Raw genomic sequence first — 72,089 nt, forward strand, 5'->3', positions numbered from 1 at the left:
ATTCCAATCTATCATCCATTCTTCTCCTCCATCCTTTAATTTTCATCGTTCGCAAATTTGCAGCGACGTCGTCTATCCATCGATGACGTGGTCAGCCCTTTCTTCTTGCGTGGTGAAGCTTTTCTTTTAACATTCTTCTTGGCATCCGGTCTTCCATCATTCTCTCCACATGCCCCAACCACTTTATTCTCTGGGCTTTGACAAATCTCACTATATCTTGGCCTTTTATTAAATCATCTAGCTCTGCATTATATCTTATTCTCCAGTCGTCATCTTCCTTCACAGGTCCATATATCTTTCTTAATATTCTTCTCTCAAATATTCTGAGGGCATTTTCATCTGACAGTTTCAAAGTCCAATTCTCTGGTCCATAAGTGACAAGTGGTCGTACTAGTGTCTTATAAACTTTAAGCTTTGTATTGCTTGTGATAAGTCTATTTCTAAACAACTGCTTATTTGCAAAATATGCACGATTGTATGCCTGTATTCTTTCCTTTATTACTTTACTCCTATCATTATCACTATATACTATTTTCCCAGATATTTAAAACAAGGAACTCCCTTAAACTTATTCTCTCCAATTGTCAGATCTTGAGGTGTTCTTCTGATCTCAGAGTTAGACATTCTCATGTACTTTGTCTTTTTTCATTCACAGTGAGCCCATAGTTATTGTTTCACTTTCCATTTGCTCATAAATTTGTATAAATGTACTTATTGTTCTAGAAATGATTGTAATACCATCTGCATATCCGCATATTTGACTGTACTTTCCAAATATGGCTCCATTTTGGTCAACTACATTTATTACTTTGTGCAATGCTAGATTAAATAATACTGCCAAAAGGCCATCCCCTTGTTTCTCTCCTGTGTTGGATTCAAACTCTTCCCTCAGTTTACTACAAGCTTTCACTCGTGCCTTAGTACCACCCATAGTCATTCTTATTAATCTTATTATTTTGAGGTGAATATTATACTCCTCAATTACCTTAAACAATTCATATCGATTAACACTGTCAAAAGGCTGCCTGAAGTCAAGCTGGGTTATCTTCCCAGAGGCAGAGCTGCATCCCACAAGGCCCGTCCCCAGGTTGCGGATAGGGAAACGGCCAGCAGATATGTTGGCTAGCTGGAAACAGTAGCGGACAAGCAGCAACAGGATTGGAGGAGGCAGTGAAATGTTGAGTGGCAACTGCATCTCGGCAAATACTTCCAGGCTCCGAAGAAAATACTGCGATGTGGCGAGGAGAGCCGCCACTAAATAAGCTCAGCTACTGCTGCCTTGCAGTAAGAGGAGGGATCCTCAAAGGCTAAGGGAAGGAAACCCTGACATAAAACCGAGAGCAGAAAGGGCTCCAAAGGCACGGTAATACCAACCTACCTAGGGGAGAAAACCCTATGCAAATCCTGGTACTCCAGGTTGGAGGTTGTGCGTGGAGCCGATAACCCCACCCTGCAAAAACAAAAATAATAAAACTGTTGTGAAACCAATGCAAGAGCCACGGATGATGGATGTATATAATGGAATTTGAACCTGGCGATCTTTACGGACTAATGATTTATAACTTGCAACATTGGAATGTCAGGACTTTGTTGAGACCTGAGAAAATGAATGAAGTGTCAAATGAGATATTAAAATTTAGGTATGATCTGGTTGCACTTCTGGAAATTATATGGCAGGGGCAAGGAAGAATTGATAAGCCAGGGTACACATCACTTTATAGTGGACCAGAGAGGAGGACCGGACAATTCGGTGTAGACTTTATAATAACCAAAAAGATGAGAAAAAGTTTTCTGGAATTTGAATCATTTAATGAAAGGATGTGTAGAATATGGTTGAGAGGAAGATTTAGAAACATAACAATTATAAATGCACATGCACCTACAGAAGAGAAAGATGAGAAGGAGAACGAAGAGTTCTATGTCAATCTGGAACAAGCATGTGGAACGATCCAAAAGTATGACATGCTAACCGTATTGGGCAACTTTAATGCTCAGATAGGAAAGGACGAGAATCAATAAGGGGTTGCAGGCGGCATACTCTCCACGCAGAGAACAATGAGAATGGGAACCTTCTTTGCCAGTTTGCTGTCAGGAACAACATGATCATAACATGTACCTGTTTCGAACATAAATGAATTCACTTAGGAACATGGAAGGCACCTAACGGAACAATAAGCCAGATTGGTCATATACTGGTTAATGCACGTCATACCTCATCAGTTATTGATGTGAGAAGCTACAGAGGACCCACTTGTGATAGCAACCACTACCTGGTAAAAGTAGTAATGAGGGAAAAATTGATAGTGGTACAAAGAAATGAGATGGCCAAGAGAAATGAATGACGAAGAAGTTATTAATGAATATGCAAGTAAGGTTCAGAAAAAACTGAAGGAGAAAGAGCATAATAGACTTGGAGTGGTTGAGGAAGAATGGGAAATAACAGATGGAGTAATAAAGAAGGTAGCACAAGAAACTTTTGGAGAAGAGAAAACTAAAATGAATGAGTGGTTTGATGAAGAGTACAGACAGGTTATAGATGAGAAGAATAAAGCTAGAGAGAGAATGTTACAGAGGGAAACTCGAAGTAATGCTGAGAGGTATAAGGAATTAAGAAGGAAAGCACATCGAGTATGCAAACAAGAGAAGAAAATGGTGTATAAAAAGAAGATGGAAGAAATAGAAGAACTAAGTCAGCAAAGTGAAATAAGAAAATTCTACAGAGCAATAAATAGAATGAGAATAGGATTTGAGCCAAGAATAGAAGGATGTAAGGATACGAATGGGGAAGGAATTGTAGAAGAGAATCAGATTCTCAGCAGATGGGCAGGGATTTTGAATAAATTAGAAGACCAAGAAGAAGAGCAGTATAATAGGAATGTAAGACATGGGGATGATCATGAGATACAAGTACCTAGTATTGAAGATAGTTGAATTTGTAATGAAGAAAATGAGTAATAATAGAGTGCCAGGCGAGGATGAAGTAATAATATAACTTATTAAACTTGGTGGTAACACATTCTTGGCAGCAATACAAAGATTGATTGTAATGATATGGGAAAATGAAACAATGCACCACAAATGGAAATGTGAAATAATATGACCAAATAAAAAGAAAGGTGGTAAGTTAATATGTGGAAGTTACAGAAGCTTCACACTTTTTAGTGTGGTCTATAAGATCCTGTCAGGATTGATCTGCGAGAGAATGAAATGTTACACAGAAGATATACTGGGAGAGTACCAATGTGGATTTCGACCTGGCAGAAGCACTACTGATCAGATTTTTATAATTAGACAGATGATGGAAAAGTTTTATAAACATGATGTGGATTTGCATTTATTTATTCGCTAAATTTTCTTCTCGCTAATAATATTCCCACTAAATTAGGTACTAAACTAATAACACTGTCCTTAAATTCGGAACTTAACTCCTGAAACGGTAAAGGAACATCACGTATTCTTAATGCTTTACTTTCACATCGACTTGACATAACTCACATAATATAATTTCTCTAAATACTAGGCCTGTGACAAAGAAGGTGAGAGGATATCGTTCGATATACCTAAGTCAGAATGGACTTTAACTTCCACAATACCCTGGCATTTGTTTTAGGTAATCATTGTTCGGCAAATATCTTTTCATCAGTGAATATCTATGCAAATGTAAGCTCAAGTTAAGACAAATTGAACAAGCACGAGAAACCACATTAATGAATACATACAATAGGTTTAAACATTGACCAAATGTTTCTTAACTAATGTGAAGTAATAACATTTTATGTTTTCTTTTGTGAAATATTAAAGCTTTTATGAAAGTGAATTTAAGATCATAAAGTACGAAAAGGCCACAGAAAGCACTTGAAATATAGAAGAAATAATTATTGGACATTTTAAAATTATAAATATGATTTTCTACACAATTTAATCAAATTTATTTATTCCAATATTTAAATTTACAATGTCTCTAGATAGTTTTGAAGTTATACTTTTGTTATTTTTCACTTGACAGAGACTCAATTGGATTAATAATCACCACCCTTCATTTTGGGGAAAAAAGTTGATGATTTCAAATCAATAGGTGATTCTGGAATTATTTTGAACGCTGATCATGGAAATTACATCTATTTTTCACAGAATTTTTCACAATTTCACAATCAAAATTCTCATTTTCACCATTTCATTACACCTATTACAGAACGCAACAAAATAAATTTAAACAAGGGAAATTTAGGTTGCTTTCAAATCAATTAGTGATTGTGGAAGTATTTTAAATGCTGATGACGGATGTGACAAATTTCTTCCCATCACGTCAGGATTATTCTCAACGTCATTAAGTTCAATAAACCCACTATATTACAGGGTGGGCCAAAAGTCAGGTGACAGCATTGTCATAGGAAATGCTAGTATGTTGGAGGTCTACTTTGGCCACATATGATGTTTGGGGGGAGGGGCAAACCCAAGGACACATGTGAGAACCCCGACCGCTATCTTGGAATCCGCCATCTTGAACGCAACTTAGGTATCTTAAATGGAATCATAGGCATGTGGCATATCATTTCCAATTGTTTTTTCGTCAGGAGTTCAATGCCGCAAACAGTTTTGTTCTATCGTGAACCTTTTCCTAATTATGGCCTGTTTTATCTTTGCACGTATCACGGGACTGAATAATGGTGCTGACGACGGAAGAACGTGTGGAGATCATCCTCATGTGTGGAAATCGGAGCTCGCGTGTGGTGGCTGCAGAGTTTAATGCATTACACCCCGATAGGGAGCCCATTTCCCACAATGGTGTGGCCAAACTCATCAGCAGATTCCGAAAGACGGTATCTGTGGCAGATAAAGCACGCAGTGGTCTCCCGAAAACGTCAACAGATGAGGCAACCACTGTCGCTGTCCTCGCATCCTTCTCCAAAAGACCCCAACGTAGCAGCAGACGTATCGCCCTTGAATCTGTAGTTAGCCGAACGTCCATACGGAGGATACTTGCCGTTAACAAGTGGCACCCGTACAAAATTCAGATGCACCAGCATCTGACAGAGGACGATCCTGACCGTCGCTTAGAGTTTGCCGAATGGGCGACGGAGGAACTGGAGACCAACCCGGATCTCCCCTTGCAGGTGTTCTTCTCCGATGAGGCACTTTTTTTTACTTAAACGGAGAAGTGAAGAAACAAAATCACCGTTACTGGAGTGACAACAACCCACACTGGATTGATGCATCGTGGATCGTTCGTTCCGAGAAGGTTATGGTATGTGTGGTATTTTTGGCATGAGGATCATTGGCCCATTTTTCATCTTCGGCACGCTGAATGCCGACCACTACCAACGACTGCTGGATGAGGAGATTTTTCCGTCGGTTTTGTCGGAGGACGGTTCGTACCCAACGTTCTTCCAACAGGATGGAGCTCCTCCCCACTACGGACATTCTGTACGGGACTACCTGGACCAGCAGTTCCCTGGGAAGAGGATCGCTCGTCGGGGACCGGTAGAATGGCCACCACGGTCACCGGACCTCACGCCTCTTGACTTCTACCTGTGGGGCCACCTCAAGGCCATGGTTTACGCCGTGAAAATCCAGAATTTACAGCATCTGGTGCAGCGGATTGTGAATGCCTGTGCTGCTGTGCGTCCGGAGACATTGCTGTCTGTTCATGAGGACTGGAAGAGGCGTGTGGCACAAACGATTGTGTACGAGGGTGGTCATTTCGAGCATGTGTTGTGAGGAGACACAAAGGGGGAAAGACAGGCCATAATTAGGAAAAGGTTCGCGATAGGACAAAACGGTTTGCGGCATTGAACTCCTGACGAAAAAAACAATTGGAAATCATATGTCACATGCCTATGGTTCCATTTAAGAAACCCAAGTTGCGTTCAAGATGGCGGATTCCAAGATGGCGCCCGGGGTGGTCACATGTGTCCTTGGGTTTGCCCCACCCCTCAAACAACACACGTGGCCAAAGTAGACCTCCAACACACCAGCCTTTCCTATGACAATGCTGTCACCTGACTTTTGGCCCACCCTGTATAACTAGAACTCGGATTTTGTAAAAATAGGCTCTAAAAATTCTAAAATAGGTTCCAAAAACCCTAAAATTGGTTCTAAAAATCTTAAAATAGGTCCTAAAAATCTTAAGTTAGGCTCGAAAAATCCTGAAGTAGGTTCAAAAAATTTCAAAATAGTTTAAAATTTCTGACAAATTCTAATTAGCTATAGTCACAGACAATGAAAATCGGACATCTATATCCTGAAATATGCACTATCTTGCATAACTTTATGTGTGTTGCCTAACCCTAGGGCGATGGCAGTACTATTAAAATCCACTCCTCGCCATATAGTTAGGCAACAATATTTTTCCAAGTTATCCACAGTCAATCTCCGCAATTTTGTCTATGACGATCATCTTATATGCTGAAAATAATCTTTCAACAAAAACATAGTGAATGATGCAAACTTCAATGTAAGTCACATTTTCAAAAAAAGAATGACTTACACACAGAAACCAGATCGAGATAAGTCAAACTGTTAACAAAACACGTGAAGGAAGTCAGAGCTTCATTCAACTGGCAACAGATGGCAGTGGAAGTTCTAGTGATAAAGGAAACAGCTGTTGCGTTGATCAGCACATTGGTGTAAGTCAGACTTACAACACTGTGTTTGTAAACGCTTCCCGAGTGCCGAATGACTCCACACTTTTGCGTGGGACTGCTATACAAAACAATTAATTCTGAAGAAAGTATTCAAGATCCATTAGACGATCTTGAGACCAGTGATGAATGCAAGTCTGAGTCTGTAGACAGTTCGCCAGAAAAAAGAAAATAACTTTTCTCCATACCAATGTTTGGCAGAAAAACGTGTTATAAAAAAATAGTGTTGAAAAGGTAGTTAAAAGTGTGTATACATAGTAAGTGTGGTAAGGTAGTATGTGTATAAATAACATAGTTGTTTATTGTTTCAGAAGAAGATGATAATGCAATCAATGTAAAAAAATATTTTTTTCTGTACCTGGGTAATAATTGTTATTTCCGAATTCCTTGTGTTCCAAATGTATAGAAAATGGTTATTATTCCTCATAAACTTTGTTTTTGTAGGCAGGATAATGATGATTTGAGATTTACCCTTTTCCAGTACATTTTTTTTTCTCATTACGAATAAAGAAGATAAATAACGTGTCATATTGCGAGCTGCAGCAATATTCTGGTCTCCACTATAACTGAAATGGACAGGTCTTGGCATTCTGCCAGCAACAATAGTGCAAATCATGCAGTTTGAAGCGGTTCATTGTCGTCCTAGGTGCCTAATTAGATACAAGTTTACAATGGCATCAAGAGGCTGCAAGTAAATGGCAGACGATTTTTTTTATGTCTGTGGCCATTTTATCAAGAAAAGAGGAAATAAGTACTCTGTGAAAGCATCTGCTAAAATGTGTGAAGCATACAGAGCATATTTCGGCATGTCTGTAGGGGAACAAGACAAAACCTGGCCTCCTCATTTCACCTGCGAGAACTGCAAAAATAGTCTGGAAGGTAAGACGAAAATTAAAATGTAAAATTTTAATAATTTCAATTATATATTTAATATTTAGGGTTTTCTTGAAGAGGCCTAGAATTTTTTGTTTATTTCAAATGTATTTTGAAAAATTACTTTTACTAACACCTTACATGTTTAACATTTAATAAACTTCTATATACTTTATTTTTACCCATATTAATGTTGAATTGTACATCCTGTTTTGTAAGTTGCTTGTGTACCTAACCAATAGTAGTGCACCTAAGTCACAAGGTTTGGGTGCAGTTGTGCACCTGATTGACAAAGTTAATAAAAGTATATAATTTTGTGCATATTATTGATTGATTGATTTGCTGATTTGGTGTTTTAAGTCCACTTTATGCACAGTAAGGCTAATCAGGACTGGACCTACAGTTTAAAGTGGGATACGAACCACTTGTGCCTCCACCGGGTATCGAACCCGGAACTACTTAATTACAAGGCTTGTGCATATTAAATATATATCTACATATCTCATATGTGAAATATGTTGTGAAAATACACATTAGTTTATTTTTGTGTTTTGTGTTTTGCAGGATGGTACAGAGGAGAAAAGAGAGCCATGAAGTTCGCTATCCCAAGAATTTGGCGGGAACCCACTGACCACTGAAGTAATTGCTACTTTTGCATGGTGGATCCTTCCAAACGTCGGGCTGGAAAGAATGCGCTAGCTATATTATATCTCCGGATATGCCTTCGTCCATCGCCCCTGTGCCACACTGCCCTGAGTTTCCCGTGCCCACTCCTCCGGAGAAAAAGCTGCCCTCTTTAGACGAGAGTAGTAAGTCAGAGAGCGAGGAAGACATTGACCTTGATACTTAAAATTTTCGAGCCGAGGAGAGAAACCCGTACTACCCCAACCAAAAAGATCTTAACGACTTAATAAGAGATCTTGGTCTCACCAAGTCCAATGCAGAACTCTTGACGTCCAGGCTTAAGCAGTGGATTTATTAGATGAAAGTGTGCAAATAACAGATCAGAGGAAGCGTCATCAAAGTTTCTTCAGCATTTTCATAAGTCAAGATGGACTCTGGTTCTGCCACAATGTCACCGGTCTGTTTGAAGCAATTGGAATTGACTTCAGTCCAAATGAGGGGCGCCTCTTTATTGACAGTTCGTCCAGAAGTCTTAGAGCAGTGCTTCTTCATAATGGAAATACATACCCGTCTCTTACACTAGCTCACTCAGTCCACCTCAAAGAGGATTACAATAGCATAAAGCGATTGCTAGATACCTTGAAATATGATGAGTATGGATGGGAAGTCATCGGAGACTTCAAAATCATAGGATTTCTAATGGTTCTCCAAATCGGTTTTACCAAGTTTCCTTGTTATCTTTGCCTATGGGACAGGAGAGACACCAAAGCGCACTACTGCACGAGGTACTGGCCACAGAGGACAGAGTTCTCTGTGGAAAAAAAAACAACGTCAAGTGGGAGCCACTGGTAGACCCCCACAAGGTGCTAATGCCTCCACTCCATATTAAATTGGGCCTGATCAAACAATTTGTCAAAGCTTTAGATAAGTAGTCAGCAGCCTTCAAGTACCTTCAAGACTTCTTTCCTAATCTGTCTGATGCAAAGATCAAAGCCGGTGTCTTCGACGGCCCACAGTTAAAGAAGCTTTTGGCGTGCGAAGAATTTCCCAAGAAGCTCAGTGAGAATGAAAAAGCGGCTAGGAACAGCTTTGTCTTAGTGGTTAAGGAAAATTCATGTCCTCGATGCTCACTCGGAGAAGCAAGGCGAGCGTTTCCATCAAAATATATTGGATTTCGAACGTCGCTACCAAGGCAGTATAACGAGAACATGATGGGAGACTATATTTGGGGGCTGATTCGTGAAAGTAATGTACAGTATAATTGTAAATCCCGGAAAACTACTCATTTTTAAATCCTTTGCAATAATTTTGTTCACAACTAGAGTGCAAAAATATGTCACTTTCGATGTATATGTGTTTGTCTTTTTATTTATGTAAATGAAAAACACAAATTCGTATTTTTTTCTCATTTAAAACAGGTAAAATTAAAAAATAACACTGTCCTAGTCACATAAACAAAGTTTGAGGGGAATAATAGGCATTTTCTATGGTTTCCAATCAGAAGCGTTTAGAAAATAAAACTCACTACACAGGAACAAAAATCGTGTTACAGGGTGAATCGTTGATCCTAAGTTTATGGTAAGTGGCAACTCTTACCTTCCAAAAGACACAGAATTTGGATCGATTGAGTTATACCCAAAGAACAGACTGACATTTATACTCCTGATGGCTGGTACAGTATTATTCTGAAATGCAGAAGAAAAAGTAGATACATGTTGACCAAAATGGGACGTGACGACTTCAAATCTGTTGCTGATTTGGAACACTGTATCACACGTAGAAAGCAAAACGAGAAAAATTGCCCCATTAACTGCTTGAAGATCCAATGGATTAGGATTTTGAAAGATCGTCCTTACACTCTTGTGTATAAAGAAACACTGAATGCAGACATGCTTTTTCTGTGCTTAATCTACTACCTGCAAGAGCTGGTAGACCAACATGTCTAGCGAACGTTCATCAAGATGTGCTGTATTCACGAGGAAGACCGGTTACAGAAGCGAAGAAGAAGGACATGGTAGACCTTCTGGAACACATTCCACCAGTGAAACATGATTTGTTCATTTCCCTTCGAACGACTCTTGAATATGAGGAGACACCCACCACCTGACGATCTTGGTCCACTGGAAATTGTGAAACTGTGGATCCAGAGCCAGAAGATAATTATGAATGAATATTTTTTCCAGTCTTTGATTCTTTTCTATTTGTAATAACAATTACTTATTTTTAATGAAAATAAATTTTTGTTTTGAGGTTCTCAAGTTCACTTGATATCCATTTTGTTGACAAATACACTGGTGTAAGTCATTTTCGTCAGCAGTAACATTGCAACCATTGCACGAATTCCATTCAATTCAAGCCTCTATGTTAAATTTGGATCCAGGTGACACCCCTAAAATGATAAAATTACAACATTTTTGTTCCCGAATTTTGCGTTTTGTTATTTTCTGGAAAACAAAGATAATGTGACTTACACCACTGTAATTTTAACCCGTCCAAATGTTAGTTTGACACAAAGCACCGAAGTGAAGCGAAGGTGAGCAAGACCACACAGATCAGACCACTTTGTATTGTACAGGTAACAGTGGCACCAGACATTTTGCTTTGTTTACAGCTTTCAAAAATCACTACGAACTTGGACGAAGAGAAATCTACAGAGAGTACGTTTCAAACACGTTCGTCATTGAATTTGTTTCATGATGAAACAATATGCCTCTGTGTGACATAAAAATCTTGTAAAACTTTTAATAAAATATAAAAACTTTAAAAAAAGGTTTCATTTAGGCGCATAAATCTAAAATAGGTTCTAACAAGCAAAATAGCTTTTTAGGCACTATAAAACTTCACCAGTTGTTGCATTTTATAGCGAAACGCTGACATAACTTATTATTTCTTACATACCTGTAAGGGAAAAAAAAGGATAAAAATCTAAAACATCCGAGGTCTGATATTAACATTGAGATTTTGGTCATTTTGTGAAGGAAACTTTTATGAGGAATTTCAAAAATGGAACTTACGTATTCAAAGTTTACAATTTTCATGTCAATGTACTTGTGGATTATTCTATGAGCATTTATAATTCAAAACTGGAGGATTTGTATTGTAGAAAACCAATATTTTAGCACCATATAAACAGAGAAATGATGGAACTACACATCTTATTGTGAATTTTGGGCAGTTGATATATTGCTATTTTCTGAAAGAACTATACGTGACGAGTAAATGTAGGGCCACCCCGATAGGGCAGTGGCAGCGTCGTCGCCTTGTAATCAAGGGGTCCCGAGTTTGATACTCGGTGGAGGCACGTAGTGGTTCGGATCCCACTTTAAACTATAGGTCCGGTCCCGATTAGCCTTATCGTGCATAAAGTGGACTTTAAACACAAATTCAATCAATTAATCAATCTAACTACGCACTTCAACCGTGACTGAGACTAAGTTGTAATTCTGCAGTAATGCAGAACGTTATTGCTTTGCTCAATTTAGCATATTCAATATGTATCTTCTGGGTATACATCAATCGTTTTTTTTAATTCGGAAGTGAAACGGGTATTTGCAAATGAAACCTTGTTTAATAACGTTCTAAAACTCGTTATTTCTTGGACTATTAACATACATTGCCACCTCTAACTATCATTAGCAATTAGAAGTGATTATTATTATTTCTAATTCATACTCACATACACAGACATCATGTTTCTAGTGAATTTTATTTCTACTAACATGATACAATCCTTTCTATTAAGTCTTCTGGATTAGATTTGATGAACTGAATATTACATATGCATGTATTAAAGCCTAGTAACAGTGTCGCAACCACAGGGGACAGGGGTCAATTCTAGGGGGCAAGGTGCTAAACATAGACGGCCAAGGGCATCTGCACGGGGGCCACAGGGGAGCAATTTCCCTCTTCGGTTTCAAATTTTATGCAAATAAAAATACATTTCGTTATTTTTTTGTTGCTCGCTTTGCTCGCAATACCTCCTTTCTCAGTCTCGTCAAGTTCAGAGCCATAGCTAGAGGTCGGTGGTGGGAGTCGGCCCTGGACTCCGAACGATCTAAATAAAAAAAGTTGTAAAATAGAGAATGCCATGGTGTCCTGTGAAATTATTTGCGCCCTAATAAATCAATAATGTTTTCAATTGCAAAAATTGGGTCTAAAACTTTTTTTGCTCGTTTCGCTGGCAGTATGCTTCTTTTCTGTAATGTAATGTATTTAAATAATATTTCTTGTATATATGTATTGAATAAACTTTGAATTCGTACACAATTTAGTGTTAGCATGTTGCATATGTATTTTCTTATTTCATATCGCTTTATGTCGCATGTGTCTAAAAGATATGTTGTACATGAAAGTTGTACTTGTTATATGTACAAAATGAATTATTTTCGGAATGCATTTATCATTCATTTTCTGCCAATCAAAAATACAGTTTGTTTGCAAGTTTTCCATTGTTAGCTATTCTGAAAATGAGTATTGAAAAATATATTTCAAATCGTTTGTTTCAAACAAATGCTACCCCCTTCATGCGTAATTTATGAGGAGAAGAACATCTTTGATACTACCACAAGTAATAATAATGCCTTTATTATTTTTATTATTATTATTATTATTATTGGTACTTTTATCCTGGTACTCGCATCCTCCAGATAAAAATTCCTGGTTGCGCCTCTGTCTATTAAAGTACATTTATTATAAATATATAAGGTGGTGTTTCTTTTTAGGTGTCAAGGGAGTGGTAAGGAGCCTTTGCTTGTCACATTTTCACGCTTTTTACTTTTTATCTAATTATAGTCAACAATTCTTCATTTACCTAGTACAGTACAGTGTTATCGCAAATACCCCTTTTATGAACTAAGCATGTGCTCAAAAGGCATTTCCCGTTCTCATTGAGACTTGTACAGTACAACAAAATACATAATAGATTTTTCTACAACTCTCAATAGTAAACATCACCTTAAGTAATGTGAAATGACGTCATTTTTCTGTTCTATGCGTACTTTCGTCTTACGTACAGCCTCCTTTTCATTTCAAACAATATTTATTACAGTCATTTTATTTTCCAGTCATATTGGTATCCAATCCCTTGCAACTTTGCAGTAGGTTTATGCTTATCACTATGCTACGAAGGCCAGTCAATTAAGTAACGTTAATTTTTTTTAAATCATTAGATTGACTGTGACGAAGAGATAGAAAACACGTGATTGGATAATGTCAACGAAGAGGGCGAAATCGTCCATAGAATTCTTTAAGGAATCCATACCACCGCGGAAGATTCGGGAGAGGTACAGAGAAATTTTCGGACATCAAAATGACAGATGGAGAGAGTTCAATTTTCCATTTTTAGGCCTATCTTTATTATTCGCCTTTGGTCTGTCGCATTGGGTTAGTTGTTACGATAGAGAGGATAAACAATAAGATGAAAACAGATGAAAAAAGAAACTCATTGCATGTGGTATTTGGGAATCAAACACACAGCCATCGGAGACAATATTGTATTTTTAACGTTTAACGAATTGTAGCAGGATTTGAACCCAAGATCTGAATTTAAGATCGATTAATCACAGCTTTCCATTCCTACTACGATCTCTACACACCTCTATCTTTGCGTTTATCAGTTTAATTAATAAATCAATATGCTGAAATTGATATGGCCAAGATGAGATGGATATACTGATTCATTTATGCCGTCAGCAAACACACGGAGAGAAAAGTGTCGCATTTTTCAAGAAATGATAGGAATCGCGATGGTGGTAGCACGCGATTTGGTTTGAAAAATCACAGACGTTCTCTTTAATTAGCGTTCTGTACACCAATCGGACCTTAGCGTCGGTATTCAATCTCTGGTTGTGAGGAGGAATGTGGTAGAGTCGAATGTCACTGTACGCCCAGTAGAGGAACGTCTTTGCAAATTCAAATATCAAGTTCTTGTAAACTTAAGCTTTCTGTGTCCACACCTGGACTAAACTGTCACAAACTTAGCGAACAGCTCATTTTGTACCAGGTGCAGCAACTTCGAAATGTTCGCCAGCATGAAGGTTGAGGACCTTAGGAAGTACGGTACAGGGGCGATGTTCTGGACAGTGTTGAAGGGCTTTAAGCTCTCTGGCTGTTTCTTCTCCTTCCAGCTGGAAGAGAAGAGGCGCAGTTTCTGCAAGAAAGCCCTTCTGGTAATCTTCTCCACGATCCAGCTCATACTCGTAACTATACAAACAGCAGCCTGCTTTGCCGAGATTTTAATCAAAAGTGCCAAAAGTATGGGTCAAAGTATCTTCAGTAGTATACCGACATTACCGATTCTAGCTTTGTTCTACAAGATGTACTACATTATTTATAATAGAAAGTCGTTCTATAAAACGCTACGGTCTTGGAGTAATGGGCTGCACTATCACCCTCTATTGGACGAAATTGACGACAAGGTGATCGAGAAATCTTACAAGACATGCTTGAAGATTACTTACCTCGGATGGTTTGCTGGCCATTTCACTCTGTTCATGTGGACCATTAAGCCATTTTTCTTTACTGAAACCGAGTTTATTGAGCAAGGCAATACAACAATCGAAGTAACAAAGAGGCAGTTAATATTGCATAGTAGGTACCCATGGGAAATCAAGGACACGGAAAATTATATTTGGACAATTGTGCTTCAGGTAAGTTCGTCTTAGTCAGACGGAGTACAAAACTGATTTTAAATTGTTTTAACCATTTTTAAATTAAACTTAAATTTAGTACCATGGACAAACTTCTTGCTTAGAAGACACGAACAGATTTTTTTTTTCTGGCGCGACGAGACTGGTGATGAGGTGTGTCTAGTGAAGCTGATATCCCCTAAGGCTGTTGCTTCTCGTGCTGATGTAGCGGCACCTGATTCTATGGCCCAAGTTTCACCATGTTAGGTATGCATTTTTCTAATGGTTCGATTTCCATTTACGTGCCTTAATACATACTGCAGAGTTCTGGCAATTGCTTAAATCATGTTTCCCTGACACTGGATTTTTCGCTTCCACACACTTCTATCTATTTTTTGCCCTACAAAATGTTCGATGTTCAATACATACTTTCGTGGTTAGGTTAGGCTAGAAAGGTTTAGTTCTCTTAGCATTAAAGTAGTATCCCTAAATGTTTTCGTAGTTAGGTTAGCCGGTAGTCTGTGTAATGCTTGAAGAGTGCGAAATGGGGAGTTTTGTGCAAGGTACCTCCAACATCTCATTTTACCCGTACATTGGACATATTTTAAAATGAAAACTGTGCTGATTAGTTTTAGGAAGTTTCCAAATTACTTCTACATACATTCCCACTATTCTACGATACTTGCTGTCGCCCATGGCGAGCGCGTAATTCTTTAAGATTCTTTTACCAACATAAATATATTTTTTTTCTAAATCAAAAGAGTGCTCATTACTTTAAGGAAGGTTCAAATTACGTGTGACAATGATTGCCAAAATTATGCGATAATTAGTCTTTCCGCTAGGAGAATTTGAAAAATCATAAAACAATCCGAACCGTTACCGATGCTTGGATAGACAGATTGTGGCTGTCTTTACCTGCTGTCGCGAGGAGTGTGAATAAAGTTTTAGATCAGAGAATTCAACATTTTGTATTCTTGTAACTGAATCAGGATATCACTGTGATAACTCAAGCAAGTGACTGGGCACTCGTAGGAGGGTGCACACGACGAGGTAGCCGATGCAAAGTTAAACTGTTAGTCAGGGCGGGCAACGGTCCTAGTGTCGTGTTTCTTCCTGGCTGGCGTTGTGGTTAAGTGTCCATATTCTGTCGGCGGATATATTTATAAGATATACCTTTTCAGCTGAAGATCTGAATTGATGTTTTAATTCCACTTTATACACAGTAAGGCTAATCGGGACTGTACCTACAGTTTAAAGTGGGATCCGAACCACTATGTGCCTCTACCGGGTATCGAACCCTTGATAACAAGCCAACGACTGCGACATCGGGGAGGCACTTCTGCTAAAGATCACATGAGGTACAAAAATTATTTGTTCAGCACAAAATCTTCTTCTAGACACATAATCAAGTGAACTACCACTTCCATTTGAAATGTAAGAAAATCTTAACCAATTGAACCGTTATAGTTCTAGCAGATTCACAAACTTTTCGGAGAGTATTTAATCTGTCGTACAACTGCACAGTCGCCTCACTAAGTACCAGTGGCGCATCAATCTTTTTTCATTTGGTACGGGACATAGAACATGTATGTGTGCATGCATGTATGTATGTGTATGAATATAATGTTTGTAGTATGTACGAGGGCGTACTATAATGATTTACACTTTATTTTGTTTCAGGTCCCATGGTCCACCATTCGAGAAGTGAGAGCTGGCATATGAAGCTACGAGTCTAGTCTATAGATTGCAGGCAGCAGTACCCGAAAAGGATACCCGGCGTTCACATAGCAGCACGATCCGTACATCATTGTGAGCGGACTGTTGGACAACATGGAAAGCTATTATAATGGTCAATTTGGAAACGTTGGTTTCTATGAAGAGAGGGTGTGACCACAGCAGAGATTTACAGACGATTGGCAGCAGCGTGTGGTGAACATGCGCCTTCGCGGAAAACCATTTACAATTGGGTGGAAGGCTGGAAAGCAGGACGCACGTCAACAGAAAAAGAGACAAGTTATGTAAGGAAAGTGACTGTGCCAATACCAATAAACATTACACGTGTTGACGAAGTCATTCTTGAGAACAGGTGCATCACGTTTTCTGAAATGGAGGTAACCAGGGGCCTGTCCAGAAATACCCTGCAGTGAATCGTGCACGACCACCTTAATATGGGGAATCTGTTCGGCAGATGGGTTCAGAAAAAAAATACCAGGAAAATGGACAAAAGTGCTCCTGCAACACGACAACGCACGCTCTCACACCAGTCGGGAATCAACCACGGCCATTGCTGAAATGGGGTTCGAGGTCCTGCCACGCCCCGCGTACTCTCATCTGTAAATCTGTGCTGTGGTCACACCCTCTCTCCATAGAAACCAACTTGTCCCACGCTGACCATTATAGTCGCTTTCCATGTTGTCCAATAGTCTGGACGATAATGTATACACGTGCTGCTATGTGAACACCGGGAATCCTTTTTGGGCACTGCTGCCTGCTCAAGCTTCAAATGCCAGTCCTCACTTCTCGAAAAGTGGACCATGGAACCTGAGAAAAATAAAGTGTAAATCATTAAAGTACGCCCCTCGTATATGTGTGGGTCAAGGGCCATTTCATTCCAGAACAGCAGACGTCACCCCCTGTATATTAATAACAAATTTTGCATAATTAGACTATTTTTACGATTGTGTCGTTATTTTTAGGATGTAGTTTTTTAACACGTTGTAAAACACATATAATTTTGGAACAGATGAAGCTCTAGGTCTCGTTTGAAATTTAGCAACATGGAAAACCATGTTACATTAAAGTTTGGAAGGAAACATACATATATTAATTTGGTGTCTTAAAAAAATCCCTACTCCATCTCAGCCAGGAATGATACTGAGATGTGACGAGTCAAGACCTTGCGGAGTCTTATCTTGTTTTGTGTGGGATGAGGAAGAGTGCAAATTAGTTGTTTCAAAGTAATCCCAAGTAGGTAACCACTATTTCTATGGACTTAGCCTCAGTTGTATCATATTATGACGATTTTGTTTGTGGATATTATGGCATTCGACGACGCTCCAGTACATTTTTCACCTCAACTTGGTTTTTCCTACCTCATCCTTTGTAGATATGCTACGATCTTACGTGATATAGCTTAACCTATTTACTTTTTTTACGATCTTTCACGAGTTAAGTAACGTACAGGTCGTTCTCTTTCACTTCAGTTGTAACCTGTCACGAGGACATTTTTACGATCTTTTACGGACTAATCGAACCTACAATGGGAACAGCTGACCCACATGTATCCATGTCCTTGCTAATTCAAAGCATTTTTTTACCAATTGTGTAAACCGTTTTCGACATACATCCATTTCCGGTTGCCATTTTTAATTTCTTCCAGTCAGGGAGGACAGGGGACACCGAGACGATGATAACGCAAATAAACCATGTCTCTACAATCATCCTTTCCAAAGTTACAAGTGATCGGAAAAAAAATCATCAGTTGGCCCACCCCTTGACCTCACAGGACCACCAAATTTTGTACGCGTACTCTATGTTACCGAAATCGACAGGGTGGTTCAACGGTCTTTTTTTTAGTTATTTTTGCGCTATCTCTTACCGTTTCCGATATACGTCCACTTCCGGCCGCCATTTTTTATGATTTTGTAAACATTTTGGGAAGGGTCGCGGAATTTTGATAGGCGACGACAGAGCCATCTATGAGCAAAACGTTGGAATTTTGATAGGCGACGACAAAGCCATCTATGTGCAAAACGTTGGAACTCTCGGATGTTAGAATTCTGTCAACTTTTTTCAGTACGTCAACATTTTTTTTTCTCTTCTTAGTGAATGGATTAGGTGATTGGCAAAACGGAGAAGGGTAGACGATACTGTGGATTAAGGAGTCTTGTCCAATCCTGCAAAATGGATTGGTGAAATTCCAAAGGCGTATTTTGCTATTTTGTTCGGATGTGTTGTCATCACCAGAAAATCTCTTATAAATAACGTACCTGCAAATCTCACCTTCCTTGTAACCGTTGTGCAATAACTTGTTTTCAATTGCCTTTCGAAGGTAGGTAGGTGTTTTATAGTGAATTAGTGTGTCATCTTGACCTTATTGAATTAAAGCTTTCTCTCCTGTTTTGTGTCGTCCCCAAGAAAATATCTTATACGAGTAAATAACATTCCTCCAAATTCCACCGTCCTTGTTACCATAGTCCAATCCTAACATTAATAGCAATACTCATCCAATTATTTCAAGTGTAATGCGTCGTTTGATGGTGTTTAGACGTTTTTTATATGGAATTCGTTTTCTCCCGATCAGATCGAATATCGGATTCCTCTGATTAATTACCATGGATGAATGGAATGTGTAATAACTAATGTTGCAAGTTTATTTTCCTAGTGTGATAGGAGGGGAATAAAAAGTTGATTTCGGCACCTAAAAAATAAAGAAAGAAAATTATGTATATTCACTATCAGTATTGGTGCGAATGACATTTTGTTTTGATGGTGATAGAAAATAATGTGAATAATTGCTACTTGTTTTTTTTTTTAATCTTTGTCAATTTTTTGCAAAAACTTGCGATTTTTCTAAATGGTGCAATAAATGATATGGAAAGAATGCACCTATTTGTCGTCACCACTTCTCTCTACTATGCATTTTGATACTTTTAGGTGTCATCTATCACTCACCGTTATGACACTTCTAAACCTTGACATTTCTCCCACTCCCTTATATCTATTTTCTAACTCGTGATAATGAAGATTTTACATTTTGAGTTCCCTTTCGCGATAGAAACTGACTTCCCTTTCGGGGGGGGGGGGGTTGGAAGATAAAGAGATAAACTTATTACCCATCTGAATTATCCCCCCTTACAATCCTAGCTTGGAGTACAAATAATGTTGGATTCAAAAGTTTTAGATTTATGAGAAATAGACATCCATGTAAATTTGCAGTTGTCGATCGACTAACAGACTTATACGTAGAATACAATGGATTGCGTGATCACCCACGGATATACAAACGGTGATTTTTCTTCTTCGCTATTCAACAACATCTGTGACAGCCAGGCGTGAGAGGCTAATAATAACCCAAATCAAAATAGTACGTGTGTATTCTAGTGTATTCTTGTAATGTAGAATCTTCCATACCTGGTGAAGCTGCACGTCACTATAAAAAGTGCATGTCCAGAATAAACGTATCAATTCATTAACTTCAAGGATGCAAAACATTTGTGCAGGGGTAGTATAGTTTTCACTCTCAGCCTCATGGCTGTTACAACCCAACGCAATTTCCTGAAGCTATAACAGTCTACTTCCGTGCCACAACACGGCAAGAGTATGATTCGATAACTGTCACACAGACACTAAGAGAAGTCACTGGGTGGACCATACAAGTAGGTACAGTTAAAATAGAATTTCAGAATTGCATGAAATGATTCCTGGTAATAATATGTTTAAATTTTGTGTTTTTTTACAATGTCATCTCTTGTGTTATGTTTAACGATTGATTATATCAAGTACCGAACATTATCGAATGGCAATTCTCCAAACGTTAGACTGAAATGTTAACATTATCACAAAAAATCAATTTTTCATTTGATATCTTTCTTCTTCTAAAATGTCCTTGCATGGCCTTTCCAGTCTTCACGCTGCTTCCAACGCGGTCAAAAGCTAGAGGAAAGAATAAACAGTGAGGTCGATACACGCAAGATTCCGGCCGTGTGATTTGCAGAGAATTAGATGCATTGAGATGGAAATGATTGAATTGGTTTCGTTCAGGGATAGGGTGACAGATAGAAGGCTTCCATTACTAAACCTCGGAGTTTTTAAGAAACGAAGAGAATTAATTCGTTAGAAAGGAATGGTCAATTAATATATCAATTTTCCCAGTAATTAGGATTTGGCATCCTCGAATCTTCATGCAACAAGCCCCCACCCTCTACGAATTTATTTCCGACACGGTTCCCACTCTCGTCATAGCTCATGCTTTTTACAGATAACATCATAAACCGTAACAAGCGATTTTTCTAGTTTTTGAACATGCCCCTTCCATTCGCAACAGGGAAACTTATCTTAGCATATCGTGAAAATACTTCTTCTCTTTACATTGCAACGATGAGGATGAATAATGATGGTCAGTACCATGTGGTTTGGTGAATCTTGAAGCTCCAGGAAAATAAACCTGCGGAAGGTTTCCCATATAACAATGAAACACGCTAACACTGTAAATTGAACTGCGTGTAATTTAGATTTTCTTGAAGAGCAAACAGAAACCATGTTGCAAGCAGTGTGAAAACTAGAGCTTCTATGCAAATGTTAACATTTCAATCTAACGTTTTTGTGAATTGTTTATCGGTAATATTTGGTACTTGATTTAATCAATTCTTAAACAAAAAACACAAAATTTAAACATATTATTACCAGAAATCATTTTATTCATTCTAAAAATAATTAGGGACAGTTGCACAATATATTTTAACTGTATTTTAGATGGTGGAATTCGGAATTTATCTTAAGAAAGCTTATTTATTGATGAAATATCAATGTGTATGTGCTTGCCTATCTGAAATGAAAATAATACATCAGATATAATATGACTCTTGGCGAGCAAGAATTTCTATTTTACTTTTCTTATCTTTGCAAACTGATAATTCATATTATTAATATCCACAAACACGATGTTTACTTTTTACAATCTTGCTTTACTTGTTCGATATCATCTTTACTTCAAGAAAATGTCTCCTATTCCTTCCCGATCTGGTTTCAATTAAAAAATATGCGTATATATATATATATATAATATATATATAATTGTAATAGTTCTTTGTTGCGAATGAATCTCCATGTCTGTTTAAACAAGAATTCACAAACTGAAAATAATGTAATGAAATTTTATTACATGGCCATGAAAACTTTACATTTTAATGGAAGATGAACATTTGATAAAATACCTGGTATTTCCTTTGAATAAAATCGGTCAATGAATTTTATATTGAAATCTTATAGCCTTACAAAATCTTTGGAAATATATGCTTGACGCTATTGAATATTTATCGTTTAAATACTGAACGAGAAACTCTAAAGGAATTATAAACCCTATACCTCTTTACCTTAAAAGAAAACCAAATAACACAAAACATATTAACTAAAATGGAAAAGGCAAGAAAAACAAAAACAATTTCACTTCTAAATTGAAGAAATGCTTTATTTTCAATTATTTAAAAATGAGTAACATTAATTTCACTTTTCCAACACAAAAAGCAAAATAAACAAAACTATTTTTTTCCTCTACATTTTCCAACAAACATTGGCAAGCGCCATAATACTACATAACAACATTTCTTTCCTTTCACAATATCACACACCCACAATATTTACTCTTTACAATCTTGCTTTGATCATTCGATATCATCTTTACTTCAAACACATGTCCCCTATTCCTTCCCATTCTAATTTCAATAAAAAACATGCATATATATAATTTTAGTAATTCTATATTACTAATATAAGAAATAGCGGGAAAATAACTCGAAAAATCCCCCCCGTCGATTTCGGTAACATAGAGTACGCGTACAAAATTTGGTGGTCCTTTGAGGTCAAGGGGTGGGCCAACTGCCGATTTTTTTTTCGATCACTCGTAACTTTCGAAAGGATGATCGTAGACAAATGTTATTTTTTACGTTAGCATGGTCTCGGTGTCCTCTGTCCTCCCTGACTGGAAGAAATTCAAAATGGCGACCGGAAATGGATGTATGTCGAAAACTGTTTACACAATTGTTAAAAAAAAAATCGAATTAGCAAGGACATACATACATATAGGTAAACTGTTCCCATTGTAGGTTCGATTAGTCCGTAAAATATCGTAAAAAAAGTCCTCGTGACAGGTTACAACTGAAGTGAAAGAGAACGACCTGTATGTTACTTAACTCGTGAAAGATCGTAAAAAAAGTAAATAGGTTAAGCTATATCACGTAAGATCGTAGAATACCTACAAAGGATGAGGTAGGAAAACACAAGTTGAGGTAAAAATTGTACTGGAACGTCGTCGAATGCCATTAAATCCACAAAAAATCGTCATAATATGATACAACTGAGGCTAAATCCATAGAAATAGTGGTTACCTACTTGGGATTACTTTGAAACAACTAATTTACACTACTATGAGATCTCTCCTATTCACGTCTAGAGTTGTAAATGGGTCTTCTTCTACGTCGTTTTGTAAATGTACTTCGCGCGGGGTTTCGAAAGTAAGTCAAATGTATTTTTCAGTTCACTATATGCTCAGATAAGTTAATCGCGAAAGAATCGTAATGGTTAAATTGGAATCTGAAACAGTGTGCAATTTTGTTCTCATGGCCCTCGAGATAACAAAGCGACAAAGACTATACCCTGTTTTGTAATTGCGAGTAATGATATATGTACTATAAACATTTCATTTTTAATGGGAAGGGGGTGATATGATATATCCATTCAAACTAGAGGTTTTACAAGCCAGTAAAAAGTTATTTATGAATGCTTGTACTCACTTCCTCCTTTTCGAGGTTTCCAAGAAAATCATTAAAATGCCTTTAAAGCGGCAGTATTGCATCAAGATCATACTGTCGTCTAAAGTGAGTAGTTCACGTGCCATTGCACATGATTTTAGTCTGATACATGCACGAAGATTTGAGCATTATGAATGGTTATCTCGAACAATTACAGTGTGACGCTCCAATGGAATTAAAAGTTTTTTACAGTGACAAAGATAATACGGTATGCGCCAAAATATACAGTACTGAAGCTCGCGCACCTCGAACACGCATGTGCGTTTGTCGATGGGGCATAGCTCCAGGCGCTCGTGTTATCAGTAGTGAAAAGGAAGTTATAACTCGCTAATAGTGTGTATGTAGTGTTTCTTTAAGGATAAATAAACTCACAGATGACAGCAATGTAATGTTCGTCTTTTAATTTCAGTACTGTATATTTTGGCGCATTCTGTATTTATGTTCATGGTCAAGTTAATAAACATTTATCATGTGATAACTCACTTTAGACGTGATCTGTCTCACAACGTTTCAATAATGTTGTGACGCCCCTTCCTGCTGAAACAACTCTGGGGAAAGTACCTTATTGCGTAAGATACTGTCGATAAAAAAAAAATGGGTCAACCAATCGCGTTCCACACACCACACCATTAAGTTACCAGCACCAACCATTTGACTTGGTTCTCACCAATGTGCGTTATCAGATGACAAGAATAGCATATTCTGTTTACTAACTTCCCCATGAACTTAAACATTAGCTTGATAGAATCCAAACAAGGTTTCAACGACAGAGATCTGCGTACGTATATAAGTACATTTCAACTTCCATGATTTAGCCTGAAACACATTAAGCATTTAATCGCATCAAGGAAAATCTAGTTATAATTCTAAAATAATCTCTCAATAAAATAGTATAATTTTCTTCTACTGTACCTAGGTATATTAAGTGCTAAAATACATCCTTCTGCGTAATGAATCTTATTAGTGTTTTCAACTTCTCCCTATAGGCGGTGTGGGTATGGGTAGCCTGCAGCCTGACGCTCTCTTTCGACATGCTGGTCTGCGAGATGATGTACCACGTCTGTTGCCAGCTGAGATTGTTAAAGGATCTTGTCACTCCGTTGGTCATTCTGGATTCGGACGAACTAGCAGAAGCTGAAGCCCTGATCCCCCCTTCGGAACCGAAAGGCTTCAAGGATCCTGAGATCCGAAGGGCATTTGATGATCTGACCCTTCGCTTGAACATTTATAGGAAGAAGTTGAGGTTTGAAGATAAGCGAGAGCTTGTACACAGCCTAATTGAGTTCTGGGTCGAGCGTCATCGCAGCATTATAAGGTGCGTAAAGATTCAGATTCTTGTTTTTGGAGATATGAACAAGTGTTCTCGGGTTGCGAGCCAGGTTTCCTTGCTCAGAGCAATGTATGCACTGGAAACAATGTACGCTAACACCGATGTAATCTGGCTGGTAAGCCGAGAACACTTGTTCAAATCACATCCCTAAAAATGCTGCAATTCCTACTTGTGAAAAGAGTCATAAACCTAGAAGTGTTGCCAAATATTAACTGTTTCCACATTTACAACCACCTCTTTCTGCATTAACTATAGCTCCAGAGCGTAGTGGAAACATGAACTACAAGTGTGCTGTTCTGCTCTTTGCTGACAATGTCATTAATTTTCATTCATATTTAAAAGAAACATGTTTTAACTTGAAAATACATATGTAAGAAAATTCAAAATACATTAGATCCTTTCTCTTGTAAGCAATTACGTAACGCGATACGTTATGAAACATGTATCATACGCATCATATATCATATTGCATTTTTACTTCTATTTCTGTAATAAACCATAATTCTGTTCATTATTTTTGAAATACACAACAACGTAACAATAAAGAACTAATAATTGTCGTATACCGACTGAAGATCTACGCCTGACCTGTACTGTGTCAGGTGTCAGACCTTATTTATTATATGTTGTCTAACGATATTCATGTGTCTTGTTTCCATCTTGTATGCTGTTAATCCGCATCGTCCTTCGTGATGAAGAAAGGACGTGAATCGTTTGTATTATGATGGACTTTGTTTATACATATCGTGTTAATCAGTTTGAAAATTATTCACTTTTGCTTGTGACTTTAATCTGGTCGTATTCTTTCCTCCACACTCCGGAATACCGAAGAACCTGCACTAGACAATAATTTCGCTACTCCCATTCTGGAAAAAAGGTTACAAAGTTACAGTCCCTCTTTTCAAAACAGTAATTGGTAACAAGAAGCTGGTCACTTCCAAACAATGATCCAATTATCTAAGATCGATTATTCATTCAAACAGGCAAGCGTACTAGGTGATTTTCAAAGCAGAAGAAACCTGCAGGTCCTTGCTCTTTAAAATAATCTAATATAAACTCAGAAAGCTTCTTATATCAATCATTGCAACTAAACATTTGTTTATTAAACGTGTGGATATTGTGAGTGATTGAAATGGTCATTTGAAATATTCATGGGTTTTTTCATTGCAGATATGTTGACTCAATACAGGAGACGTACGGAGCAGGGGTGATGATGAATATGCAACACTCAACTCTTGCACTCACACTTATCGCCTTTGAGGCCAGTAAGGTAAGTGAAGAGAAATGACTTTCTCCTCAGATTCTTCAGGCACATTGCAAGAATATAGTTTCAAAGTGTTTTCATTGCCATACCTTTCTGATATTATTCTTTCTTCGTTTTCTCGTTGCGGAAGACGCAAGAATTTCCGTCTAATTTATTGTCATAGTTATGCAAGTCCTTTTAAAAGTATATATAACTGGTATTTACAATGATTCTTTAATGGAGATAGACGGCCGGAGGAATGGAATAGTGCGGCTCGGCGGTACGACTGTCACCATTAAGACACATGGCATGTTACACGCTAAGGCCTTGGTGGCTTCTGATGGTTTATTCTGAGTGTTGCAAATTCTATAGCGTACAAGTAAAGGGAAGAGATGGGTGGGGTACTGAGCAATCTTACATGAGCTTAAATGCATGTAAAATAAAAACAAAATGATTTTCAATAAAATCACTAATAACACCAATTTATAATTCAGTACTTATCCTATTTATATGTAATGGTGATAAGGATAGTAAAGGAGGTTAAGATTCCCCACAAAAGCAAATACACATCTTTACCCAACGTTGACATTTTGTCTGTTGCTCTACGGCGCAGGACAGTAACGCTGCTGCTCTCTAACGGCGAATAAAATAATTAGCATCCCAGCGTTTTTTGCAGGCGATCTGCAACGACCAGCGGATTGAAGCACGGGGATAGAAAGAAAACACCGTTGACCCTCACTGCAATAGCACGCACTGTAGATATCAGGGCGTTGCTTCATCGCTGCTACAACCACATGTGCGTCTACTCACATACTGTGAAAACTTGCAGGTTGTATTGAACTTTTTGACAGACAATGATGAATTAGCTTTTTTGAAACAATTAAGGGGAAAATTATTTGTATATGTTCGATCATTAAATAGGAAAATAATTTAAAAGTTACTAGCAAAAATTATGAAATTTCAGGGTAAAATATCCAATCGTTATTCAACGCTGCAACAATATCAGTAACCGCTCCTGCGCCAAAGTATCTTATGGTTAGTTATGGCCAGTTTGAGAGGACCGACGTGGTAGGAGGCCGTGACGTCGCTATGGAGGGGACAGAGCTTGGCTGAAGTAGATGAACGCTAGCTATTCTGTGGGAGATTCAGAGAGGGAAAGGATTTTTATTACTTTGATTGTTGATTGATTGATTTCGTATATTTTACTGGGCACTTTTGCCACTTTAAGATAATTGATAAGATGAGGATGAGTGATGACATGATGGAATTGATGAAGTGACACACAAAAATACTCATTTTCAGGTCTGGATACGAACCCGGGACCCCTGGCGTTGGTGTTCGCTATGCCAACCCCCCGCCACGGAGGACGGCTTTTATTATATTGAGAAGGTGGAAAATATCAATACCTGTAAGCAGTGCTTTCTTTTCTGGGAATAAATATTCCGGAACTCTGTAAGTTTGCAGGGCCTCCCCGATGGCGCAGTGGTAGCATAGTCGCCTTGTCAAGGGGTATCGGGTTCGATATTCGGTGGAGGCACATAGTGGTTCGGATCCCACTTTAAACTGTAGGTCCAGTGCCGATTAGCCTTACTGTGCATAAAGTGGACCTAAAAGAACTAGTAAGTTCCAGTCAAAAGACATACGTCTATCTAATGTGTATGAAACATTTACGGGGAAATTATTGAAGAAACTAATAACCATCACAAACCTTTAATTAAAAAATAGTAAAATATTTCTGAAATGTCGAAATTTACTCTTATAGTGTCTCAGTGAAGGGGTACGCATCACCTTAACTGAAAATCGTTAATATAGAATGAAAGTTAAAACTTATCCCTATTCTACTGTAATATATGTGTATATATACACAAACACACACACACACACACACTCACATACACACACACGCAGTGTGTCATTTTAATGGCGCCGCCCACGAACCACAGAAATGTACAAAGGACATCAAGACAAACAACTTTTCTCAGTAACATTTTTCTTGTTTGTGCGTTGTTTCTGCGCTATAGTCGTTCAAAAAAGCCCGTCTTGCGGCCTGTATGCTGGCAACCCAACACAACATTTGATCGAATCTGTGACGTCATTTCCTGGGGTGAAACAGCGCACGGCAGTGTTGCAAGGAACACACAAGTTTTGTGAAAAATGACAGACCACCAGCCATATTATGAGCTGTAAAATGAATCTAGGAACGCGTCCAGTAGGCGAAACATTAAGGATATCACAACCTACCACAGCCAGAAACCCAGCTGTCATCCTAGGGGAAGGGGGAAGTGAACCAACGATGGGAAAAATGTTATAAAAAATAACATATTCAAAATGAAGTGTTAATATCGGATTTTGTCTCAGCCTACAAGCCAAATATCATCATCATTTACAACAAATTTTGTTGGACATACGGCTTACATATGGCTGTTTACGCTCAGCATTCAGGCTGCTAGACGGGCTTTTGTGAACGACTGTAGCGCCGAAACGAGGCACCAATGAGAAAAATGGTACTGAGAAATGTTGTTTGTTTCAAGGCCCTCTATACGTTTCTGTGGTCCGTGGGCGCCATTAAATTGACACCCTGTATATATATATATATTCGTCCACAGTATACTATGCTATACTAGATTTTCTTCTCGATGTATTGGCGTTCTGAAATAGACTTCGATTTCAGTTAGGTTCGTAGACAGATTTCAGTGGGAACGTAACCTGGGAAAAAAAATCAGGGCGGGGAAGGGGAGAGTTGAGTGTGTTTCTACTATCCACAATATATTTATACATATTTATATGTTAAATGCTTCATGTTTCCATTTTTATACCTCATGGGCACTTCTAAAAAAAGGGAATGCACCAAAACCTTTTTGATGCTCCACTGTGTTTCAGCATGTCATACTTTATACCTACCACAGTCTAACTTTCTAAAATACACTTGGCTAGGCTTATGACGTCCTTTCACGGTACTATTTGTTACCTGCTTAAATCTAAGATGTTACACGACTTGCTTGGAGCGCCATGGCGTGGGCTACAAGATTTGTCATCAACTTTTCTTATCTGAGGAAGTTTACACCTGATTTCAGACATATTTTGTTCACAATTGCAATCATGTGTAAAGAATCAGTTGCTTTGAGTATGTAATTCTTGTGTGAAGAAAACATTTTGAATAGAAAAACAAATTTCAAATTACTAGAAAGCATTTGTTTACCATCTGGCGATGTGAGATGGATCATTATGTAGCTACGTCAAAGTAGGGGCTCCGTACGTACAAAGCAGTAATAATTGCACTTATAATTGAAAGGATTGCTTACTATAAAATACTTTCGATTTTCTTTTAAAAAATAGTGTTTTCTTAGCTATAGGTCTTTTCAGTTCTTACGGCGGGCGGTCTACAAGCTATACTGGAACCACAAGGAAAGAAACCTGCGGAGAACCGCATCGCGCTGGCGGGTGTGGGAAAGGGCAGAGAGCCTTCAGCGAGGCTCACGTCAGTGTTGCTAGGCCTATTATTTCTCGGGAGAATTCCTTCATAAACTATTGCTATGGAACCTCCAACGGCCTGCTCAAAAACACGATTCCTGCTCATCTTATTTGAACATGGAGGTGAGAGGTGGAATGGAACTCCACTCAGCAGTAAAATGTGTCATTTAAGCTGTGAAATTATGGCAAACGTCTACTCAATTGTACTAGGACATAATAATTATTATTATTTTATTACTATTACTACATTACTATTTTTAGATGGTTGTATTTTATCCCAGACCAAAATCTATTTCTATTGTCGTTATTTTCCGTCTCTTTTGTGCCGCTACGGGTACGTATGACAATAAGGATGATAGAAAAACTGATGAAATGGATGAAGTGACACAAACACAGTGAAACGTACATGCCTTGCAAGTTACAACCTCTGACTTCGTAGCTTAGGTAAATTATTTTATACATGTGTGTGTGTGTGTGTGTGTGTGGATGTGTGTTGTTGTTTTGTGAGTGTGTGTATTTCTAGCAGATGGGGAGGATAGGTGGCACCCTAGCATAAGCGTTGTTATCTTCAATTATTGACGAAGACCTGCTGTAAAATTCACAAAAATCATATTTCACATACGTAATGCATTTTCTCATTATGATGCAGGACGGATGCCCACCACTAACGATATCTGTTCACCGAACACCAACAGAAGGCAAATTGATTTGTTATTGTCAGTATTCGACTTGAAAGATTGTGGTTGTGAACACAACTTTCTGTGAATATTCTTCGTGAAAATAAAGGCATCGCAAACCCCTTGAATCGTTGTTGAGAAAGGCAAAACTTGAGGATGTTTTCCACGCACCCTCTTAGATTTTACCACCGGAAGATGCGGAAGAGATGAAAGGCACTGGTCGGATCCCTCGGACGGTTTACTTTCTTTTGTTTGAAACACGTCCACTTTTGAAATTGAGATGTTCGGTTTATTTTCGCTGGATTTAGGACCATTGTTACAAAAGTATCTGTGACGTTTACACCGTAAACAACGCTCGCCATTGCTGCAGGGGGCTTTTTCTGTGACCCCTTGCTTGGCGACTCTAGGTTATTTACAACCTATCTCGTCTCTGTGTCGTAGGTGTTATGCAATTGCTATAGTTTTAGTTATTAAATGGCTTCCTGCTCTCTAGCGCCTCTGGAAAGCCTTTAAGGGGCCAAGCGCGGCAACACTATTACGGGGTAATATGCATCGTTTACCCGCCTGATAAAAATATATTGTTTCCCTCTCAATGGAAAAAAAACTGCGGACGTCCTTGCCCTCTAGTGCGCACGCGTATGCCGCCCTCTCCCCCCGTCGAGAACGTCGTTCATCCGCTACTATTAGATCATCGGATTTTGTAGCAGATCTTCTGGTTTCCCAAGGAACAATCTCTCGATTTTTTCAATTCTGACATGGCAACACTGCCCCGAGCACCGATAACGGCAGGGAAGATGCGCGAACGCTTTCCACCGAAGGTTTTTTTCATGTGGTCGGACTATAGCAAGATAAGTGCAGAGCGGGGAATACGCCTCAGACCAACCAGAGAACAGCGGTGGCGCCGAGATTTCCGACGTAGATGGAATAAGTACTAAGTGCCCTCGTTCTACAGGCTGCTGCGTTTCTTATCGCGCTGGATTGGTCGCATCCCCGTTCCTCAATTCCCTTGTCAGCTTGTAGAACGCCCGCCGTAAGAACTGAAAAGACCTATAGTATTTAACATTAAAATTTGTGTTTTAAAATTAAATAACATTAATGAATTATGTGTCGCAAATTAAAAATGCTACTGAAACTACACAAAACTATTCCTGCACTTGTAAATAATACCAATCCATACGATAATAATTTTAATTTATCTTGACAGGAAACAGGAGTTTCGATGTACGCCATTAGCCTAATTGGCCTATTTCTCTACTTTCTTGGCTTCGTATACATCTTTTGCGCATTTGGGGAACTATTAATACAAGAGGTAAGTAATTGTTGGCGTTTACGTTCTTGATGTTTTTATTTATTTGTTGATACTATCATGGGAAAGTAGAATAACAAAGGAAGAGTAGAATCGATAAAAGTTTCTCACATAACGGATCATAAACCTTTTCGAGCAAGGCCTCCTCATCTCCAGGAAAGTATCAACTCGGGGCAAGCCCCGGCACCTACCGACCTGTTGGGTGAGATGAGTTAAGGCAAATGGATCATAAACCTTTTCCTGCTCCCACAAAAATAGGCAATAGTTATGCTGGAGAGTTCAATGAACAAACCGATCTGCTCTCTCACATAACGATGAACTGACGAGAAAGTAAATAGATTAACATAGGTAAACGACTGGGGAAATATCTACAAAGATGATGAATTATTCTCATTTTCAATTGTTTGGATAATATTATGACTTAATACTTAATTCAGCCTATTTATACTAAGAGTAACTTCTATGTACATAACTTTCTTTGTGTTAATTGAAGTTAATTTACTGCTAGTCTTCGTTTTCATCACTAGTGCCATCTTTTGTTATTACCTTAAATTTTCAGAGTAAATGGAAAGATAAAATATTTTGTTACGAAACTAAGATTGTGATTTCTGAACACTAAATATAAACTGACTGAGCAAAACAAACTCACGGGATACCCACCTAATATCTGGCCGGGCCTCCTCTGGCCCTGCGGAGCGCAGCTATACGTCGTGGAAGTGAGTCTGCAAGGCCCTGGTACACGTCCGGAGGCAGTTGACACCACACAGTCTGCAGAGCGGAAGCCAATTGCGTCCTGTTCGTGAGTGGAGGATCCAGTGCACGGAGCCTGAGTTCAACTGCATCCCAGATATGCTCGATGGGGTTCATATCAGGGCTCAGGGGTGGCCACGTCAGTCGTTGGACCTTCTCTGCATGCTCTTCAAACCATTCACGGACGACATTGGAGCGATGTGGCGGCGCATTGTCATGTTGAAAGACCGCGATTTCGTCAGGGCGTTGAAAGGCCAAAAACGGGTGGAGATGGTCTCCCAGCAGCTGACGATACCGCGAACCAGTCACCGTGTCTTCTAGAACAACCAGGAGACCCAATTCATTCCAGGAAAATGCACCCTAGACCATGACTGATACTCCACCACCCTGGACCACGCCCTCTTGGCGTGCGGGATCCATCGCTTCATGCGGTCTGCGCCACACACGGTGCCTCCCATCGGCATGGTGCAGTTGATACCGTGACTCGTCGAACCATATGACGCTACGCCACTGTTGCAGTGTCCTTCCGCGGTGATTGGTGGCAAATTCACGCCGGAGTGTCCGCTGACAGGGGGGTTAGCAGTGGCACCCGTGTAGGGCGACGGCTCCTATACCCGAGGGCACGCATGTTCCGACGGATTGTCCACTGGGAGACGTTTTTAGCGCGGCCAGTGTTGAATTGGGCCGTGATTTGTTGCACTGTTGCCCTCCTGTGTCTGTTGACCATTAGCCCTAGATGTCGCCGGTCTCTGTCATTGAGGGCGGCTTAACGCCCTGTGTGGTGGCTGTTGTGGACTGTGACGCCTTCATCCACCCATTCTCGGTACACTCTGGACACGGTTAAACGTGGGAAGCCGAATTCCGGCATCACCTCCGAAATCGAATGTCCCATGCGTGAGGCACCCACCACCATGCCCCGTTCGAATGCCGTCAACTCACGACGACGTTGCAATGCACACGAATCACTCACAGAGCCACTTCCCACAACGTCTCACACACAACTGCAGCCGTCGCGCAGTCCTGCAGGGGACGTGGAACACACGTGGTGTCCAGCCGCGAATCCATGACCTGCTATCCCACGAGTTTTGCTAGGTGAGTGTATTTACTCTGGAATATAATATGTAATTATCTTCTTTGTTTAATTCAGAGCAGCTCCCTTCTGAGGACGGTGTATGACACTTCGTGGTACAACACATCGTACGACATGAAACTCTTCCTGAAGGTGGTTACGATGCAGTGTCAGAAGCCATTGAGGATCACTGGATACATGTTCTTCACATTGTCCGTGGAGTTCTTTTCCTCGGTGAGTTTCAACAAAAGACTCGGATCAATTTGGATTTGCAATTAGAAGCTACACTGAAAATACGTTTGTGCTGAATCGAAATCTCTAATTAAAAAATGTTATTTAGTCGAGGAACGTCATGCAATACTTTGGCCATCTGAGGAACTAATTGATACAAAAAATGAAACGAACTGCCCTATGGTAAAATAATGTGAGAAATCTTTCTCTCTCTCGTTCGCCGTCATCTTGAAAAAATGACGCCAAAATTTCACCTTTAAAAGTAAAACGAATAATATCTCGAAAACCGTGCATTGTATACAAACGGAGAAGATAAACAAAGTGAAAGAGGGAAATATTTGCTATATTATGTTCTTTTGTGTGATAGAGCGACCATAAATCTTCATTAAATTACAACGATTCAAATGTTTCCCTTAATTTTTAGAATTATTGCAAAAGTTGGTTACCGACACAAGTAACAGCAAATATTTAAGATACTATGTAATTTACGTTCAAACTTAGAGTCAGAGGTTGAGGAGATATGTAATTTAATGTAGAGTCATGTGTTTCCCTTCATTTTATATACGTATATACTAGCTGATTGTCCGCCGTTTCCCAGGTATTTATTTATCCCAATCTTCTATTAGACAGGAAATTAATGAATTCTAACTATAGGGTAAACTGAACTTGGAGTTGAACGGCATTGGTAGTGTCACTATTAATCTTAGCGGCCCCGGAAACTATAGATTTCACACTAATATCGGTCGTTTTCGATTATTGTTACATATCACCCCTTCCCACCCCCGACCCTAGGGGTGCAAGGGGTGTATTGGATTTGAACGGCATCGGGAGTGTCACTATTCATCTTAGCGACCCAGAAAACTATGGATTCCACATTAATATCTGTCGTTTTACACCCCACCTCCACCCCTACAGGTGCCACGGGTGTCTCAACCACACAGTACTACTTTACAGATTGTAAGTTTTATGGATACCAAGTTTGGTCATCGTGAATGACACCAATTAGCTTAGAGACTCCGAAAACTATGGATTCGACACTAATGTAGGTCATTTTTAACATTCTATTTTTCAACCCCTCTCACCCACATCGCGATAGGTGATGAACTTGGAGTTGAACTGCATTCGGAGTGTCACTATTCATCTTGGCGACCCCGAAAATTATGTATTCCACACTAATATCGGTCATTTTCGATTATTTTTACATGTCACCCCCTCCCACCCGCCCTAGGGGTGCCAGAGGTGTCTTACCCCCACAGTATTTATTTCGAGATTGCAAGTGATACGCGTACCAAGTTTGGTTGAAAGCGCTCCAGGCGTTCGAGAGTTATGCCGGAACGAACACACCACACATACAAACACGTTCATCCATTTTTATATATTAGAAGATTTTCTGCAGTGTTTCGTTCGCTTGCGTTTGTTGCATGTTGATTTTGTTGTTTAAAAATGTATGCACACAGTAGTGGTGGTTAGGTGTCTAAACTGAGAGGGGCAAGGACAGTTTACTTTGTACTTACTGCAATTAGATAGAAAGGGGCAACACCTCTGCTGCAAGTGCACGTCTGTATGTAGTAAGAATGATGACATTACTAGTGGCTTTGACCCGAAATCATCTGCCCGAATTTTCAATACGATTATTTCTAATTGCTGTAAGTAGAAAGTAAACTGTCCTTTCCCCCCACACCCTCAATTTAGATATCTAATCATCGCTACTGTGTGCATACATTTTTAAACAACAAGAACAAAATGTAACAAACGCAAGTAAGGAAACACTGCAGAACAATACATGCTTACCAATATCATAAGAACTGGATCACGCAAAATGTAAGGAAATACATGACTCTGCATTAAACTGTATATCTTCCCAATCCTTGATTCTAAAGGCACGAAACAAAATCCATTCTCTAGAGGAAATCATGGGCTATGAATTTGGTCCAATGACTTGTGGACGCAAATTATATAGTTTCTACATATTTGCTGTTATTTGTGTCGGAAACCAACATTTACGCTAATTCTAAAAAAAATATGAAAAATGTTTGAAGCAGTGTAATTTAATTAAGATTTATGGTAGCTCTATCAAACAAAAACCACAATTAAGCAAATTTTCTGCTCCTTCATTTTTGTGCAAAATGCACCGTTGTCTTTCCAATATATATATATGGAACAACCTGCGAAGAAAAGCGGGAATGCTGTAGCTAATAAGGTGCACGACCGCCTGCCTTTAGCTTTCAAAACGGCCTGCAGTCTTCGAGGGCAAATACAAGTCCTGGATGTTGGATAATGGGGTCATGCACCATTCTTCATGCAAAACATGATCATAATCCTCCTCAGTGCCCTTCTGTTTCTGTCACTCAGTGTACATTTTCATCCACGCAGGTGTTATGTCATCATGATCTTGGATAGAGTCCCTCTCGAGACGCAAAATTGCATGGCTCCTTTGATAACAGAGGCGCCTGCAAGGCGGGCACAAACAATTTGCCCTCTTTGAAACACTGTCAGCTCGGACATGATTCACCATGAACTGCACTGCACGCTATCTACAGTGCAACTGTCGACTCCTACCAGTCCGACAGGGTCCTATCTCACGGGTCTCACTTATCGAACAACACTTTAGCAACCTTGTGTACTGACGTCACGGGAGAAGGCTTTTTTAATTTTAGGATACATGCCTACATTGTTAGGCAATGCTAGCTAGGTTTAGTTTTCTTAGCGTAAATAATATTTTTTAATTGTATTTATGCTAATGGAACCTAACCTAACAGGCCTAACCTAACCTCGTACGCATTCCTCGTTTGACGTCAAAATACAAGGTTGCAGAAATGAAGTGCGAACGGGCAGACTGACGGCACAAAACAAAAGAATGTCGCACCTCGTCCGATTTCAAGTGGAAAAATTGAGTCAAAAGTACCCGTTCCTATGTCGTGTACGATATTGATTGATTGAGTTGGTGTTTTAAGTTCACTTTATGCACAGTGCCTCCACCGGGAATCGAACCCGGGACCCCTTGATTACAAGGCGACGACACTACCACTGCGCCATCGGGGCATATATATATATATATATACGGGTGTTTCTAAAGGTCGTTTACAACGCTTGGGAGGTGATTCCTCACACGAAAACAAGCAAAAAGTATAAGTTCCATTTTTACGACTGAGGCTTCGTTTCCGAGATAGGAGCCTCGCAAAAGGTGACAAAGTGAACGTCACACCTAACTGGGACGAATACTATCACAGATAGAGAGGCGGTTCCAAGGGAATCATAAAGGAATCGTATGTGCTCAGTCCGGAAGTCACTATGAAAAGTTCACTGCACGCATGCGCAATGGAGTCCTCAAAGGAATTGGGGATTTCCAGCAACAACAATGCATGGAAAAGGTATGTAACGCAGCAAGAAGGACCGTGACAATGAGAAATGCGTTCAAGACAACACATCCCGACCTCAAACATCAAAACATGACCACCGAACACAAAATCCGAAAAGTTGAGCACGGTTGCATACCCCAGTTACACGCGAGGAATGAACGAATCATGTCATGTAGCATACGAGAGACAGGAGGAGGGAAAGAAAAACACAATATCAGATGATTGCGACAACGTGTATTTTTACACGCGACAACTACGTAATATCCCCCCCCCCCACACACACACAACAAACAACAAATGCTACAATATATTACGCACAGACAGTCCGTGTCACTGTACACCAACTGAAGATGTCACTTTCACCACACAAAGGGGGTGGGGAGCAATACCAAAAGTGTTCTCACTGGTATTTGCCGAGGGCAATAATCACAGACGGTTTTCAAAATGTCTGCCGTTTACTTCTACGCAGAGATGACAGCGACGAATCAAGGATTGTCGAGTACGAGCAAACAAGCCAGGTGTATCTGCTACCGTCGCGGCTGCGACGTTGATGCGAGCAACGAGGTCCTCAGCTGATGTGACAGGTGTATCGTATACGAGGGTTTTCATTTCTCCCCAGAAGAAAAAATCGAGAGGGTTGAGATCTGGCGACCTCGGTGGCCAAGGCACAGGCTCATCCCTACCAATGAACCTATTGCGAAACACGTCATGCAGGAAATGTCGTACATTACGATCGAAATGAGCTGGTGCACCATCGTGTTGGTACCACATTTCTTGCCGCAGTGCCAAAGGTACGGTCTCCAACAGTTCAGGCAGAACCTCACTAAGAAATGCATGATACGTGCGACCATTCAGGCGAACAGGGAGAATGTATGGTCCAATTAAATGATCATGTACTATCCCGCACCACACATTCACTGAAAACCTGTGCTGGTGATGGGCCACAAAAAGTGCATGTGGGTTGTCAAAGTCCCATACATGACTGTTTCTACTATTGAAGACATCCATCCTGGTGAAAATGGCTTCATCTGTCCACAATACGTTTGCCCCGAAGTGAGGGTTTGTGTCCAGCTGATGCAACAACCATTGGCAAAACTCCATACGAGGGCGAAAGTCACGAGGTAACAGTTCTTGTACTTTCTGCAGTTTAAAAGGGTGCATTCCTTCATCTGACAACACTCGCCAAACATTCACATGAGACGTGTTTCGTGCCCGAGCGAGCACTCGCGTACTGGTGCCAGGATGTTCTGCGACCGCTGTTAACACATCTTCTGCAAACTGATGTGTGCGTACACTTCGGGGTCTTCCAACTTCTTGTCGCGGTGGTAACACTGACCCTGTTTCACGCAGTCGACTGTCCACTACCTGAAAGAAGGTGTGAGACGGTAAACGTCTATGTGGAAAGTGTTCTCCATAAAGACGCCTTGCCTCACGGCTATTACCACGTGCCTCCCCATACATGAGATGCATGTCTGCTAGCTGCTGGGTCGTATACGCAGCCATCTGTGTAATAGGGAGCTGGAACTGCAAAGTATTGTTTTTGTTTAACACTGGCACACTGCACAAATTGGCCGTATCACCGTACGAACACCACAGACCAATTGTTGCGATACTTGACTTGCCCACTCCACCACGTCAACTTCTTTCAATGCAACATACTAGTACTCTTCAATGCGTATGACAACCTAGAGCGAACTGCTGATCATATCCCAGCACCTGCAACACGATTGGGACGACTGCCGGAGAGAACCAACCCTTCGAGCTCCTCTCGCGGGAACAGCAGTCATGAAGGTCAAACGTAGACTACGAGAGCCAGACTTGCCTGTGAAGCGCTTCCAAAACTGGTCTCTTTTACGTCACAATGATCGCGTGCGAACACTTTTGGTATTGCTCCCCACCCCCTTTGTGTGGTGAAAGTGACATCTTCAGTTGGTGTACAGTGACACGGACTGTCTGTGCGTAAGATATTGTAGCATTTGTTGTTTGTTGTGTGTGTGTGGGGGGGGGGATATTACGTAGTTGTCGCGTGTAAAAATACACGTTGTCGCAATCATCTGATATTGTGTTTTTCTTTCCCTCCTCCTGTCTCTCGTATGCCACATGACATGATTCGTTCATTCCTCGCGTGTAACTGGGGTATGCAACCGTGCTCAACTTTTCGGATTTTGTGTTCGGTGGTCATGTTTTGATGTTTGAGGTCGGGATGTGTTGTCTTGAACGCATTTCTCATTGTCACGGTCCTTCTTGCTGCGTTACATACCTTTTCCATGCATTGTTGTTGCTGGAAATCCCCAATTCCTTTGAGGACTCCATTGCGCATGCGTGCAGTGAACTTTTCATAGTGACTTCCGGACTGAGCACATACGATTCCTTTATGATTCCCTTGGAACCGCCTCTCTATCTGTGATAGTATTCGTCCCAGTTAGGTGTGACGTTCACTTTGTCACCTTTTGCGAGGCTCCTATCTCGGAAACGAAGCCTCAGTCGTAAAAATGGAACTTATACTTTTTGCTTGTTTTCGTGTGAGGAATCACCTCCCAAGCGTTGTAAACGACCTTTAGAAACACCCTGTATATATATATATATATATATATATATGTTGTGTGTGTGTGTGTGTGTGTGTGTATGTATGTATGTATGTATGTATGTTAAGTAGGGGCTATACGCTGGGTGATCGAACACTTCCCATATAAACTGCTCCAGAAAGTGTTGGGTTACAGCGCCGAGTGATTTCCATCTCTTCCCTGCATTGAAGAACTGGCTAGGAAGCAAAAGCTTCCACACCAATGAGGAGCTTCAAAACAACGTTAAGGCCCATCTCACATCACTGGCGGCAACGTTCTTCGCAGAGGAGATCGGAAAGCTCGTCCCACGATATGACAAATGCCAGTATCTTAACGACGATTATATCAAAAAGTAACCAGGTATGTACGTACATAACTTTTGGTAATAAATTAATTTTGTTACTAACACTTGTCTTATGTTTATGGTCCATGGAAGGTTGAAAAAAAATGGCCCTCGTATATAAATGTACCAGTACCAGTATATTTTTATCAATGTTTATTAATGTTTTATTCTTTCAGCTGCTGGGCGTGGTAGCAACTTACTTTCTATTCTTGGTTCAGATCAAGTAAAATAATTATCGTTTTTCCTGTTGATACTAGAATGTGCCTGTCCCAATGATGTATTATTCTAGCTTGGAAGTAGAACACTTTATCTAAGCAATGGACCTTCATTGCAACGCTGCTAATAACTTTCGCATGTTACAACGAACAGCTATTTACGTCTTTCATAATGTGTTAATTGTGCACTAAATGGAATACACTATGTTACTGCGAAATTAGCTTGTAATGTTTATACTCAATGCTTCTTATTATACTTGTACTGTAAAACTAATAATTGACAAGGTTATCAAAGATTATAATATTATTTCATACCTTTAAAGTTATGTGTACTGATATACAGTGCAATTGGACTTAAGAAATGTCGATTGTATGTAGATTTAAAAACCAATGTACTCTAATTTTGTAGAAAATAAAATTGCATGCTTCAAATAGCACACAGCAAGTTTTTTTTCTCGAAATCGTGTTTTTTAATAGGAATCACATTTTGTTAATGCGGACAATCAACTTCGAAAGTAAGTGGTGTAATCTACATATAAACACGGTGGAAGCACATAATGGTACGGATACCAATTGAAACTGTAGGTCCAGTCCAAATTAGTCTTTTAGTGCACAAGGTATAACAGTGCATAACCTTACAACAAACATCAGTTGCAAATAAATGACATAGGGCTACTAACAACTGTGCAGATAAATTCGGCACTGTGAACCACTAACAGTCCTCTCTAAATTCGCCACTGATGTAATACTCCAACTAAATTCAGCATGGGCTTTTAACATTATCGCTAAATTATCTACTGGGTAATAGTATTCCTACTAAATTAGGTACTAGACTAAGAACGCTGTCTTTAACACATTGACTGCCGTGTGTATGATATGTCATACACATGGCTTCTTGCTTCTGGGCCACGTGTATGCTACTCCATACACAAACAAGAACCTGATTCTTGGCCGCGTGTATGGAAACGCATACACAGTTCAAGCAAAACTATATGACTGTTAAATAGCCGTGGCGTACAGCTAAGATGGGGCAGTAATAATTTTAATTTCTGTAATGTCTTACAAGAGTAAAAAAATCTTCAAAACTTTATTTACGCTTACGTATTCTTTTCACTAGTACAAATGTATTGACAACTAAAAAAGAAGGGTAAATGTGTAAATACATTCTTTTCTGGTTGGAATTCACAGCAAACGATTATACATTATGGAATACATTGCTAGTACATCATAATTCTTACAAAACGATTCGTTATATAATATTTTTTTGTAAACTTGTTCCTTGTAGATATATAGATAGATATAAGAATTACATATTTTATACTGAACACTTTGGAAGTTCAATGATTTTTGTTGAAACACTCCTGGCACATAAAAGGATTTTTGGGACATTTGTCAAATACTGTCTTCACCCACCTGGCAAACTTCCTCCCTGTCGAGTCAGAATTTCCACTTCTGCCATAGATTTTGTAGCAATGTTCACAGCGTCCTTGCTTCTTTCTTCCATTATCCCCTACTTTGTTTATCAAGTGATGAGTTTGAGTTTTTCTGCCTTGTTGCACAGGTAAAGTGAGTTTGCTGTCCAGGAGGTAATTGTTCAGAAATAATATTTAGGATTACAAGTTTCCTGAATTCATTTATGTGTATGTTACTGGACTGGATGCAGTCACTGTAGAGAATGTAGGCATTCACGAGAGCCGTTCCCCATATAAATTCAATAATAACTTTCTTGTACCATTTTGTAGTCTTTCGCAGAGCATTCCCATATGAAGCGAATTGATCACTTACATCAATGAAGGACTTGCTAGTAGTGTAATCAATAATTGCGGTAGGCTTTCTAATTTCTGAACCACGTCTTTCTGTTACAGTTACCTCTTCAGCAGAGTGAGCTGTAGATAGGACTAACACATCTCTCTTATCTTTCCACTTCAGAATAGTCACACCTTCCTGAGTTTCCATTCCTACAATATCACCTTTCCTCAATTTATCTTGAACAACATCTGCTGGCAAATATTTACGGTTAGACCTAATTGTACCGATCAGATGGGTATTATTGTCAATGGCAAGGTAAGCAAGAGGAACGCTGGTGTAATAATTATCTGTGTAAAGACGCCGGCCTTCACAGAGAAGATCTCTTACAAGCTGTAACACAACAGTTTCAGGAACTGACATGTTACCGGCCGTTTATATTTCCAACATAAAGAATAATGTTCCATGTATATCCCCTGCTGGCACACAACTTGAAAACTTTCACTCCGTATTTATTCTTTTTGGAAGGGATGTACTGCCGAAATGAAAGTCTTCCCCGCCATGGTATCATACTTTCGTCGACACAATTTTTTTCCCCTGGTGTGTATATTTCTTGGAATTGTGAAATGAGTTTGTTGGTGATGTTCGTAATTCTATGTAATCTATCATTAGGGACAGCACGTGAATTGTCTGCAAAATGCCACATTCGTAGAAGCAGTTCAAATCTGTTTCTACTCATTATATACTTCGGGGAAAAGGAAAATCAAACAAAGCACTAGTGCTCCAGTACTCTGATAATTTTGGTACTTTGATCACCACAAAATTTTAAAACAGCGTGATATTCGGAAAGAACAAGACAAAATGTGGTAACACAAAGCGAATAATTACGTGTATGAAATCATATACACGTGGCGTACAACGTCAAATTGAAAACCTACGCCGCGTGTATAGAAATGCATACACACCACAAAAACGTCAACAATGGGCTTAATTTCAATTGTATTGAGATATTATGCATACGCATTTCATTCACAGTCGGTCAGTAACAAGAAAATCGGATTGGCCCAGAAGAGATACATTTTCAGTTACACGGTGGCAGTCAATGTGTTAAATTCGGAACTGAATTTCTAAAAGGGTAAAGGAATATTAGCTATGCATTCTTAATGCTTTACCTTAACATCGATTTTACATAACTCGCATAATTTAATTTATTTAAATACTAGGCCTGTGACAAAGAAGACCAGTGGATAACCTTATACAGTAAAATTTCTCCTAACGGACATCTTTAATTACGGACATTTTTAAATTCTCCGGCAGAAATACATAAGGTTTAATGGCAATATTACTTCTTAATAACGGACATTCTTAAAAACTGACGAGGACACTGAAAACTACCTCCCCAAAGCAAATAAAACTTCTTAATAACGGATAGCCTGAAACAAAACGGTCGCAATTCCTGGAATTCGACACAACAATGGCCAGTATTTCGAACTAGCGCGCATTGTTGCTTGTTACACCGAACGTATTTCTTTCTAAAAGTGCAGACAGTAGACACTATTCTTTGTGGTTATCGTGAGACGTGTGTGTCACTTCTGCTAAGATGTCGCAGAAACGCAAACGTCTGACTTTGAAGGAAAAAGTTGAAGTCATCAACGTCTACGAAAAACAATTGCAAAGAATTTTAAGATTCAGAAAAATATACGTAGATGATTATTTTGGACAATCTGGGTCTGGCCAGAAATAGCTAGAGCCAATTGAAAATGAAAGAGAATTTTGAATGCAGTAATTTAACAAAGGATTACACTACGTGTATTGTATTTTCTTTATTGAAATTTGTAGTGTATGTAGCGATACTTTCGTAAATTTAAATTCACTTTATGTAGTAGGGCTACAGTATTTTGTTCCTTGAATGTAGGGGAAAGAAAGAACATTATGTTCGTAAAGTACGTACTGTAATATGCTTATCCTATTGTGTAATATCCTACACTATTTTCTGAATAATGAACACTTCTTAATAACGGACATTTATTTTCCCTCCGGCGTGTCCGTTACTGAGAAGTTTTACTGTATTAACCTAAGTCAGAATTAATTTTAACTTCCACAATACCCTGACATTTGTTTTAGCTAATCATTGTTCGGCAAATATTTTTCATCATTGAATATCTATGCTAATGTAAGGTCACGTTAATACAAATTTAAAGAGCACGTTAAAAATATTAATGAATACATACAATAGGTTTAAACACTGACCAAATGTTTCTTAACTAATGTAATCTAATAACATTCTGTTTTCTTTCGTGAAATACCCAAGCTTTTAAGAAAGTGAATTTAAGATCATAAAGTATGAGAAGGCCACAGATAACACCTGAAAAACAGAAGAAATAATTATTGTACATTTTAGAATTATAAATATGACTTTCTACACAATTTTATCAAATTTATTCCTATATTCAAATTTATAATGTCTCTAGATAGTTTTCAAGTTATACTTTTGTTCCTTTTCACATGACATAGACTCGATTGGATTAATAATCATCACCCTGCATTTTGGGAAAACAATTGGGATAATTTCAAATCAATAGGTGATTCTGGAATTATATTGAATGTTGATCAAGAAAATGACATACAATTTCCCCATCACGTCAGGATATTTCACAATTTCACAATCAGAACTATCATTTTCACCATTCCATTACACCTATTACAGAACGCAACAAAATAAATGTAAACAAGGGAAGCTTAGGTTGTTTCCAAATCAATAAGTGATACTCGAAAGTATTTTGAATGCTGATAACGGATGTCAAAAATTTCTTCCCATCACGTCAGGATTTTTCTCAACGTCATTAAGTTTAATCAACCCACTATATTATAACATTGAGTTTTGGTCATTTTGTGAAGGACATTTTTATGAGGAATTTCCAAAATGGAACTTACGTATTCAAAGTTTACAATTTTCATGTCAATGTGTCTTGTGGATTAAATGCTTGCTATTCTATGTGCATTTATAGTTCAAAGCTGGAGGATTTGTAATGTAGAAAATCAATATTTTAGCACCATATAAAGAGAGCCACCTATTGAGAGCCACATTTAGGCAGTTATATTGCTATTTTCTGAAAAGAAACTAGACGTGATGAGTAAATATTGGGCCTCTCCGATAGCGCAGTGGCAGCGTCGTCGCCTTGTAATCAAGGGGTCCCGGGTTCTATACTCGGAGGAGGCACATAGTAGTTCGGATCTCACATTAAACTGTAGGTCCAGTCCCGAGTAGCCTTACCGTGCATAAAGTGAACTTTAAACACCAACCCATTACGGGGTTAAAAATGGATTTAATTTTTGGAGGAAGATAGCAACTCGGGGCAAGCCCCCGCAACTAACAACCTGTCGGGTGAGAATGACTCAAGGCAAGTATTAATAAACTGCTCCCCCCAAAATAGGCAATAGTTAGGCTGGAGAATTAAAAAAACTAACCAATCTCTAACTACGCACTTCAACCATGACTGAGACAAAGTTGTAATGTTACAAACAAATCTATTGTTACATTTTACCTATATTTCTGCAGTAATGCTGAACGTTATTGCTTTGCTAAATTTAACATATTCAATAAATATGTTCTGAGCATACTGAAATTGTTTTTTTTTAATTCCGAACTAATTGGACTACTAGCATACAGTGCCACCTCTAACTATCATTAGCAATTAGAAGTGATTACGGCCCGTTTAGCCTTATTGCGTTTTCATCTTCCCCAATACAATTTCGCGTGATTTATGTGACACTAAGTTTCTAAGGCGAAACGGGACATACCATTTCGCCTTATCCTTTTTCGCCTTACACACAAAAAAATTTCCCACCAAGGAATATTATCGACATGAAGGGTCATTATTATTAATGTATTATTAACCTAACCTAACCTAATCGACAGTACAATGGGAGCCAAGGTAGGCAATATCAAAAGCTCTGCGTTCCCATTATGGGTTACCCTACAAGTCGATAATATTCCCAGGTGGGAAATTTTTTGTGTGTAAGGCGAAACAGGATAAGGCGAAATGGGATGTCCCGTTTCGCCTTAGAAAGTTCGTGTCACATAAATCATTTGAAATTGTATTTGGGGAGGTGAAAAACGCAATAAGGTGAAATGTGATAAATGGAAAGGGAGGACACGTTAGAAGCCATTATTATTACTTCTAATTCATACTCACATACACATATTTTCCAAATGAATCAGACATGATGTTTCTAGTGAATTGTCGTTCTACTAACATGATACAATCATTGCCTAATTAAGTCTTCTGGGTTAGATTTGGTGAACCGAATATTACATATGCATGTACAGGGTCTTTCTTTCCCCTTTGGGCGCTTGACGGCGGCACGCTTGGCGACTGCCCGGACGCCAAATCCCGCCAAATCGCGTGCGATATCTCCGCTATGGAAACAGCTAGCTTCGAAATGACTTCAAGTTCTCAGAATTATGGTTACAATTACATTCAAAATGAGCAAGTGAACTGTCAAGGGGGATGTTGGAAATGTTATACTCGTGCATCCACTACCTTTTCTGGTATGTTTTGAGAAACTTTCGCGTAGCTTTGGTAACAATACACGCTAAAAGGGTATACTTAAGTTTCCTAACAGCTCGTGGTGCCAGAGTGCCAACTGAAACACATGGCTTTAAGCATAACTTGTGGATTTATTTCTTAAGGCTCGGCTGGACCTTTGGCATGCAAATGGGCGATTTTGTTTCAAATTTTCCTCTCCATTCGAAAAACTTCTTGGATATTTCAAAATATGAAATATTACATTAGCTTAGAATTCCTTCTAGAGCACTGACGTGAAATTTCGTGTAGTTTTCTTTCACTGTTGTCTATATATTATCAATAGTTTTGTGATTACATAAGTCTATTAAACAATTGATAATATCTAGACAACAATGAAAGAAAACTACACGAAATTTCACGTCAGTGCTCTAGAAGGAATTCTAAGCTGATGTAATATTTCATATTTTGAAATATCCAAGAAGTTTTTCGAATGGAGAGGAAAATTTGAAACAAAATCGCCCATTTGCATGCCAAATGTCCAGCCGAGCCTTAACCCAATTCCATTTCAGTAATTTCGCGATCTCAGTTCAGTTGTATTTTTAAAGTGGTTACCTGTTAGAAGTGTTCTTGCGATTTTCTATTGATTTGTAAAATGTTTGTTAAGTGTTATTTGAGTTTTGCTATAGTTTTAATAATGCCACATACGTACACATTGCAAAAAGTTTTTATGTACGATTCGTATGGGATTACAAATTCTTGTGGGGACGTCCGTAGACGATTTTCAACAAAATTCCCAGGTGTGCCTGTTCCACACAGAATTACCGTGCGAAACCGTGTGAACAAATTCAGGAAAACAGTATCTATTCTCGATAACAAGCGAACGGTAAAACGGCGTGCACTTACCGAAAAAAAAAATGGACGAAGTCGGAGAAATATTAGAACATACTCCTAAAAAATCGCTCCGACGACTTGCACAGGAAACAGGAATTTCCGAAACAACAGCATGGCGAGCCACCAAATTTTTAAAACTGAAACCTTATAAGGTCACTGTTGTCGAGGAACTGCTAGCACGCGATAACCAGAGTCGGGTAAATTTCTGTAACTGAATTTTGGTTAATGTTTACGGTTGGTTAATTGATCCACGTTTAAAATTCTTCTCTGATGAAGCATGGTTCCATTTAATGGGCCATGTTGCGCACAGAATAACAGGTATTGGAGCTGATAAACCAGATTGTATACACGAAACTCCTTTGCATGACCAGAAAATCGGTGTTTGGTGCGCAGTATATGCATACAGAGTTATAGGACCCATATTTTATGAACATTCCATAAATACACAGAGATACAGGGACGACATACTCGCACCATTCTTCGAACAACTAACTGATATTGAATGCCTGTCAGGGTTTTTTCAACAAGACTGTTCCACCTCACACACATATCAGGAGTCGTTGGATTTCATTCAGGAAATATTTGAAAACCGGGTTATTAGCAAAGGATTTTGGGCCCACGGTCCCCTGATCTCACCGTATGCGATTTTTATCTATGGGGAAAATTGGAAAAAATGAGTATCTGCAACAAACCCCCACACATTAGAAGAACTGGAGGAGAATATCAGGAGAGAAACTGAAGCAATTTCAGAAGCTGAAGTGTTGCGTGTTAATGGAAATTTCCTGAAAAGATGCCAGAAATGTGTGGATGCAGGAGGACACCATTTCCAGCATCTCTTGTGACGAGGTACGTGCTTGTTTTCATTATAATTGTAATTGACACTTTATTGATTGTAACTGTATTTGTTGCAGGAATGAATTTGCAATAATTAGCATAACATAGTCGGTCAGTAGGTGGAATGGGCGATTCTAGGCACGTCCTTTGACCTACTTTTTTTTTTACGACGTTTTACGCACTAAACTAACCTACAATGAGAGAAAAAAGGACAGAAAAAGCTCTGGCATCACTTTTTAAGCTATTTTTTTATCTTTTTTAAAAAAAAAAGAGAGAGAGGAGAGAGAGAGAGAGAGGGATGAGTTAAAGCCTTACGACATTTTACTATAAGGCTGTCTCCCCTTACGATATTTTCCTGTAAGGCGGCGATTTTATGATTTACGACGTTTTACGGACTAAACTAACCTACAATGAGAGAAAAATAGACAGAAAAAGCTCTGGCATCACTTTTTAAGCTATTTTTTAACTCCTGCAAATTTTGCTCTTATGCTAACTCGTTTTTTGACCTACTTTTTGAGTAGGTGGAACCGGCGATTCTGGGCCTACCTTTTGACCTACTTTTCGCGCGCAGTGTTGCCAGCTCCTCACTCGAAAAAATCACCAAGGTTTTTGTTTTTGGGTCTAACCTAACCTAAAGCAAGGAGGTGGCAACCTTGCTTGAGGTATTTTCTCGCAGTGTTGCCAACTCCTCACTCGAAAAAATCACCAAGGTTTTTTTTTTTGGTCTAACCTAGCCTAAAAGCAAGGAGCTGACAACCTTGCTTGAGGCTTGCCTTACAGTGCATAAAGCAAGGTTGCCAACCCACTGGTACTTTTGCCATAGCCTTTTACAAGAAAAAAAAAAGAGAAAGGGAAGAGTTAAACAACCGACAGCTTACCCACAGCCTTTTTTGCTCTAAGCTAACCTAAAGCAAGGAGCTGGCAACTTTGCTTGTGCAATCAACCCGGTTGACCACCCTCAAGTAAAAAATCAGCGTTGCCAACTCCTCACTCGAAAAAAAAATCACCGAGATTTTTTTTGGTCTAACCTAAAGCAAGGAGGTGGCAACTTTGCTTGTGCAATCAACCCGGTTGACCGCCCTCAAGTAAAAATCAGCGTTGCCAACTCCTTACTGGAAAAAAAATCACCAAGATTTTTTTTTGGTCTAACGTAACCTAAAGCAAGGAGGTGGCAACTTTGCTTGAGGCTTGGCTTACACCGCATAAAGCAATTTTTGCCAACCTGCACACACTAAACAAGGAGAGCCGGCACTGCTGTAAAAGAGAGAGAGATGGGTGGATGGCAACGCAGTATGTGTGTGCGTGTGTATGTATAATATGTAGCATTATTAACTAGAGTGTGTTGGCAATTTACTTACAACTAAAAAAAAATAGAGATGCCAACTTTGCTGTAAGATGAAGAGAGAGAGAGAGAGATTTATGGCTGGCAACAGTAACGAGCGAATGCGCCATATCGTAATTTTCCAACTCCGTATATCATGACCTTTGTAAACCTCTCTCGGGGGAACGATGTGCCACACACACGCGCGCGCGCGCCTGTATTGTGACGCAAGCAAACAAAATAATAATTGTTGTTTTTTTAGGATACCTGGCCCCTATAACCTCGCGAGGGTGCGTGGTGCCCAACACAGTTCTAATGGCCACGGCTAACAAAGCCATGCCCCTGTAGAGTTTCACGTGTTTTTTTTTTTTAACCCCCCCATAACTCCCTACAGAGGACCTCCGTGTGTAATGTGTGTGTTTTATGATTGAAGAGAAGAAAAAATTTTTGGTTAAGAATAGAAAGTGTAAGAAGTAAAAAAGTTTGCGTAGGGGGTGCTGCATCTGAAAGAAAAAAAATATCCTCAAAATAGTGTACATAATATGATAGAAAAATATAAAAAAAAGTGTGAATGCAAAAATTAGTGTGAATGATTGTTTTTTTTTAAAAAAAACGATAGAAAAATATAAAAAAAGTGTGAATGATTGTTTTTCTTTAAAAAAATAATAGAAAAATATAAAAAAAATGTGAATGCAAAAATTAGTGTGAATGATTGTTTTTTTAAAAAGAAAAGTGGTGCAAGAAATAATACATATTTTTTTGATGCAGAAGTCTAATGGTGCGAGCAGATTTCTTCCTCGTCATGGCATCCCCATTCTCGGGTGTGGATGTTGCAGTTGAGTAGCCTCAATTTGGTGTCGCGGGGATCAAGCGCCACTTTGTTGATTGTGGATGTACGCAACTGGTCGATGGTGCTCGTGATCCCATGTTCGGTCATGCGTTTGATTTCTTTGTCGAACAAGCACGACTTGTAATCTTCTACGGTCAGTTTGTTTGTGCTCGAACGCCCCACCCCTTTTGCCTTTTTTATTTCGGTCTCGTCCTGGATTTTCACGGCATACATTTTCGCTCGAAGACCAGCAAACTCTGTGATGATGCGGCTGTTGACTTCATCCTTCATCTTCCCGATCGTCATTTTCTGGCTGTTGTCGAAGAGAGCGTGATCTTTGGGATAATTAGAGAAGTCGAAATGCTGGCTCATGCTTTTCAGATCTTCGTATAGATCATCGGTGTGGATGTTGTACACGAAGCTGTCTGTGTCGGTGTATGCCACCTCGATCGCCTCTCCATAGCGTGGTTTCATGATGTCGTAGTGAAACTTGTACATGGCCAGCTTTGACAACTCGAGGATCGCGACTCCCACGGCGATTGGTTTGTCGAATGTTATGTTTCTGAGAGCACGTTCGATCAATACCAACGTGTCGCTCAGTATCGTGAAGTTCTTGTACGTGGGCTGAGCGACGAGCTTGTTTATTTTCTTCGGGTCGGAGACCAAGTTGATATTTCTTCTTTTCCTCGCATCTTCCATGCTCTTGCCGTAGATGCTGTTGTTCATTAATTTGTATAGGTCTTTGTCTGCGGAAGAAGAAGCTGATGCTCGACGTTGAGTGTTGCCGTCGATATAGGGCGCTAGCCACCTGGTTTGTCTAAACTTCAATCCTGAGTGCACGTGCTTCAAAACCAATCCATGCTGGAGGTAGAATTGTAGGAGACGATAATGCACCACGTAATTCTTCTTGCTCTTGAAGGTGAGCATCAGCTTTTTCTCCGGAGCCGTTTCCATCACAGGTGCCATCGCAAATCCATGGTGTTCTCGATGAAGCGATGCAGGATATTCCAAATCTACTTTCAGGAAACATCCATTTTCATGATCTTCGCTCCATTCCAAACAATCTTGAAGTTCCTGCTCGCTCATCCACTCGTATTCTCCGATGGGCAGAGTCTCGGACATGGCATAACCATACAGGTTGTTCATGTCCCAGTATGCCAAGAAGTTTGTCGGTTTTTTTGCATCGAAATCGGCAACATATGGATTGTTGGCCTTGACGTATCGAAGGGGACACTGGACGATTCCACCACGTTTTGCCTCTTCGACAAACAAAAGTTGATTGACGTCCTTGATGAGTTCTATCTTCACCTTCGTGGATTTTAACATCGCCTGCCAAGAATAACCCGGTGTGGTGTAACTGAAAGCGGGGTCCAAACCATATGCTGCCACTCCTCTCGAGCGATGGAGATGAAAACGATCGCTCAATAGCGTGACATCCAGCTTCAGATACAGATCGTGATAGTCGGCCATGGTTTGACAAGAGAATGTAGACCACACGAGCTGAGCATGATGGTAGTCCTCTTCGCTGCAACAGGTGTCGCTAAGACGACTGTAGAATGCTTCTCTCGGTGGTAACGATGTTTCTGAGAATTTGGAAGCATTCGTCATGTATTCGTACGGGTAAACACCCTTGCGTCTCAACAGTGCTAAATGTTGGTCGCCGAAACATTTCCTGGTGGCGACCAAATCATCGTCGGTGAGTTGAGACGCGAGTGTCGCCAAACTCGAAGACAGAAAGTTGTAGGAGTCCAAGAAGCGAATTTCTACGTGATTGCTATTTCCAACGTCCACCATCTTGCTGAATGAAATGAATTTCTCGTTGGTGCGAGCTATGACGCTAATGGGTTGAGCGTCGCATCCCATCTCCTTTATGAAGATTTTGGCGTCGTAGCCCTCCAAATTGTGAATGAATACAGGAATAAATTTCGGTTTCTTGATTTGTATATTACAGTTGTTACACAGGGGGGGCCACATATTTTCCCGTGTGATGATTGTGGTGGCGAACTTTGATATTTTCGAGGGTGAAGTTACATTCGCACGCATCACACTGAGAGGCAAGGTCGTATGCTTTCTTCTCTTCCTGGGTAAGAGGCTCCATTGGTTTGTCTTCTCTTAGTAGAGGAGCGAATTGTATGGCCATCTGTTTCAAGGTTTGAATGAATTTTTGTGGAGCATCATTGCCACGATGTAAAATAACATTGCCTGTGTTGTTGACCATCAATCCAAAAGCGCAGGCTTCGTGATGTAGAATTTCGGTGGTGCTCGATAGGCTGGGATTCGGTTCGCATGTGGCGAGTGGAAGTTGGAAACTTTCAAAGTCGGCGCATATCACCAAGGGATGCCAGAGTAACGCCTTGTAGTTGGAAAATGTCATGTCATGAGAAGGCATTTTGATAGCCGTAGCCGGATGTTTACTACACATTTCATAATGATCTCGGAGTTCTTCATCAGCATTCTTTTTTCCTCGACCGTAGAATATACTCAGACACCTGTCGCATACTTGAATTTTATGTTGATGTGTGGTAATTTGACTTCGTGTTAATTTTGGAAGATTCTGAATTAGACAGTAATGATAATTATCATCATCTTCGATCAGGAGTAATCTGATGACGCGATTACTTTTAATGTTGCTGTGTCTGAGAACGTAGATAGTGTTGTTTTTGTCTAATCCGAAGATGTGTACTGCTATACTTTCGTTTTTATCTGTCTTGTACTGTGCCTCAAATTTACTAATGTCTCGTAGATTTACGGGGTAATTAATGCCAGCCATAGGTTTTTCAAATTCTGAGAGATATTCTGGCTTGTTGTAGTGGTATAAACGATGTTTGTGATCATTGGCTGGGTGATGATCAGCAATGATGCACCACAAAAAGCATCTGTTATCTTCATTTTGAATGTTGATGATGGCTTTCTTACTGGCTATTTCCGGGGGCAAATTGATGTAGCTGGATACTCCCATCGGGTTGTATCGTGCCACCTTCAAAGTTAAAGTGTGAGGCGAACCGCAAAGTGTCCAACCCGATCCGCGTTCTTGGAAAGTCTCGTGCTTGTTCAACAAAGCGTCAAACATCTGGTTGCAAATGGCATCCACCTCATCGACGTCGGCGGCGTGGAGGCTCTTTACACCAGTGTAATGATGGAAAGTTTCTCGCTCTTTTTTTACGTTTTCGTAAATGACGGAAACGATGAGGTGGATTTTCAACGAGCATTGCAACAAAACTTCGGTGATAGACGAAATTAACTTGCTTTTGACCGAGCGAAAAAAGTTGTTTAGATCAGATGTTTCTTCAGATTGGAAAGTCTCCTTGGTTAAAATTATTTCTAATATTTTCGCCGGCACTCTTCTGCTTTTTTCGTGGCGCTTGATCGTCAACATCGAGCTCTCTCTTACTTGATCCTTCGCCATGCATATTCTTCCGATGTCTACTCAAGTTAGAAATAGATATATATATCCCACATTGGTCGCATGCACGTTTCGCTTCCTTCTTCTCCATTTTTTGCTAAGAAAAAAAAAATGAAGTTACTAAAAATTGCACATTTTTTTGTGGTGTTATTTATATTAGATACCTTCTCAATTTTTTCTTAAATAACCAACATGAATCTCTTTGGTTTCCGAAAGCAAACAATGGAGACTGTACACCGCACGACGACAGATCATGAATTTCTACCTTCCGTATTAACTAAACTCAACGGTCTGTTGATCATTCACCTCAACAGCATTTGGACGAAATTGGATGAGGACGTGGGCAAGATATTTTGTGTTTTTAATAACAATTTACATTTCTACGAAATTCCGATCGGTGGGAAACTTCAAATCACCGTGAATCCGGAGAACGTAGGCGAAATCAAAATATCTAGCGGCAAGAACATTTTTCGAATCAAGCATGACAAAATGCTTTCTAACATGGCATACGATGTTTCTGCAGGAGATTATCTTTACATGGAACTCCTCGGAGATTACGATAAACTCATTCCTCTCTTCGTAGAATTACATATCGTCTATCCTATTATAAATAACCGTTAACCAAAAATGCCTAACGACATTTTCGGCAACACCAAGCGTGTAGACCACGCAGAAGAGATTCTCATGTTGGACATTCGAGTTAAGAAGTTGAGGACCGATTTGATCGCTTTGCAGGAAACCTTAAACAAAAGTTTAGAGTCGGAAATCGCTACGCTCCAAACGCAATGTCTCGATCCCATTCTGAAAATCGATTCCGAACTGAAGACGCTGATAAAAAATTATGTCGACGTACCTTCTTACGACAGCGTTCAAAATATACAGTTGAGCGTGGATTCGCTTCAAAATGATTTGGCCAAATTACAGCAATTTCAATCGAAAAATGAAGATTTGGAAAAATTGAAACTCGAAATCGAAGAACGAACTTCCGCAATCGAAAAGAATTTCTCCGAACTTCAAACCGTGGTGAACGATATTGATGCGGAACGCTTGCACGTCGTCGTTTCCAAATTACAAGAAGAATTCGCCAGCACGTTGGAAGAAATTAAATCCAAGTTGCAGACTTTGGAAGATACCATGACGAACCTACCATCGTCAGACGAACTGCAGGTCATCGGCAAGAGCGTCGCGAACATAAAAATTCAATTGGAGGCTTATCAAGATTTCGAACACATTCAAACCACCATCGCTACGCTTCAGGCGTCTCTGGAGTTGATCAACGAAGAAATTAAAAATATTCACGCTGAAGCGAGCGCGTTGACGAGCATTCAGGACACGTTAATCACGGTTCAGCAGAAGATCGAATATTTAGAAAATTTGAACGTCGAATCCAATCTTGCTCATTTTCATCACGTACTGGACAACATACAGGGTGATTTGGAATCGTTACGGATGAGCGTACCTTCGAGTGAAGATTTGGAAAAATTGAAAACGGCCGTGACGGCACTATCCGAATCGAGCGACATCAAAAGTTCGTTGAGCGATCTCGAGAGTAAAGTGGCCAATCTCCCCACCTCCAAAGAATTACATGCTTTGAAAAGGAACATATCACGTATGCTGAAACGATTGGAAACGGAAACGGCAAACGTAGAACAGATTCGAGACGAACTTGCTTCGCTGGTGTCGACGCTGCCCACTTCGCAGAGCGTCGCCGATCTTCACATGCAGTTTACCGAGATGCGAAGCATCGTGAACGATCTTACCGAGAAAAGTTCGAAATTGAATCAAGTCGAGAACCTTCAGAACATTGTCGTCAACATCAGAGATCAAGTTGGAGTGCTGGAATCCACGCAGGAATCGACGCTGGCCTCTTTCGGTGCCAAGTTGCAAGAACTCAACGAAAACTACAAGCAGTTGAACGTGGAAGTGAAAATCAAACCGTCGTTTTCTGCCGTAACGGATACCATAATCGAGCATTTGCTGCCCATCGAAAATAAACTCGGACAAGTTCACAGTAATCTGCTCGGCGTCGACACTAAATTCGCTAAACTGCATTTTCTGCAAGCCATCGAAATCAACAGCGTACCCAATCAACAGAGAATCTCCACGTTCGTCGAAGGCAACAAACTGTACATGTTGCATCCTTATCATCCGTACTACAAGTTTCTCCTCGATGGCACGATTCAGATAAACGAATTTTCGTACTGGTCTCACGGTAGAAAAGCTAGCGTTCCCACCATGACTTTAATATCGAATCGTGGTGTCCAGAAAGCAGGAAACATTCCTCTGGCACGTTGGAACGAAACGCGCAACATATATGAAATACACGAAGACGAAGATCTCACCGTTTTCGACGTGAGTGCCGGCGATAAGCTGATCATTCAAAACACGAGCGAAGTGCCACCCTCTTTGAATCCCATCACGCTTGTGCTTCTCTTGAAACGTAATATCTAAAAAAATGTCTAGGCAAGCCATCGTCGAAGAATTGCATAAACCTGCACGCCGTAACTACGAACGTTTGGCTGTGGTAACCAAGGGCATCGACGACCTCTGGCAAAGTGACCTCGTGGAGATGAGTAGCGGCAATTTGAAAAACGTGCATAAATTGAACAAGGGCAACAAGTACCTTCTCACCGTCATAGACACGTTTTCGAAATTCGCATGGGCTCTACCTTTGAAGGCGAAAACGGGAACGTGCGTCACGGAAGCATTCAAATTAATTTTTCGCGAAAGCGGCGGCAGACGACCACGGTTTCTGCAAACGGACAACGGTAAAGAATTTTACAACGCCGTATTCCAAAAGTTTATTCAAAAACACAAGATTCGACATTATTCGAGCTTCAGTCACATCAAAGCCAGCATCGTGGAAAGATTTAATCGAACCTTGAAAACACACATGTGGAAACGATTCACGCTTCGGGGAAATTACAAATGGGTCGACATCCTGCCGGAACTCGTCGACACCTATAATGAAACGGTACACAGAACGATAGGCATGAAGCCAGCCGACGTTACCAAGTCTGACGAGCAGCGTTTAATTTCTACCGTTTACTGTCCAAAGTACACACCCACGACAAAAAAAGCTAAATACAAAATTGGAGACCAGGTGAGGATCAGCAAATTCAAGCGCACCTTCGAGAAGGGATTTACAAAAAATTGGAGCACGGAACTTTTTACGGTGGTTCGAGTTTTACCTGGAAACCGACACACGTATATAATAAAAGATAGTAGCGGTGAGATTTTGAAAGGAAGATTTTACGAAGAGGAACTTTCTAAAACAAAACACCCCGACACGTACCTTATCGAGAAAGTATTGCGTAGGAAAGGTGACAAACTGTTTGTCAAATGGCTGGGACTTCCGGAAAAAAGTTGGATCGACGCGGACGAAGTGATTCTATGAGTACGTGGAACGTGGTGAAGCGTCTACCGGATCCGGAAAGTCAAACGAAGAAAAAGAACGGCGAGTTGCTTCCCGACAGCATCCGCTGTCTGATCGTAGGTCCTTCGGGATGTGGGAAAACGACACTGCTCGTGGACAATTTTCTCCTCGCACCGAATTGGTTAGATTGGAAGAACAGGCACCTGTACGTGTTCTCGAAAAGTTTGGAGCAATCCAAATACCAGCAACTGATGAAACTGTACGATGGTCTGGACATTGCAACGTTCACCTCGGAAATAAAACCTCTCGACGATTGTCGTGAAAATTCAGTCGTCGTGTTCGACGACGCCATCCTGGAAAATCAAAATGAAATTCGCAACTTTTTCACGCAAGGTCGTCACAAGGAATGGATTGCTTCTACCTAGCTCAAACGTTTTCCAAAATTCCAAAACAGTTAGTACGCGACAACGCTAATTTTATATGTTTGTTTCGTCAAGATCACACCAACCTCAAGCACGCGTACGATGACTACGTAGGCGGAGACATGAACTACAATCAATTTTCGGAAGGCTGCTGCTCTACTTGCTGGAACGGTGACGATTTCGGATTCGCGACGATCGACATGACGAGGAAACCCAACGACGGAAAATACAGAAACAAAATCAACGACTTTCTAAACGTTGCAACGTTGTGAGAAACGACGTGTATAAATAACGTCATGACGAAACGAAAAATCGAGGACGAAAATCTCAAGCTTCGCGATTACCTCGCGAAACGCTTCAAAGGTTGGAAATCCGAGAATCGCGGATTCTACGAAGAGAAGAAACGTCAGGATCAACCTGTGATCGATGCCATCAGCGGTCTAGGTAAAGAAATTAAAAATGTCACGGAACAAAATAAAAATTTGATTAATGAACTCGTACCGCTCGCAGCTAAAAGTTACGCCGTACCCACACCTATTTCGAGCATTCCTTCGACGCCGTTCGAACTGAAGGATGCACCTGCACGACGTCGAGCCATTGGTAGCATGTCGTCTTCGGATAAAATCGAGTTGGGACCTTTGGCACGAGACTACCTGAGCACGGGGAAATTCGACAAGGATGAAGTGTTCGGATTGTATCCCAGCATGGAAACCAGCGAAGGTGGCGGTGTGGTGTGGAAGATTGGGAAATCGAAGGTGACCTTCGAAGGCAATGATATTAAAGTCAATTTAGGCGACAAGGATAGTTGGAACAGGTATCCGGGTACGGTGGGACTGTGGGAACTCGTTTCCAAAAAGCAGCCGAAAGATTACACCGACGAAGATTACCAGAGTTACAAGGAAATTCTGATCATGACGGATGCCTTGTACCAAAACAACGACGCCTCGCAGAATAGGGTGAAATCAAGCAGCGGCGAGAAGTACAGGAATCTCATCAAACCGATTTGGAACCAGGTCAAAACAGGTAGCGGGGTCAAACGTTACAACACGTTACCCAAAGAATTCGTTTGGGTGGACGACGTGAGGAAGCTCGTGGACCGATTGTTGGTGATAGCCGGCGAAGAGAATGCAGGCAACCGTAATTTCTACAACGAAAAGGTTGGCATCGTGGACATGATCAGCACGAAACTTTCCAACTTCATCGTGAACGACGACAAGGGCATAGGTTACCTCATCAAAATCATCAACACGCTGCCTCCGAAATTCTGGAACGTGGCCGAAGGAAAGGGACTCGTAAACGACATCATCAACAAGTTACCTTTCGAGATGCATCTACCTGGCTACCAGTACTGCGGACCGGGTACCAAACTCGAGAAAAGATTGGAGAGAGGAGACAAGGGTGTGAATCCGTTGGACGCCGCATGCAAAGATCACGACATCGCTTACAACACCACGCAGACGGATCTGGATGCACGTCACGAAGCAGACAGAAAGTTAGAGCACGCAGCTTTCGAAAGGTTCGTGAGCAGAGACGCATCGCTGGGTGAACGGGTCGCCGCACTGGGTACCACCATCGCCATGAACACGAAACAAAAATTGGGGTGGGGTATATAAATAACATACAGTAAAAAAAACAACATGTCTCGTATAACTGATTTGCCACCCGAGCTACTATCTAAAATATTCAAAAAAGTAGTAAACAGAGATGTAGGGAAACTTGTAATCATGGCAAGAACAACGCCGGAATTTCGCATCCCTTGTGAAATGGTTCTCAAGGACCATCTTTGGGAGATCAGCGGCCTGAGGTGTGGTGATCTCAACATTCTGCTTTTGGCTGCAGGGGAAAAATTAAACGAGAGGTTGGACGAATTGCACGAGGCAAGGCAGGGAAGAAGATGGTATACTGATGATTGGTACAAGTCTATGCAGGAAACTGAAGAAATCATCACACACATCATCGCGTTCTCCGAAGCACGGACTTTCTTCCTCTGTTAAAATAATAATAATATATATATACATGCCAAAAAAAAAACTTGATATTTAAATAACACACATCGTGAAAAAAATAATCTTCGGTATATATAAATAACACACATCGTGAAAAAAAAAAACAATTAAATTTCTCTAACACACACACTGAAATTTTTCTCTTCTTCGATATGACAACTGAAAAAATGAGTGATCTCCAAGCATTAAAACAAATGCTAAATTTGTCAGTCGAGTATGTAAAAATTCGGGAATTGGAAGTCGACAAATCTTACACGATAACTTCCGGTTCAATTGTTTCTACCCAGTATGGTCCCAAGGTACGCCTGTTGCTCAACGCACAATACAGTCTATTTTTACCAGATCGATACGCTAACATGTTATGCGACGAGAAGCTATCTATTTTAATCGAGAACAAAACTCGAATCGTGTACAAGGGGACAAAAGAACTTCTTGGCAAGAAAACGAAGCACGTAATAGAATTTGTGTAGCGACTGCGAGGCCTTGAAAATATATAAATAACATACCGTAAAAAAACTACACAAGAAAAAATCTCAGAATATATATAAATAACATACCGTGAAAATAACACATAAAGCATCAACATGAAGCCCAAGGGTGTCGTGTACCAGATACCATATTCGAATCTAAAAAATCTAGGTACCCTTGATGGGTTACTCACCAAGAAACAACGCGAGAAGAAACGTTCTTGCTTGTTGAAAGGACATGGAATGAAATTGCTGCTCAGCACACCTCAATTAAAAAGGTTGCAGCGTTCGCGGAAACAGCAAAAGATCGGAGGTTTCATATTCAGCATCCCCGGCCATCCTGGCAGCATTGGGGGCCGTTGGAAGTTTGGCCGGCGGAAGTGCCGCCATTGCGAAAACCGTCATCGACTCGAAGAAGAACAAGGCGGAATTGGAAGAACAGAAACGTCACAACCTGGCCATGGAGAAGAAGGGGAAAGGTATAACCAAAAAACAAAAAAGCAACCTCGATGCTTTGAAGAAATATAAAAAAAAGAAACAGAAGCACTCACCAACCGAGACATTGAATCTCTGATCGAACCGTTACAAATCAAACACTTCAGAGGAGTTTTCATGTCCGACTCGTTACCTTCAAGCGTCAAAAGAAGAGAATGTGGAGTAGTCAACTTGGACGGTCAAGAAAATCCAGGCACGCATTGGATATGTTACCACAAAAACGACAATGATAAAGCATTCGTTTTCGATTCTTTCGGAGGTGATCCACCTACAAATTTAATTCATTATCTGAAAACGAGCAAAACCTCTATATACTACAACGACGAACGCATTCAAGATTTCGGAGACGTGAACTGCGGTCATCTCTGCCTCTCCGTGCTCGCGTTTCTCTCTAAAATAAATAACCCTACGGTCGAAGATTTCCAGAAAGTACTGTGGAACCTGAAACAGCATCACTAGGATGGGCGTGTTCCATCTCACGAGCGAATCTTCAATCTTGAAACTCACGCTGCACGACGACATCGTCTATCCTAAATCCGTGGCTCTGCGTGCATTCTACAGCATGTACCTCATACCTAACGTTACGCAGCACAACAACAAAATTAGCGTCGGAAGCGAACACATCGTCGTCACGCCAGGACAATACAATCTTTCCACTTTGCAAGCTCAATTACCCAAAGGCACATACCTTTCTCAAAATTCGGTCACGCACAGAGTGGAAATCCTATCCGCGACGGAGACCGTGGACCTGGGCACCATGGGAGAACTTTTAGGTTTCGAGAACAACACAAAACTCGAAGCTGACATCAAGCACACGGCAACAAACATTCCTAAATTTTTGGCCATAGAGACTCTGAACGTACACTGCAACGTGGCGGAAGGTATGATCACGAAATCCTCGGACGGATTAGGAAGTCACAAGCAGACGGGGATCATAGCCACTTTCAAACCAAGTTCCGAATTCATGGAACCAATCATCTACACACCCTCTTCGCCGATCTATTTTCCAGTATGTCGCAATCGCATAGACGACATAGAGTTGGTGGTGACGAACGAGAAAGGAGACGTGGTGGATTTCGCAGGTGCAACAACTACTGCCATCGTGGAGATCAACGTATAATAAATAACCATACATGTAAAATGGAGCAAATCGAAAGTTACGAATTGCAATCTTTCCCTCCCAACCGTCGCACGTTCGCCAATCTCAACGAAGCGAACAGGGGGATCGAATACGACGTGGACGTAGGCGACGGGTTCATTCATCCTCACAGAGCGGACCTCTACCTTCAATTCGACGTGGTGAAGAAAGAAAGCGGAGACGCGTTTCCCGCAGCAGCAAACTTGATACTCGTGGACAACTTCGTGCCTCACCTGTTCTCGCAGGTGGAGGTGAGGAAACACAACACCGTCATCGACAGAATAGATTATCCAGGCATCACGTCGACGGCGGTGGGAACGTTGAAATTATCCAAAACGGACGCAGCGTACTACCAGGCCGGGGGATTCGAAGCCGGGACCAAAATATCGACGAAAAGTCACACGGTGCTCTTTCCCATGCGTCTGCTACCTGGTTTCTTCTCGGACTACAAGGAGATCATGTGGAAGGGAGGACTGAGAGTCACGTTTCGAAGAGCGGCCAACGACAACGACGCACTGATGCGATACGCTACTTTGGGCCCGGACGGCACCACGCCACTGCCCAACACATTACCCGAAGCAGCGAAATGTGTCATCCAAAGCATGGAATTGAGAATGCCGGTGGTGGAATACGAAACGAACTACGCCCTCAAGTACAAAGCGGAGATCTTGAAAAGTCCGCAGGTGCCAATTCACTTTCACGGTTACCAGTGCGTACAGAAGATGGCGTCCGGAAGTCACATGGAATTCGACGTGACGACGCAGTTCAACAACATACAGTTCGACATGCCAGATTTCGTTGTAGTACTCTTTCAGACCGGGAGGGACAAGAATCAGGAAAAAGATTCCAGCAAATTCGACGACTGCAAGATCAAGAACGTTTATCTCAAGAATGGACGCAACGAAGTGTTCCCGCGCGAGAATTACAACCTGGACATAACCAAAGATGATTACCTCAAACTTTACGAAGCTTACACGGCTTACAAACGCGTGACCGAGGGAAGTGTGGACATGTACTACACCCCCAGCGAATTCAAAATCCGCAGGCCGATGTTCGTCATCAATACATCTAAGAGAAAAAAGGTTGTGGTCAACGATCAAACCAACATCAAGATCGTCTGCGAGTTCCACGATGCCTTGCCCGAGGATACCCTATGCAGCGTCATCCTGATTGCAGAGAAGTCCTTCGCCTACGACGTGAAGAACGAGAGGGTCACAGAGCAGTTTTAACAAGTTTTTAACATCTTTTCTTGCACAAATAAGAAATTTTTTGGACTAGCACAATCAGTTACAATAGCACAATACGAATTTCACTAGTTCAGATCAGTTACAAATGTCAATTTTATTAGTTATCAGTTACAATATCTTTTTTTGCACTATAGCACGAGACAATCAGAAAATTTGCACAAAAAAATTTGTTGTTGTTTTTACACGTGAAAATTAACAATAAAATTTCTTTTTTTTATCGTTTCAGATGCTGTTGAAACATCAAAAACACATACACACACTAGAAAAAAAAGCATGCAACTTTATTTGTAACACACACATATTCTCCATCTTCATCAAGAAAATATTATAATAAACATAATTATTTTTATCTATATCTCACAATAAAACTCTATATCCAAAAATATCACAACATCAAATAACACTAGAGTTGTTAGTACACGCTGCATGCATTACGGAGGTCCTCTGTAGAGTTTCATAGAAGTTTGAGAAAAAAAAAACACGTGAAACTCTACAGGGGCATGGCTTTGTTAGCCGTGGCCATTAGAACTGTGTTGGGCACCACGCACCCTCGCGAGGTTATAGGGGCCAGGTATCCTAAAAAAACAACAATTATTATTTTGTTTGCTTGCGTCACAATACAGGCGCGCGCGCGCGTGTGTGTGGCACATCGTTCCCCCGAGAGAGGTTTACAAAGGTCATGATATACGGAGTTGGAAAATTACGATATGGCGCATTCGCTCGTTACTGTTGCCAGCCATAAATCTCTCTCTCTCTCTCTTCATCTTACAGCAAAGTTGGCATCTCTATTTTTTTTTAGTTGTAAGTAAATTGCCAACACACTCTAGTTAATAATGCTACATATTATACATACACACGCACACACATACTGCGTTGCCATCCACCCATCTCTCTCTCTTTTACAGCAGTGCCGGCTCTCCTTGTTTAGTGTGTGCAGGTTGGCAAAAATTGCTTTATGCGGTGTAAGCCAAGCCTCAAGCAAAGTTGCCACCTCCTTGCTTTAGGTTACGTTAGACCAAAAAAAAATCTTGGTGATTTTTTTTCCAGTAAGGAGTTGGCAACGCTGATTTTTACTTGAGGGCGGTCAACCGGGTTGATTGCACAAGCAAAGTTGCCACCTCCTTGCTTTAGGTTAGACCAAAAAAAATCTCGGTGATTTTTTTTTCGAGTGAGGAGTTGGCAACGCTGATTTTTTACTTGAGGGTGGTCAACCGGGTTGATTGCACAAGCAAAGTTGCCAGCTCCTTGCTTTAGGTTAGCTTAGAGCAAAAAAGGCTGTGGGTAAGCTGTCGGTTGTTTAACTCTTCCCTTTCTCTTTTTTTTTTCTTGTAAAAGGCTATGGCAAAAGTACCAGTGGGTTGGCAACCTTGCTTTATGCACTGTAAGGCAAGCCTCAAGCAAGGTTGTCAGCTCCTTGCTTTTAGGCTAGGTTAGACCAAAAAAAAAAAACCTTGGTGATTTTTTCGAGTGAGGAGTTGGCAACACTGCGAGAAAATACCTCAAGCAAGGTTGCCACCTCCTTGCTTTAGGTTAGGTTAGACCCAAAAACAAAAACCTTGGTGATTTTTTCGAGTGAGGAGCTGGCAACACTGCGCGCGAAAAGTAGGTCAAAAGGTAGGCCCAGAATCGCCCGTTTCACCTACTCAAAAAGTAGGTCAAAAAAGGAGTTAGCATAAGAGCAAAATTTGCAGGAGTTAAAAAATAGCTTAAAAAGTGATGCCAGTGCTTTTTCTATCTATTTTTCTCTCATTGTAGGTTAGTTTAGTCCGTAAAACGTCGTAAATCATAAAATCGCCGCCTTACAGGAAAATATCGTAAGGGGAGACAGCCTTATAGTAAAATGTCGTAAGGCTTTAACTCGTCCCTCTCTCTCTCTCTCTCCTCTCTCTCTTTTTTTTTAAAAAGATAAAAAAATAGCTTAAAAAGTGATGCCAGAGCTTTTTCTGTCCTTTTTTCTCTCATTGTAGGTTAGTTTAGTGCGTAAAACGTCGTAAAAAAAAAAGTAGGTCAAAGGACGTGCCTAGAATCGCCCATTCCACCTACTTCGGTCATTACAGTAAAAATTGGCATCTCTGAGAGGCCGATCTGCCACCTTCCAAAATATTTATTTTCAATTATTAAAGGCCGTGCCCTCCCGTCCCTACGCTATCGACGCCAGTATTTCCATGAAGCCAGAAATACAAGCAGCATAAATAAATTATTGTAGTTTAGTGAAACGAAAATAGGAGACACTGCCAGTGGCGCCAACTTAAATGAGCCTGTGGGGCTCAAATCAACATAATAATTTGCCAGTTTTATATATATTATATATTTAGAAATAAAGTCTCTGCGATTAAGAAAAGTTGTCATCATTATATGTAGACTGAAATATTTCTCGCAAGTTTAATTACTAACTGTTTTCAAAATGTTACATAATTTTTATATGAGACTTTTCAGTGTCCTATATTATTTACACTATCCACGGTAATAGGGAGGTTAAATAACGGCTGTACATCGCCCTACAACGAAAGGGGCTCCAGGCTCGATTCCTAGCCTGGGCATGGATGTTTGTGAGTGTTCATTCATCAATTTCATCATATCACTCATCTCCATCTTCGCAAATTAGCCAAAAGTGGCACAAAAAGCGAAGTAAAATAAATTAAATCAAATCAAATCATCATTTACATGGTTTAGGCACTGAAAAATCTGTTATATTCGAAAGAAGCACTTGTGACTAAAACAGTCACAAATGAACACTATACCTGTGAAACATGAATACCACAAACTCAGGCACATGGTGGTTCTGGTAATTTTCAATGCATTACAAAGATCAATGACACATTGCGAGATAGCAAGAACATTTTTGGATCCAATTTTCTTGCAGGCTGTAATTAATATTGATTTAATAAGGCGCAAATAATTTCACGGGACCCAATGCATTCTCTCCTTTACATCATTTGTTCCTCCCCGACGGTGAAGTGGTAACATCGTCGCCTTGTGATCAAGAGGTTCCATACCCGGTGGAGGCACAGTGGTTCGGATCCCACTTTAAACTGTAGGTCCAGTCCCTATTAGCCTTACTTAATTACCACTTTTAAGTGGACTTAAAACACAAACTAAATCAATCATTCAATGAATACCACTCAGAAATGTCACGAGACGGTTTTTAAACATAAACGCCTACATTTTTTGACAACAACAAGAACAAGGAAAGGCATTTTATGGTAAATCGTTAGCCTATTATTGCATAAAATTTAAATCAAATCACCGAGATCAGTCCACAAATTTCCTAAAATCGTGCAAAAAACGAGTGGATGGACGAGGACAACATTTCCAAAATCGCCTGTGATAATTAACGTGTTTAATTGAATATAAATGTAACTATAATTCTGAGACCTTGAAGTCATTTCAAAGCTAGCGGTTTCCATAGCGGAGTTATCGCACGTGATTTGACGGGAGTTGGCGTCAGGGCGGTCGGCATGCGTTCCGCCGTCAGGCGCACAAACGGGAAAGAAGGGCCCTGTATTAAAAGCCTAGTAACAGTGGCGCAACCACAGGAGGGGCAAACATTGGCGGCCAGAGGAACCTGCAATGGGGCTCAGTGGAAAAATTTCCCCTTCGATTACAAATTGTATGCAAATTAAAATACATTTCGTAAAATATTTTGCTCGCTTCGCTCGCAATGCCTCCTTTCTCAGTCATGTCAAGTTCAGAGCCGTAACTAAGGGGGGACGGTGGGAGTAGGCCCTAAAGTCTGAACGATCTCAATGATAAAAGTTGTAAAAGAGAGAATGCCATTCCGTCGAGTGATATTTTTTGCGCTCTATAAAATCAATATTGTTTTCAATAGCAATAATTGAAAGTAAATATTTTCTTGCTCGCTGCGTATGTATTTAAATAATATGTGTCGTAAAATAGATTGATTAAACTTTGAATTCGTACACAATTTAGTGTTAGCGTGTTGCATATCTATTTCTTATTTTATGTCGCTGCATGTTGCATATGTGTAAAACATATGTTCTACTTGAAAGTTGTACATGTAATATGTACAAAATTAATTACCTTCAGAAATCATTTATCATTCATTTTCTGCCATTCAAAAATACAGTTTGAGTCCTTGTTTTTCCATTATTACCTTTTGTGAAATTGAACGTGTTGAAAAAATATTTCAAATCGTTTTTACAAATAAATGTTTAAGCACCGACTTGTACAGGGAGGTTATTTCAGTCGTTTACCGCCAGAGTGACGGCCGTTCGGCGGACTCTTCATGCAACAGGTCCCGGCAAATTGCATTACAGGAAGTCCGTAACACAAACCGCTTGTTTTCTAATGTTTCCACTTTTCACAATTACAGTTACAATTACAATTGAAATAAGCACGTACCTTGTCCCAAATACAAATATTTCTGGCACCTTATTTCTGACATCTAATCTTAGATTAGTCATCGCTACTTTATCCTCAGTTGTCGCGACAGCGCCGGCAGCTTATCGGGGGTTGGGTGAGTTGTCAGCCGCGAGAGGGCGCTTCATACTGCACGTGTCGGCAGTGATGCCAACCGTAGGGACATGTCCCTAAGCATAGGGACTTTTCACTAAATTTCGCCCGCGTAGGAACGTAGGGACAGATTTTGCCAAATGAGGGAAAACGTAGGTACTTTTTTCAATCTTGGTAAATGACATTTTATGAATTAGTTTATCTGGATACTTTAGCGAAGAGGAGAAAAAAGAACTAACTAACAAATCTCCATCACAATTTTGGAACATGTTATCGGTTACCAAAAACTTTCAAGGCAAGTTCCTTTTTGAAAACATTTCCACTCTCGCGAAAATAGTGCTAACATTGCCACATTCTAAAGCGGAAACGGAAAGAATATTTTCAATGTTATGTGATACAAAAACAAAAAAGGGAAATAAAATGGGACCAGAATTGTTAAAGACTGCAGGAAATACAGCATCACCAACCAACATCTATCTCTGCACAGCAGCAGCATGTATGACTTCAAATAACATACTCAACAGTAAACGACTCAACGTTATTCATTAGGGGTGTGCGGGATCCTTTACTTTAAAAAGTCGTTAATTCTCGACGTTTTCTGCCTTGTAAGTTTCTGGAACTTATCGAAAATTGTAAGTTTTTATTCTAGAAATGCAAAAACAATCACTTAAAGTGAAAATGACTTGTAAAATTCGAGATTTCCAGTGCTTCGGGAAATTTCGAACATTTCCCGTCCCGAAAATTTTCCGACTTGGTCGGGAAATTGCAAATTTTTCAGTCCCGAATGTCGGGATTTAAAAAAATTACCGTCCCGATCCCGTCCCGACCCAAAAAATTCTGTCCCGCACACCCCTATTATTATCATTAAGGCAAGAATTTACAATACCGGACCCTTCTGTAATTTCTATGCTACGTCTTATACTCACGAAATAATTATTCGTGATGATTTATCTCAAGTTAACATGTTGGGGTGAGGGGGAAAAAATGTTAATTAACGTGTAGAAGTTGTAAAATACGCATTTCAATTCTCGCAATGATTCTCCGTATACAAGTATGGTAGCCATATTTGTTGATATGAACAAATTACAATTAGTTACGCTGTCTACAGCGTTGCCACACTGTTGATTTCATACTTGGAGAGCATGGATTGTGTAAGAATAGCGGAAGAGAACAGTAAAAAAGTTGTTAATGTTATACAGATTGTTAGGTGGAGTGTGCAGGAGGGCTAATTAATAAACTTATTCATTTCAGTATATTGCCCAAAGAACGTGCTTACATGTGACAGCGACAATCACGATGTAGAAGAACTGATTTGATTACAGGTAAATTTGGCAACATTACATCAATCATAAAATTGCAGGATACTAAAATGGCGTCTTCGATGATGTTAAAGTGCTACGAAAAAAATATTTTTTATCGGTTCGTAATCACAATTACCGCAAAACCATTCAGGAATAGCCCCACTGAGCATTCTCGGTAAGGTTAGGTTAAGTTAGGTTAGGCAAGGCAAACATAGTTAAAATTTGGGCTCGAAAAACGGGTAGCCCAACAAACCATTGACGGATAGCCCCACGAACCATTCAGGTACAAAAAAGGTAAAGTGTTCCCCTGTGCATAGCACCACGCCATGAAGGCGTATAGGGGGTGTGAGGGTAACGCCCCACACTTTCTTGATCCGGTCGTGAGTGGGGGTGATGTGATCAGCATCACGCCCCTGACCGCCTTTACCCCCCAGGGTTTCCCCCAGGTACCCATGTTATTTGACGCTGGGTAGGCGCCGGGGCCGCTTCCAGGTACGGTTAGGTTAAGTTAGGATAGGCAAATGTAAATTCGCTCCTTCATTAATTGTGGAAGCACCGAGCAGAAAGATTTGGTAAGTAAATGTGTATATTTTATCTTCTGTTTTGCATGCTCATGAGGTGATAATTTTTTTAGTCGCTTTACTTGGCGTAGGGACATTTTGACTACGTCTGTAGGAACATTGCCGAAAAATGGTTAGCAACACTGTCGGCTACCAGACGTCAGTGTACGTTCATGTTCACTTCTGTTTGCGTTTATCAGTACACGTGTTGCTTATACTGTGTTATTGTAATGTGCTACTCATGGCCAGTGCTTTATTGTGTGTTAATTGTTATTCATTCATTAGTTATGTCGTTAAACAAATATAGTCTTGAACAGAGAGTTTTTATGTACGATAATTACGTGAAAACGAATTCTTGCAGAAAAGTGGTCAGGGAATTACGATAGATAGGATCTCTTGAACCTAAGAAACGTGTTGTATTGCTGTTAAAGGAGGTCATTTTCAACATCTCTTATAACACAGGAGGTTAGTGATCATCATTATTATTACTTTTAAATATCATTTTACGCTTTCGGTTTGCTTTATGCGCCGGGATGCTGTCTTCCCTTTCTGACAACTGACGATAAAGTAACGATGTCTAATCTAAGATTTTCTGTCAGAAATAAGGTGCCAGAAATATTTGTATTTGGGAGGACACCTTTTCCACACACACACAACATCCTTGCGACAAGGTACGTGCTTATTTCAATTGTAATTGTAACTGTAATTGTGAAAAGTGGAAACATTACAAAACAAGCGGTTTCTGTTACGGACTTCCTGAACGCAATTTGCCGGGACCTGTTGCATGAAGAGTCCGCCGAACGGCCGACACGCTGGCGGTGAACGACTGAAATAACCTCCCTGTACCTCTCTTTGCGTCATTTATGAGGATATTAGCGTCTTTGATACTACCACAAGTAATAATAATAACAACAATATTATTATTATTATTATTATTATTGTTGTTGTTGTTGTTGGTACGTTTATCCTGGTATACTTGCCCCACCCAGAGAAAAAATCGTGGTTGCGCCTCTTCATAGTAAATTACATATATTATAAATATATAAGGTGGTATTTCTTTTTTGGCGTCAAGGGGGTGATAGGGAGCCTTTACTTGTCACATATTAACGCTTTTTAGTTGTCTATAATTATAGTCAACAATTCTTCATTCACCTAGTGCAGTACAGTCTTATCGAAAATACGCCTTTTATGAACGAAGCATGTGGTCAAAAGGCATTTTCCGTTCTCATTGAGACTTGTACGTTACGGACACTTCTGGGATGTAATAATCCCATTGACTTTGAATGGTATCATTAGAACCCAGAAGTGTCCGTGACTGTACAACCCCAACTGCGTATTCTACGTGCATTAATAATAAAGTTGCCCATATTCCTCCTATACAGTAAAACCTCGTTAATTCGGACATCGATAAGCTGGACTTCGATTATTCCGGACAGGCAAAAAAAAAAAGAAACAGCAGAATGCAAGGTCTTAAATGTGGCTAGAAACACTGCGTTGTCGTATTGCTTTACCTTGTACTGTACTGTATAGTGTATCTAGGCCTATGCCCTATAAATACACCATAATAAACGTATTATGTTGCTATAAACGAAGTTTTAATGCACTTTCTAATGTTCTTTTAGGTTATTTCAGTAAATCTGGACTTTCGTTAAACCGGTCAACTATTAATCCGGATTAACGAGGTTTTACTGTACTTAAACAAATATCGTAAAGAATAATGTATAACATAGCAATGTTTCTCAAAGCTACCAATTTGTGCCTGTAGGTGGAGCAGATCTGCTAAATAAAAATATGACTATATTGTGTTGTAACGGAAAGTTCCTGAGATATTAATCTCACTCAGTAAATAAGAATATCACTTTGTTACGCTCAGTCTATCTTGAGAAAGTTAAAATTATTTAGTTTTACCTGCAGGCGACGAAAAGTTGTAATTACACATGTATAGTTTTTGAAAATTTCGACATAACAAACTAATCATGGCTTTCAGTGTTCAAATTATATGCATTATCAAGTACTATCAATGACAAAAATATTCTACACTCGGTTTGGGTGCTTCTAAAACTGTACTCCTTAGGAGGAAAAAGTCAAATATACCTCATTGGAAAGCTACAAGAGTCTGCTTTTAGACAAAAGCAAGACAAAGTGATTTTAACTCTGTCTGTTTTCTATTCAGACAAAAATGTTTGTAAAAGTGTAGTTTCTTGGTGTAATTTTTATATTAGTCGAATTCAATTGTCTGTAGCTTCGTGTAAAACCGTCGTAAAAATATGATTTTTTTTTGTGATTGAAGCTTAGTTATGTTGAAATATCTCAGCCAAATATAATGGTACTATCAGCTAAATAACAGCCACAACTAATGATTAATTATGATGTTGCAATCTCGGAAATGGTCAGTGCAATTGGTCATGAAATGCATATCAAGATGATGGCCGTGGAATAAAATTCAAATTTCCATATATCATTCTTTCACACTGTGCGAATTGAAAACAACAGAGTGAATTGTTCTTCTTGGCAACCGGTTCCCGCGCGATTCACACCGTTGCTAAGAACGCATGTAGAGCAAGTGAGCTTTGCTGCCAAGCGTTTCCACTTGCCCTTTAAACTCCGCGTGCAAGCAGCTTTGAAACGGGAAATGAGCCGAAACAATGTTTTGCGCAAAGAAAAGCATAGTAGAGATGCCGAAAGTTTCTCTTCTCACTTCTGTGTTTACATTCCTCCCATAAATATTATCTCTGTACACAGCATGTAAGTTATTATTGTATACAGAGAAGACTGGATGGATCTTTCATCGAACACTGTTGCACTGAATATATCTGTTTAAATGTGTGACATAAAATAACACTGGGAAAATGACGTTCATATAAAGCTGAGTGGAGTTGTTTTCTCTTTCTTTGAGTTCACTTTATGCACAGGTAGGCTAATCGAGACTGGGCTTACGGTTTAAAGTGGGATCCGAACCACTATGTACCTCCACCGGGTATAGAAGGAAATGACGTTCATATGAAGTTAACAGCTAGAAGAAACCACCCATAAAAAACTGCAGTACAGCAGTACTCCATTTGTTATATGAGAAATATTTCATTCATTATTATATGCTGCGACAATACTTTTGATCGGCTTCACGGAACGCACTTGACCGATTCTCCCAGCGAAGTGCAGCGAAACAGCAACGCTGTGAAAGTCGCCTGCAGCCTGCGGAGT

General features: G+C 40.0%; 1 protein-coding gene across 1 annotated transcript; it reads left to right on the forward strand.

Annotated features, from left to right (window-relative positions):
• The first annotated feature begins 14,167 nt into the window (after positions 1 to 14,167).
• Positions 14,168 to 39,862, forward strand: LOC146002198 (odorant receptor coreceptor-like). Its single transcript, XM_083139915.1, has 6 exons — positions 14,168 to 14,335; positions 24,279 to 24,607; positions 25,793 to 25,892; positions 31,218 to 31,322; positions 33,217 to 33,372; positions 39,812 to 39,862. The coding sequence occupies exons 1-6, from the start codon at positions 14,168 to 14,170 to the stop codon at positions 39,860 to 39,862; spliced, it is 909 nt and encodes a 302-aa protein (XP_082996041.1).
• The last annotated feature ends 32,227 nt before the right edge of the window (positions 39,863 to 72,089 follow it).

The sequence above is a fragment of the Lepisma saccharinum genome, chromosome 18 (assembly GCF_977018435.1).
Source record: "Lepisma saccharinum chromosome 18, izLepSacc3.1, whole genome shotgun sequence".
NCBI lineage: Eukaryota > Metazoa > Arthropoda > Insecta > Zygentoma > Lepismatidae > Lepisma > Lepisma saccharinum.

Coding starts and splice junctions, on each gene's coding strand:
- LOC146002198 (XM_083139915.1), top strand. CDS start 14,168: ATGAAGGTTGAGGACCTTAGGAAGTACGGTACAGGGGCGATGTTCTGG. Junction 31,323..33,216: donor GGGAACTATTAATACAAGAG/GTAAGTAATTGT, acceptor TGTTTAATTCAG/AGCAGCTCCCTTCTGAGGAC. Junction 33,373..39,811: donor CCGTGGAGTTCTTTTCCTCG/GTGAGTTTCAAC, acceptor TTATTCTTTCAG/CTGCTGGGCGTGGTAGCAAC.